Below are 72,089 nucleotides of genomic sequence, written 5' to 3' on the forward strand. Positions count from 1 at the left end.
CCCCAAACTGAAAAGGTTGTACACCGCAGTTGTATACAACTGAGACTATGCCACACCAGCTTTCTTTTAAAATGTTTTCACCGTTGTTACCACCCGTGATATTCCACCTGTGGTACCAGTGGTGTGTGTACCAACACAGACAGGCTGCCTGTCTAGACCACACAGTGACAAAAACGCCAATGGCTGGCCTACACCGGCCGTTTCACTGCCATTGGTGAAGCTGCATCACTAGTAGCAATGGCAGGGAACTTTAAGGGGAGAAGTCTAGCATAGCCATAGCCTGCATCTTCCCTATCACCTGCTATTTTGTACCAGGTCTTTGCATATGCTAGTGTATGAGAGTAAGCTGAAGAATCAGAGATCGTGTTGTAAGAAAATACAGCACCAGTACAGTAGGATATAGAAAGACAATAACCCTCTAGAATTCCTTGTTATATGATGGAGACAATCCAGAAGAAAAGTGACAAGTCTAATCCATTTCAATATAAAGTTAGTCTATTTATTATTTGCATTAGAGTAGTGCCCCCTGCACCCAATCAGGACCAACCCCCCTGTGATGGGGTACTCTTCCCCTTAAGGGCAATACAACCTACTGGTCAGTCCTCCCCATCACACGGCATGGCCCTTTAAGAGTTTGGGGTGCTCTGATACACAAAGCCTGAGAAGATATGTGGAGAGAGGAAAAAAGTCCCAAGAAGAAGTAGCATTTAGAAGGAAGTAGCATTTAGAAGGAATCCCGGTATTGGTATCTTTAAGGATCTGCAACCTGAAGCCTTGCAGACAGGGTGAGGCAGGGCTCCTGTCTCAACCAGCCAATAAGGAATGAGATGGGAGAAGGGGCCACCATAAATGATGGCCTCCGTGTTCACAGTAGAGCAACTATCTGCAGATACTAAAGGGAATAAGAAGACTCTTCCAGGGCTCTGAGTTAACAGGCACCCTCAGAAGAGGGCTGCCAAGCCCTCTGAATCTGAGGACTAAATGGGACCAGCTGAAGGAGATAAATTGCAACCCAGGTCCAGGAAGAGAGCTGAGGACTCCTGGTCAGGAAAGGGATAATAATTGTTTGAACTCTCCAAGCTCCAGGAGGAGAGCTGGGACTCTGCCATAAGGAGAGACACAAAGACTGAGCGAGAACCCTGAGGGGACTGGGAATGGCTTAGAGGGCAGGCTTCAGAGGAACCCTGAAAGCTAGAAGCACCTTTTGCTTATTTGGGAATTCTTTGTTATGGCCCCTTTTGTATGTGGGTTTGTAACAAACATACCCAAAGGAGGGTATTATTGAGTCAAGTGTCAAGATTGCCTGAAGTGAAATTTTTGGCTTCCTGGGCAGGGAGCTTGTACAACACTCCACTAACTCAGCAAGAGGTAATACAGGGTAGGTTAGGCATGCCCTATGGCATCCCATCATGCTGAGTGCTGTACAAATGTACATTAAAAACCATCCTTATCTAATCTACCTATTAATATCAGCACTATGCATAAAAGTTTACTCCATTCAAAATACAAATTTTCTACAAGTGTAACAAAGATTTTTGTGGCCCAAAATTGCCAAATAGGTTAATTCTTTAAGAGCTTCATTATGCATAAGGAAATGTTAAAAACATAGCCGTGTGCTCTTTCTATTTTTCTTTTCTCATAGCTGCTGACTGCTGATGTATGTGTGTATTCACACTGATAATCAGCCACCTCCTCTTCTTTCTCTCCCCCTCTTGCTTCATTCTTTTCACGCTGCCACAATCCTTTGTTGGTGGCAATAATCACACAATTAGATCTGAAAGAGAAATTTCAGAGAATAAAAATAATAAAATCTTTTTGACACTTTCACAAAAGCATGAAACCTCAGGTTTTGAGAGAGGGATTTTTTGAGGGGGAGTGGTTGTTTGTGTGCTATGATTGGGGGTAGGAGGAATTGAGAAATTTTAGGCAAAGGAAAACTGAAATGTTTAGCCTGACAGAAACATGGAAATGATGATGATATTACAAGGACTGGGTTGTGAAACCACTACAGGCTAGTTATCAAATAGTTCCTTTTTCCCCCACAAAAGTACTTTAGTAAGGACAATGGGTATCTTTTTAAAATTACGTTCTTTGATATCTGCTTAAAGTTGTACAGGCTTTTTCTTCAGTGAGGATGGACAGCATGAGAACAGTCCAACCCATCCTACAGGAGCTCTGACCAGATGGATCACCATTAGAGTCAATACTAGCCTAGCTGCATGGAACTCAGGCCCCAGTCCTACCATATCAATGTCGTTTGGGTTGAGATATTTGAATGGGATGCTTCACCTCTCCCTCCAAAACTCTAAAGTGTTCAGAGGGCCTAGTTTTGGGATACATCTGGTAGTACTACACAACCTAGATCAGATAACCCATTACTGCTCTCCATTCAGGAAAGGGGGAGAATCCGTTGATTACATGAGCTCAGTTCCTCAGCTCCAGCTGGAAAAAGGCTTTAATTAAAACCTAAATCCTTTATCTTTAAAAAGACAGAAATCTCACAGGAGGCCTTCAGGATGATGTAAAAGATGACAGAAAGCAAGGCAAAACTCCAGCCCTCTTTGACTATGATGTGGCTTTTCAAGTAAGCACAACTAATCTAGGCAACTGGGGAACAGATACAATGGCAGATCAAATTCAGTGTAAACAATTGCAAGGTAAACGTACAAAATCCATGATGGGTTCTATGTTAACTGTAATGACATGGGGAGGGGGCGAGATTTGAGTGCAGTTTAACATGGTTGAATGTTCTCTTATGGTTTTTTGATGGAATATGTATGTTATAACAGTTATCATAGTTATGCTAGACATTTGTTACTTGTATTTGCCAAAATGCTTCTTCATTCTTCATTTAAGAACATTGCTGTTTTTGGTGGTGGTCGTTGCATGACTAATTATGACATTTATATATGGTACTTTAACTTAAAGTGCAACTGGCTATACTTGGGCTGTCAGCGGGAAAATAAGAAACAATGCCGGCAGGAAATCTAGATGATGAGGAGAAAAACCAAAGACTGCAAGAGTTACTAAACATAGTTTGTGTTAGACCTTCTGCACCATTCTGCTATTCTTATAGTCTATCAGCTAAACATAAGGCTCCATGGGGCTTCCAGAGTTATTAATAGGGGAGTTGAAGCAATATCTCAACTCTGTCATGTGCTTTGTTTTATTATACTGGCTATTACTGTGATTAAAGTTATATTGAATTACATCATTATGACCATAATAAAATATAAACAGGGTAATATTTCTCTAAAACTTTCTGACTCTTATCTTATTTCCTGACTTTCAGATATGTGGAAGAACACAGGTGTGCCACAAAAGCAGCGTTTAGTAATCTTTGCTGTGTCTGGTATGTACTGGTAGTTCTGATTAGCTGCTTAGACCCAGGCATGTTCTTCCTGTGCAGTTTAGCTCAGCATTTTATTCAAAACTCATTCTACATTAGAAAATGAATCTATTGACTAAAATAAAAAACCAAAACCTCTTTCTATCTCTCTTCTAAGACAATACACAAATTGCTGGTCTGACCAAACGTTTAAAATAGGTAGAAAAACGAATGACATTCACAGACCTAGATGTACAGAAGAAATCCCCTCTTTAACCATCTAAGGTAGCAACCAGCAGTTGAAAGATGAAGCTTTCTTAAAAACAACCAGCTCGAGAAAGCTGACAGGAAAGATTACATTATGAATAGTGTGACTTTTTAGGAGGATTTCAAACACAGATGGAGAATACTAATTCCTTTGCATTAGCCACCAGAACCTTTTATGTTTTTTGTTAAGTGTCTTGCATGCTCAATGTGGAAAAACAAAGTTTATGCCACACGGAATGGAAATATTTTGACCAGCTAGAAGGTCTGAAGGCCTCATCCCCAGTGCAGGAAACTACAAGTTGAGGTCACACTATGGGGCTACTCTCTTGCCTGATAGAAAAATTCAGGCCCACACATGGAAGGATGGTGATAACAGCTAATCTAATCTAATATAGTTTTGTTGGCATAATCTCTTGAAGGGGTACTCACCTTCCCTACTATTGTCTGAGAAGGAAAAAGTAAGGCAGGGGCATGGGAGGAGTGAATAGGGAAGAGCCTATCTGGACCACAGTCATCTGGGAAGGAACTTTCCATTACAAAACCAAAGTTAAAAATTGTCCAACAGCTCCTGATTGTAGTAATGATGCCCACAGTGCAACTGTGGGGGGGGGGGGGGTAGTTCCAGTTGTGGAGGCTGGAACTGCCCATGCCTAGCTAGTTGAGAGTGAAAGTCTTTCGTGATATTTCAAATTATTTGGATTAATATTTATGAATCTCTGCTTTTTTGCAATAGTGTATCTGAAAGCAGAATTTGGCCCTTCACACTGGGTGCAAGTGCTTCCTTTTATGCCAATTCTTACCCTTTTTTCTCTTTTGCTGCTTTTTCCCCTCCCCTCCCCTGCATTGCATGCTGACCACCTATGGGCAGTGACACACAGATAACTACTGACATAGTGACATTACTAAATAAATTGTTACGGCAGTTTACCCCACGCATGGAAAAAATAAAGATAAATAAATGCTTAATTTGTGATGGCCAGTAATTAAATTATAAGGCCTTCAAAAAAGGGACTCTCAACTACATCCTCTCTCCATTCCTCAGTAGGGCTGCCAACTTTCTATTCACTGAAAACCAAACACCCCTGCCCCACCCTGCAGCCCTGTCCCACCCCTTCTCTGGGGCCCCGCCCCCGCTCACTCCATCTCCCCTCCCTCCATCACTCGCTTTACCCCACCCTCACTCATTTTCACCAGGCTGGGATGGGGGTTGGGGTGTGGGAGGAGGGTAAGTGCTCTGGCTGGGAGTGTGAGCTCTGGGGCAGGGCTGGGGATGAGGGATTTGGGGTGCAGGAAGGGGCTCGGGATGGGGCAGGAGGTTGGGGGATGGGGTCCCGGCTGTACTTACCACAGCTCCCAGAAAGTGGCCGCCACGTCCCAGCAGCCCCTAGACACATGGGCAGCCAGAGAGGCTCGGCATGCTGCCCTTGCACCTGCAGGCACCGCCCCAGCAGCTCCCATTGGTTGCAGTTCCTGACCAATGGGAGCTGCGGAGCTGGCTCTTGGGAAGGGAGCATCTTGCGGAGCCTCCTTGGCCACCTATGCGCCTAGGGGCCACAAGAACCTGGTAGCCGCTTCCGGGAGCTGCATGGAGCCAGGACAGGCAAGGAGCCTGCCTTAACCCTGGGCTCCCACTTCCGCTGAGCAGACTTTTAATGGCCCAGTTGGTGGTGCCGATCGGAGCCGCCAGGTCACTTTACGACTGGGCTTCCGGTTGAAAACTGGACGCCTGGCAGCCCTATTCCTCAGGTCTTTTTATGCCAGATAAAAAATCTTGAGAAGTATTAAAGGGCTCTAAAAGCCCTTGTTGTGGCTGGGGGAGGATTCCAATGATGCAGGCATTTTGGAGGACAGTTGTAAGGCTGCCTTCTGAGAATCCCCTAGCAATTAGGGGCATAGGGAAGGTCCAGGAACAGGGCTGGGGGTAGGTGGGTTGTGTCAGGGGCAAAGCCTCAACCTTACAGAGGGAGGCTGATGTAACTTAGGCCCCCACAGCTGTCTAAATTATGTGAGAGGTTTCTCCAGTCCCTGGCGCAGTGCAGGGTGGGTTGGGTACAAGAGTGGCTTAAAAATATCTTTGGAGCCCCCTATCAATTTCAGGTTTTGAATTCTGGTACAGACCAGAATCTTAGAGCTGGGGTTCTATTTCCAATTCTGCCAGTGGCCCTTTGGATGATCTTAGGCAAGTCACACCCTGTGCCTCAGTTTCCCTATTTGTAAAATGGAGATAATGATACTGACTGAGGAAATATGCCATATAAGAGCTAGATTTTATTATATAACATAAGGAGCCTCTGCACTACCACAATACAAATACTAATAATTAAAAATAGTGTCTGCTTTAAAAGATGAATGTATTGTTTTTCAGGGAGGGGAAAGGGAAATAGGGTGGAAGGGAGTTAGGCACTTAAATCCCTTTGAGAATCTGGGCCCTTGAGATCTACTGATGTGAAAAGCTATATCCATGTGAAGTATTAAGTTATTACACTATTACCACAAAGTACACAACTATCACACTACTGTAGGATTAATCATTCACCACACATGGTCTGATTCTGCCAGCCCTCCACTCACAAAGCTAGTCAATGAGAAGAGTAAGCTCTGAATGCTCACAGGATCAAGCTCAAAATATAACCAAGGTATGCCTCCAGCTCTATAAATTCCACTGTGAGGAGACATACCCACACCATCTCTGATCAAGCTATTGCACTAAAATAGAACATGGAAGCAGGAGGGGCTAGCTGCCCTGATTGCTGTCCCATCTGAGACTATAGGCATGTATTTAGGATGGCTAGCCTCTCCCATCACTCATGCTGCTGTGGCCACACTTCTATTTTTAGCACGCTAACTTGATTAGAGCCAGCATGGATATGCCTCCTGGACCTGGAATTTACATCTTTCAGCTCCGTTGAAGACATACTCTAAGATTAAAGACCTTATTTTTCTCTTTATGACCAACTTTTTTCATTTAGATACAACTGAAAGTGACTTTCTAGATTTGTTCGCTCTGCCATCTTCCAAGATATAACTTATTTGCCAATTTCCATTTTTGTAAAATCAACCTCTTTTCTAGGGCTTAATTAAAATTTCTCTCCAGATCAATGTGGTTCTGCTGTTGGCTGCTTACCAATTTCCTTCTCAGTTACTTTACTTTGTGTGCATGTCAAAACCATCACATTGGTTACTGTTATGATGAAGGCTGTGTGTCTGTCACGGAGGTCACGGAAGTCATGCTTCTCAGTCACTGCTTAGGCAGCCCAGGGACAGCCACACTGGCCGCTGCTGGAGCGGACTCGGGGCCAGCAGCACCAGCTACTACCCACGCGGCCCTGGACAGCTGGCCCTGGGGACCACCCGAGCAGCGGCCAGTGAGCGGCCCAGGGGGTGGCCAGAGCACCCGCTGCTCAGTGGCTCTTGGCAGTCGGCCCCAGGGACCACCTGGGCAGCAGCCCTGGAGATGGTCGGAGCAGGGGGCACCCAAGCAGTGACTAGTGCCACTGGCCGCGCAGATGGTCCGAGCAGTGGACGGTGAGGCTGGTGTCAGGCCCCCCAGAGCAGCAGCACCCCAAGGCACCCCAGAGCAGCAGCCCCCTCGAGACTCCCCAGCTAAGATTTAGTCAGGGGTATTTATAGTAATGATCATGGACAGGTCACGGGCCATGAATTTTTGTTTATTGCTTGTGACATGTCCATGACTTTTACTAAAAATACCCATGACTAAATCATAGTTTTAGTTATGATTATTATTTAGAGTCCTATGTGTGCATGGTGCTATATAGATATAAAGTCAAACAAGAGCCCCCCATCCTGAAGTGCTTGCACTCCAATTGATGTGAAGACAAATGACAACATCAGCCACACAAAGGGAAGCAAGGTGTTGTCAGTGCAGGATGGGAGAGGTGAAAACGTTATTTTGTTCTTTGGACTAGACTGTGGCTACATCAAGCAAAGAACCAAGAGAGATTGAGCCTTACTGAGGTACAGTTCCTCCCTGAAGTCTCGCTGGGGACTGGGCAGACTGACCCTTCATTCTGTCAGTCCCTGGGAAGCATGGTCCCAACCCCTTCCAAGACATATCTGCTCCCAGAGTTGACTCAGTGTGGTTCTTAATTTGATTTGCAATCAGCTGCATTATCTTGTAATGTTGAACATCTTGAGGGGAGGGGAGTTCAGGAGTTCCCCCTGAAATGCTATTCTATTTTGTGGCCTAAGGAGAAAAGTGGCAAAGAGCAGCAACCAAGTAGAGATTAGTGAGGGCAGGCAGGCAGAAGAAGTAGATTCTGAGGAGGGATTTGCAGGAGAATAAGGTATCTCAGAGCACTGGAGGAGGGAGGCATACAAAGAGACATGAAAGGCATTGCCAAGTCATGAGTGAGAGAGACAGACAAAGAGGGCATGAAGGTGAAATAGATTACATTTAAACAGGATTATTTAGAAAGAACCTGTGCTTCAAATCTTCCTTTCAGTTCTATAGGGTTTAATATGAAAGTATGTGCCTGGGATTTTCTCAGCACCAAAACAGTGGGTTACAACAGCCCTGTACATTCCCCCTGTTATTTCATTCAGGATGCTTTGACATCAATGAGGACCGTGCAGATTAGACCCAGACAGCTTGTAACCCTCGTCAGGATTTTTTGTCCTCCTTAAAAAAAAAAAAGCTGATGTAATTCCCTAGAGCCCCTGCTATGGTATTCCTATTGCATAGCTGCATAATCTTGCTGGTCTGTTTTGAACATCTCAGCCCCCTGGGTTGAGGGCCATTTAGTTAAATTATTTTTCATGTGTATGTAAGGGGACTGTTGCCCCCTTACTAACATTCAGTGGGGGTGTTTTAGTTGCTAGCTCCCAGTACTAAAAAGGGGGAAGGGTCGATGGGGAATCAGGACCCTGACACTGACAGCCCCCAGGAACAATGGGGAGAGGCCAATGCTCCTGGTCAGCCTGAATAACAGGGCGGGCAGGCTAATCAGGAGGCCAGGGAGGTCCCGTCCTCCGTGTGAGCTGGATTTGCCTGGGTCAGACAGAGTGGGGCCGAGCTAAGGAGAAAGCAGGGGCCCAAACTAAGCTGGGGAGCAGAGCTGTGCCAGATCCAGAGGGACCAGAAAAGCAGCCCAAAGAGAGCAGACCCTGTCCTGCGAGCAGAGCTGCAGCCGCAAAGCCAGAGGCACAGCCCAGAGAGAGCAGACTTGCCCTGGGAGCAGAGCTGCAGCAACCAGAGCCAGAGGGGCCAGGAAAGCAGCCCAGGAAGCAGGTCAGTGCTGGGAACAGAGTCACAGAAGCCTGCAGAGCAGACCTGTCCTGGGAGCAGAGCTGCAGCAACCAGAGGCAGAGGGGCCAAGGAAGCAGCCCAGGGAGCTGGAGACAGAGCAGCAGCAGCAGTGCTGAGACAGAGTGGTGGAGCTGGGGCTGGAGCAGTCCAGAGCTGGGTGCGGTGAGCAGCTGGGGAGAGCGAGGGGGACCCTGGGCAGCGGGCCCAGCACAGGGAGACGCCTCAGCCAAGAGGCTCTGCAGGCCAGGCTTGAACTGTAACCCCGACAGGGCGGGGGCGACCCTGGGTAGAGGGGTCCTACCAGAGCAAGTGTAGGTTGATGTGTTTCCTTTAACCTTTCCCATTTTTCCTTATTCTTTTTAAAATTAATTGTTGATTAAATAACAGGACCAGTACAGTAGGATATATACCTTGCATTTGCTTTAAATTGTATGTAATGGTCAGTGGGTCAGAGAAGTGCCTAGTGCAGAGAGAGTACCCCAGAGTGGGGACACCCTAGCCCCTGTCCTAGGTAACCACAGCAGGGTTGGGGGTCAAGCCCCCCAGGAATCCTGGGCCCAGCCTTGTTGGGGTTACGAGGACTCTGCCAGACAGGAGAGTGGAATGGGAGTCCTCAAGGACAGGGAGGCCACTGGGTAAAGGAAGTGGGAGCGAGGACTCAAATCCTTTCACTAGCCCACTTCACCAGGGTACTACAGAAGCCAGGAAAGTTCCCCACAATAGCGGGACTATTCCCCTGCTTATATACTTGGCAGCACGAACAGGATCCTATCTACAGGTCACCCCACTGGTTTACTGGTTGAGTTCTGGTAGCACTGTCCAGGCCTACTCAAGAACCCTGCCATAGCTGGAATTGAGGAACTACGGGGCCAGTTTTCTGAACTTCAGCGCAGATTGTCAGACCAAGCTGAGGCATTACAACAAGCTAGAACAGAACAGAGAGAAGCCTTATCACTGGCTAAGGAGGTAATAGACCAACAGGCAGCAGAAGCTAAGAAACCCCCTACTATTGATGTCCCATGGGAGCGGAAGGTCACGGAGTTTGGTGGCTTCCCGACTAGACCAGGAGACATTATGGTAGAGGAGTGGGTCAAATCTGTGAAGGCGGCTCTGCGTGTGCTAAGAGTACCTGAAGAAGATTGTGTAGACTTCGTAGAGGAGCACCTCAAGGGCCAAGCCAAGGCCACAGTAAAATTCATGGCAGTGGCAGACAAAAAAGATGTGGAAAAGGTATTTGAACTCCTCCTGGAAGTGTATGGAGATAAGGTACCTATTGGAACCCGACTAAAGGAGTTCTTTGAGCGAAAGCAGGAGCCCGGTGAAACTATCCAGGCATATGCATATGACCTCCAGGAGAGGATGAGCAAAGTGGAGCGGCGAGACCCTCAACGAGTTCCAGACCCAGATACGGTTCTGAAGGAGCCATTAGTGCTGGGGCTTCAGGATGATTCTCTCCGCTGAGAAATAAAAAGGAGGTTTAAGGAAGAGCCCAGTAAGAAGTTTCATGAACTCATGCAGGCTGCCATTATGTGTTCAGAAGAAGAGGAAGTTCCTGTGACAGAGACAGCCAAGCCTAACCCCCGTACACAAAGTGGGGGCCTAGTGAATACAGCTGCTGGAGAAAAGGCCCTGCCCCAAACACAGTTAACACTAAAAAGAAAAAAGAAAAGGAGTACTTGTGGCACCTTAGAGACTAACCAGTTTATTTGAGCATGAGCTTTCGTGAGCTACAGCTCACTTCATCGGATGCATAGCATATCGTGGAAACTGCAGAAGACATTATATACACACAGAGACCATGAAACAAAACTTCCTCCCACCCCACTCTCCTGCTGGTAACAGCTTATCTAAAGTGATCATCAAGGAGGGCCATTTCCAGCACAAATCCAGGTTTTCTCACCCTTCCCCCCTCCCCCCCCCCCCACAGACACACATACAAACTCACTCTCCTGCTGGTAATAGCCCATCCCTCTTTGAAACCTCTCTTTATAATGCGCATGATAATCAAGGTGGGTCATTTCCAGCACTAATCCAGGTTTTCTCACCCCCCCCCCTTCCCCACACACACACCCCTCCAAAAACCACACACACAAAACTCACAGGAGAGTGAGTTTGTGTGTGTGGTTTTTGGAGGGGGGTGTGTGTGGGGAAGGGGGGGGGTGAGAAAACCTGGATTAGTGCTGGAAATGACCCACCTTGATTATCATGCGCATTATAAAGAGAGGTTTCAAAGAGGGATGGGCTATTACCAGCAGGAGAGTGAGTTTGTATGTGTGTCTGTGGGGGGGGAGGGAGGGGGGAAGGGTGAGAAAACCTGGATTTGTGCTGGAAATGGCCCTCCTTGATGATCACTTTAGATAAGCTGTTACCAGCAGGAGAGTGGGGTGGGAGGAAGTTTTGTTTCATGGTCTCTGTGTGTATATAATGTCTTCTGCAGTTTCCACGATATGCTATGCATCCGATGAAGTGAGCTGTAGCTCACGAAAGCTCATGCTCAAATAAACTGGTTAGTCTCTAAGGTGCCACAAGTACTCCTTTTCTTTTTTCTTTTTACGAATACAGACTAACACGGCTGTTACTCTGAAACAGTTAACACTGGAAAGTTTAAGTGAGGCTGTCCAAAAACTGGCTGTCCAACAGGAGGAGATGATAAAAGTGATGACTGAGTTAATGAAAGAAAAAAATCCCATTAGTATGTCAAAGTATCCAAGGGCACTGGAATCCCGAAGAGCCCCACTAAAGGATGAGCTGGGAAGGTACATCTGTTACACTTGTGAAAAGCCAGGGCATACTAGCCAGGAATGTCCACTGAGAAGGAGAACAGAGTCCCACGCACTGAAAACCAATGAGGCACCAGGAGCGAGTGGTCCATCTACAGTAGAAGGCCAAGCAGTGGCAGAAGGATTCCTAGGCCTCTCCTTGGTGGAAAGGTTTCAGAGTAGCAGCCTTGTTAGCCTGTATTCGCAAAAAGAAAAGGAGTACTAGTGGCACCTTAGAGACTAACCAATTTATTTGAGTATAAGCTTTCGTGAGCTACATCCGATGAAGTGAGCTGTAGCTCATGAAAGCTTATGCTCAAATAAATTGGTTAGTCTCTAAGGTGCCACTAGTACTCCTTTTCTCCTTGGTGGAAAATCACTCTGTATACAGTGTTGAAAGGAATGTGGGCAGTGTCAGCATATCTAGTGACTTCTGTAAGCGAGCATTTGGAAACTGTCTAACTGCTGAACTATATATAGCAGGGGTGAAGACCAGATGTTTGTTAGATACTGGCTCAGAAGTCACCACCATTACTGAGTCGCATTTTCAAAAATATTTGAAAGACGAGGAGCTGACCATGCACAGCACACAGTTTGTACGTCTAACAGCAGTTAATGGACTGGCAATCCCAGTGGTGGGATGCCTTGAAGCAGACATAGACTACATGGGCCAGACACTGCCAGGGAAATGCATCTTCATCCTGAGAGACAAAGACTCTGAAGGGAGCCATATGGGAGAAGGAGTCCTCAAGGGCAGGGAGGCCACTGGGTAAAGGAAGTGGGAGCGAGGACTCAGATCCTTTCGTTAGCCCACTTCACCAGGGTAGTGCAGGAGCCAGGAAAGTTCCTCACAATAGTGGGACTATTCCCCCGCTTACATGTATATTTTCTTTGTGTTTTTCTTAGGTAACTAAGGGGGGATGGGGGAGTGAGATAAGGAAAGGTGATGAAATTGTCAGTTAAGAAGCTGAAGCTCTGCACAGTATTAAATAACCCAGAGAGAAATTGGAGAGAGTAGCTTTTGTGCTCCAGCCTCAGTTTTCCATTGATTAGGTAAAACTGAAGTGGAAGGCATTAAATGACAAACTGCTGTCTCTCTTTGGCAGGGACCCCTCCCTGGCTATATCAGTAGCTGAGGGACTCAGGCTCAGCTCTGATCCTCTGCCTCCCTCTCCTGCACACCAAGTCATCATTTAATTGAGTCTGAAAACCTGCTTATTTGAGCACACCCATAGGTCTCATAAATGCTTTACAGTTACATTCATCTTGGCTCGAGGGCTGAAGGATCACATAACCAAGTCCTTGCCTGATCCCCTCAAAATATGAGTCTGCAATAACAACAACAAATCAGCCTTCAAAGATGCAGAAAAACACACATGCTAAGCTTTTCTTTAAAGGAATTAGAACAAATGTACTCCCTCAATCTGTGGCCATTCACTTCCAAAAGCAACATCTTAGAAATCAAAGGAGACACTCAAGTAGGGGAGGCCAAAACCATTTGAATACAAATAACTGTTTATGACCTTGTGAAGAAAAATCATTTTTATCATGTATTACAAAACAGCTTGCTGTCTCTGTGTCTCTTTTTCTTGCCACCTAAAAAGTAGGTCAACAATTTTCCTAGCTTTCAAAAGAAAATGAGCAGAATTTAATTTTAGTTGTAAACAGAGAGTCATAGTTTTGCCCTTAAAGTGTTTTCATAGTACAGTAGTTATAAATAAAGCTAGAAGTCAGGTTATACTGTATTATATGTATTGCTCACATTGATGGCTGGATCCCACATACACCCTGGATTTTCATTGGTTTATGTCAACTGTGGAATGTATGCCAGAGGAAGCTGGAAGTGACATGAAGTCCCAGCTTTCTTTGCACTGGAGGGATGAAGCCAGGACAGCCCCCAAACTCGGTAGTACTAGTTGGGAAGGATGTGTGAGCAGGGTAGCCAGAGAATTTGCTGATTCCGCACATCCCCCTACAAATGGCAACTGGCGAGGATGCTACAGCGTCTGGTCTTAAGCTGAGTATGCATCCCCACCCCATTCTAGCAAAACCTCAAAAGAAGAGTCACAGTCATATGCCTCCTCGGGCACAATGCATCTCACTGCACCAACGCTAGTGAATCCAAAGGACTATATATATTTCCTTGCTACTAAATAAAATTAATAACAAAAACAAAACAGAAAGATATGCTTCAAAAGACTGTGATGACTAGTTAGGAGAAGGTTTCGGTTTGACTGTCAGGGTCAGGGATTTTCAGTAAGAGAGCTAATCCCTTTATCAATTGTAGCGTGGTGTGAAAGTTCTCTAGAACATGAGTGAAGAAGGCAGACATGCACACACAAAGAAAAATCTGATCAATTTAATGGCAGCTGCAATTATGCACTTTTTTAAACCCTTCTTGATAATTTTCTGAAAGAAACTTTATTTCACCAAAGAGAGAGAGAGAACCTTTTTCACTGCAATCTTTCTTCAAGTTAATTTCCTTTTAGATCTCAGTTGTTGTGATGCATTAGCATCATTCTATTATACAGTAACTGTATTGGAACTGAGGGTTATTTTTTTAGCTTAGTTACAAAAATTGTACATGCATTAGTGAGTTCAACTGAATACTAAAACTCAGTTATGTGGCATAGAATAATTGCACTCAGTCTGTATACACAAGGAATTTTCAATGGCTTTTTATTATTATTATTTTATTTTACTTTATTTCTTGCATTACAAATGTGAGCATTAGTGGTGTTTGTAATGTGCCCAGTGTTTCTGATGGATACTCAGCAAACTGTAAGCAGGCTTTACATTTGCATCTGCTCCATTATTAGGTCTTATTTTCCTGCCAATGTGCCCATTTTACAATGAGGGTTTTTTTCAGATGTCAGACTGAGTAAAGTGGCTGAAGCAGCAAGAGGTCAAACAGACTGTACAAATAAAAATCTTCAAAATATATATTAATAGCTCTTACTTTCCACAAAATATGGTTTATAAGAATTTTTAACCACGGTTGCCAACCGGGTAATATTTAGAAAACAGACCCTCCAGCAGGAATGTCGGATGGTCTCCTGCCCGGCCTCTTCCCCCCGAGGCCTCACCCCTGCCCTGCCTCTTCCCCCGAGGCCCTGCCCCCCATCCACTCCTTTTCCCCCCTACCTCCTGTCACTCGCTGCTTTTCCCCTCCCACCACCAGCCCCATCCCTGGGTCAGGAGGGATTCACCTGCAGAGCCGGGGCTTGGAGCTGCAGCCGCCCGACGAAGGTAGGAAATGGCCCCGGCTGAGTAGGGGCTGGAGTGGGTGATGACCTGGCGCCTCCTCGCCTCTAGTAACTGAACTTTGGACGTCCAGTCAGTTGATCTGACCAGACACCGTCACGTCGCCTTTTGGGCCAGACTTTCCAGTCGAAAACCAGGCATCTGGCCACCCTAAGGGTTAGATTCTGTTACGATCTTTCAAGTTTTCCAATTGTTCTTGCATCAATCATAGAATCATAGAATATCAGGGTTGGAAGGGACCTCAGGAGGTCATCTAGTCCAACCCCCTGTTCAAAGCAGGACCAATCCCCAACTAAAGCATCCCAGCCAGGGCTTTGTCAAGCCTCACCTTAAAAACTTCTAAGGAAGGAGATTCCACCACCTCCCTAGGTAACGCATTCCAGTGTTTCACCACTCTCCTAGTGAAAAAGTTTTTCCAAATATCCAACCTAAACCTCCCCCACTGCAACTTGAGACCATTACTCCTTGTTCTGTCATCTGCTACCACTGAAAACAGTCTAGATCCATCCTCTTTGGAACCCCCTTTCAGGTAGTTGAAAGCAGCTATCAAATCCCCCCTCATTCTTCTCTTCTGCAGACTAAACAATCCCAGTTCCCTCAGCCTCTCCTCATAAGTCATGTGTTCCAGTCCCCTAATCATTTTTGTTGCCCTCCGCTGGACGCTTTCCAATTTTTCCACACCCTTCTTGTAGTGTGGTGCCCAAAACTGGACACAGTACTCCAGATGAGGTCTCACCAATGCCCAATAGAGGGGAACGATCACGTCCCTTAATCTGCTGGCAATGCCCCTACATATACATCCCAAAATGCCATTGGACTTCTTGGCAACAAGGGCAACTGTTGACTCATATCCAGCTTCTCGTCCACTGTAACCCTTAGTTTCTTTTCTGCAGAACTGCTGCCTAGCCATTCGGTCCCTAGTCTGTAGCGGTGCATGGGGTTCTTCCGTCGTAAGTGCAGGACTCTCCACTTGTCCTTGTTGAACCTCATCAGATTTCTTTTGGCCCAATCCTCTAATTTGTCTAGGTCCCTCTGGATCCTATCCCTACCCTCCAGTGTATCTACCTCTCCTCCCAGTTTAGTGTCATCTGCAAACTTGCTGAGGGTGCAATCCACACCATCCTCCAGATCATTTATGAAGATATTCAACAAAACCGGACCAAGGTCCAATCCCTGGGGCACTCCACTTGATACCGGCTGCCAACTAGACATGGAGCCATTGATCACTACCCGTTGAGCCCAACAACCTAGCCAACTTTCTATCCACCTTATAGTACATTCATCCAGCCCATACTTCTTTAACTTGCTCTCAAGAATACTGTGGAGACTGTGTCAAAAGCTTTGCTAAAGTCAAGGAACAACTTGTCGACTGCTTTCCCCTCATCCACAGAGCCAATTATCTCATCATAGAAGGCAATTAGATTAGTCAGGCATGACTTGCCCTTGGTGAATCCATGCTGACTGTTCCTGATCACTTTCCTCTCCTCTAAGTGCTTCAGAATTGATTCCTTGAGGATCTGCTCCATGATTTTTCCAGGGACTGAGGTGAAACTGACTGGCCTGTAGTTCACAGGATCCTCCTCCTTCCCTTTTTTAAAGATGGGCACTACATTAGCCTTTTTCCAGTCGTCCGGAACCTCCCCCGATCGCCATGAGTTTTCAAAGATAATGGCCAATGGCTATGCAATCACATCCGCCAACTCCTTTAGCACTCTCGGATGCAGCGCATCTGGTCCCATGGACTTGTGCTCGTCCAGCTTTTCTAAATAGTCCCGAACCACTTCTTTCTCCACAGAGGGCTGGTCACCTCCTCCCCATGCTGTGCTGCCCAGTACAGTAGTCTGGGAGCTGACCTTGTTCGTGAAGACAGAGGCAAAAAAAAGCATTGAATACATTAGCTTTTTCCACATCCTCTGTCACTAGATTAATCAAGTGGGGTGTCCTCCAGCATACCTTACTTAGAGAAATCTTCCATCCTAGAAAGAGTTAGAGGTGAGTCGCTTCATACGCGCATTTAACTTACACAAATTCAACTATATGCAGTCTGCAAAAAAAAAAAAAAGAAAAATAACAAGATACCTGTAAATAGTGTGGGCGATTCCAACCACCATTCCACTCAATGAGCTTATGCCCCGGAGTGAGCGTGAGATGGGAGACGTGAATCTGCTGTTCCTTCAGTCAGTCTCAGTTCCTGTGTGCCTCTCATAGTATAAGCATGTCGCTGCACTGAGTGTGATTCTAGTGTTTAAAGTTACGTATTTTTCATACAACATGGCCCCTAAACACAAGCCAACTACTTCATCTGGTGCTCAGCCGAAGAAACTGTGATCTGTTCCAACGCTGGAGGAAAAACTGGCTGTGTTGGACTTATTGAGAGATGGTATGTCGGTCTCCAACGTGGCGTGTAAGTATGGCCACAACGAATCTAGCATCCATGCCATCAAGATTCAAGAGAGAGAAATTCATCAAACCGTGGCATCAAGTGCTCCAATAACTGCTAAGGAGACGAGCCAGGTGCGTGATAAGACTTTAGTGAAGACTGAAAAGGCATTAAACTTATGGCTGGAAGACATGAACCATAAACGTGTGCCTATCGATGGCAACACGTTGCGAGAAAAGGCTCTTAGCCTCTACGCGCTGTTCAAACCTCCCACCGAAGAGGGACAGCCTTCTGATGAGAAGGAATTCAAAGCCAGCCAAGGTTGGCTTAACAGTTTTAGGAACTGCTTCAACCTCAAAAACATGCAGACTACTGGTGAAGCTGCATCTGCCAATTAAGAGGCAGCAAAAGCCTACCCCGAACAATTAAAGGAAATCAAAGAAGAAAAGGGCTATCTTCCGGAACAAGTATTTAATGCTGATGAGACTGGGCTCTTCTGGAAAAAAATGTCCAACCGCACTTACATTTCGAAATCAGAAAGACAAGTCCCTGGCTTCACAGCTAAAGATCATGTGACCGTGTTGTTTTGTGGCAATGCAACTGGGCATTTAATAAAGCTGGGCTTGCTCTACAGGGCTGCAAATCCCCGTTCCCTAAAAGGCAAGAACAAAAATCTCCTGCCAGTGTTCTGGAAATCAAATAAAAAGGCTTGGGTGATGGCAGCATTATTTCTGGATTGGTTCCACAAGTGTTTCATTCTGGACGTCAAGCGGTACCTCGAAGAGAAAGGACTTGACTTTAAAGTGTTGCTGATCATAGACAATGCTCCTGGCCACCCTGAGGCACTCAGGTTTGCACATAACAACATTGAAGTCGTCTTTCTCCCCACCAATACCACCTCCATCCTCCAACCTCTCGACCAAGGCATGATTCGCTGTTTCAAGGCCACGTACAAGAGACTTACGTTCTCACAGATACGTAGCGCTATGGATGCTGATCCCAATCTTAATGTGATGGAGTGTTGGAAGTCCTTCAACATTGCTGATTGCATCACTTATATTAAACAGGCAACGGATGCAATCAAGCCTGAAACAGTCAATGCATGTTGGCGAAACCTATGGAAAGAATGTGTGAATGATTTTATGGGTTTCCCGACCACCGAGAAAGAAGAGAAATGCATTGTTCAGGTGGCCAGGCAAGTGGGCGGTGATGGCTTCGTTGACATCCTTGAGGAAGAAATTGAAGAATTAATTGAGAGCCATAGAGAAACATTGACTAACGAAGAGTTAGAGGAATTGATAAAATCATCTACAGAAGACGAAGATGTTGACGACGAACAGGAAGAGCCAGCAAGTTGGAATCTTCATAAATTTGCTGAAGTGTTCCAAGCAGCGAAACACTTGAATGATTTAATTTCTGAATACAATCCCCCTATGGAACAAAGTCTCAAAATCACATGTAGTATTACGGACCATTTGAGACCATATCAAGAAATGTTTGAGCTGCTCAAGAGACAACAGCGACAGTTGCCGATCACCATGTTTTTCAAGGAAAAACAACCAGCAGAAAATGAGCCTACGCAATCAACTTCTCGAGCTGAACCAGAGCCAACCACTTCATCTACGACTCGCTCTCTGTTACCCAAGCTCTCAGTCACCTCCGTCTCCTGGAGCGACATCAAGCCCTGACGACCCCCTGTAATTACCCCCCTGTAATTAAAAATACAGTACTTTAAAATTATATTTTGCATATGTACTCTTTATTATATACTGTACATTACTGTATACATTATACATTTATACATATTACTGTACAGGGTTGTATACACAAAACCATGTACAGTATACTGTACTTTATGGGCGATTTAAGGGATTTTCAAGGGTAATTTTGACTATATGCTATTTTCGCCTTAGTTGCTGACTTTAGAACCTAACCCCCACGTAAGATGCTACTCCTCTGCATATTTAGCGCTACTAAGTTTGTGAACTAGGTCAAATTCAGCAGTGACATAAATTGGCATTTAAGTTACACATTAAGTTTAAATTGAGCAGAAAAGCAGCATAAACTGGTGTAAATGGTAAAGTATTTTATTTTGTGCCAGTATGGCATTCAATGGATGTACAAAATGAGCATACCATACACTGGTTTGATATTCTGTACCCGCCAAACTTAGCGCCTGGTATACATAGATGCAACTACAATTGAAGGGAATACAAGTTGTATCTCATAGACTCATACACTTTAAGGCCAGAAGGGACCATCACGATCTACTGACCCCAGGTCTAGAATTTGGCCAAGTACTGTTGGGGATGGCACAGCATCTGCATAAGTACTTAGATGGCTTCTTTATCTTTTCCTACTGTTCCTCTCTGATCACCTCAGGGCCAAATTCTCTCTGGTGTCAATCAATGCAGTTCCTTTGAAGTTCATGGAGCTGCATCAATGTACATCAGCAGAGAAACTGGTGCTCCGGGTCTAAGAGATTTATTTTCCACATCCACCAAATGCCAAATAGTATACTTCTGTGGTGTGACGTTATACACTGTTTAATTCAACACACAATTTGGCCAGGACCTTCCATGGGATTTGCACCCATTTACTACAAGCTGTATTTGGAAGAACTTAATCCAGTATTTTTATTTTAATTTATTGTACATTTAAGTGAATTTGGGGGTACACAAAAGGTGACAGGATGACTTTATTGGGAAATAAAGTCCTCTTTTTATTCACCCATATGCAGAGGATAGCACAGGCCCACTAAGTTCTCCATGACATGAGAGCCCTGTGATATATAAGCACAGAATATGAGTTAAAGAATTGTCAGCCTGAATTTATGTGATATTGTTGGATTGTGTCCCATTACTTAAACCAAGTTTTCCATGGTAATTTCCCTTCTTTTTTTTTTTTTTTTTTCTTCCCACCTCTTAACTGGAGTTTAGAATCTTCTGGGAACCAGGGAGAGTCTACCACATAAAAATACATATTTATGGACACAAATACAGGCAAAGTATTGACCCAATGGCTGTGCCTATCATATAAAGACATACTTTATTCAGAGCATTTTTACAGTACCTCTTATTTATATGATAGATGGTAGGTGCACCAGGAGAGCTGTTACAGCCAATTGTACAAATATGTTTTAAAAACACATGCAAGCATAGAGAATTAAAATGAGGCTACAGCATATGGTTATTTCACTGTGAAACATGACTATCTTAACCATTAACAAGAAATAATTAAGGGCCAGGGTGAGTAAAAATCCTGCTCAGCTTCTGCAGCATCGAAGCCCACACAAGAACGAGAAAACAAACTCAATTTGAGAGGGTGCTTGCTTAACCTGGCACAGCAGTGTGAGCTTTTACTGAACTTGGCTTTAAATGATTGAAGCAGAATATGGACTCACCCTTTGCCTTTTTGTTTTTAAATGTCAGAGATATTTTGAAATCATATGAGCACAAAATAGTGTTTTAAAGTCTTAAACAACTAAATAATTGGCTAGAAGAATCAATGTTGTTTCCTATTTGGGATTGTGAGTGAAAGGGGCTGCCTGGATACCTCCAAGCTGCTACTTTAGATGTAAATTTGTACTTCAGAGTGAATTTTCATGATCACGTCATGGCACCCTGAAACCGGGGCTCATAAACATTTATAGTAGTGATGACACCTTAACAGTAGTGCAGGGTGAATACACTTCTGGGGGGGTGAGGGAGGAAATAGTGGCCCCATGGATAAATATTAGGTGGTGAATAAATCCAGGTTTATTTTAAAAACCCTTAAACATTGATTATTTCTCCACATCTTTTTTTATTTTTCAAATAATCTGTATTCCAGGAAGGATTCTTTAGGAGTGGAGATCTCTCTCTCTCTCTCTCTCTCTCTCTCATTTTTTCTCCTTTTAAATCTTTTTTCCCTCCCAACATTTGTCTATAATCCCTTAATTAGGCCTCAGCAGAGATAGCCCCTGTTTGATTTGCAGTCAGAAAACCTAATGTGTTTTAACATTGTCTGCCTGAGCTGAAAAGGAAACTGTAAATTTATACAGTCTGGTAAACATATTTGGCATTTGCATCTTAATGAATCTGTGGAATGAAGCTGGGTCTGGTCCCTTCCCCCACTAAGCTTTCAGTACAGCAGGGCAGTGTGTGAGCTGCCTACTCCCCTCCCCCACCATCACATATTACCATCCAAATTCTGTGCTGTCTAGAAAGGTCATGTGACCCTCATCAGTCTCCTGGGGTGGAGGAGGGGAAGCAGATTGAACCTGTTCTTTGTTAAGAGGTCAACGTCAGCTCCCAGAGCAGGGGAGGAATTACCAGCAACTCTCGAAAAGCCGGGCACTCTCTGCTGCTTGCAAGCAACTATCTTTCTTGACTGGAGGAGGATTTAATCCTCTGCTCTCTTTAATGTGATCCTCCTGGTGATACATGTCTAACCTAAGAAGACCTGCAATTAAAACTGCAAGCAAGGAACCAGCAAACTCAGAGTCTTAGCAATGCACTTTTGCGGCAGGGCACCTCATATGTCTGAGATTTACAGTAGCTGGCCTTTGGGGAATGCTGCTTCAGAGGCAGAGAGAATCTTGCTTTAAAAAAAACAACACATTCAGGGCTGAGTAGTTCTGACTGATGTTCTTACAAATATTGTATGCTGTGTAGCTCTAGCCTTGTGGGTCCCCATCAAAGCTGTTACCTCACCCACCTTGTCCTTATAAATGTGCATTTAAGTGCCCTTGTTGTTGTGACCTTAGCACATGACAAGTCCGCAGAGCCAAATGCAGGGCCAGCTCCTGAAGTCCTTACCCAGTCAACGCTCGCACTGAAGTGAATGGGAAGTTAAGGCAGAGCCTCTAGATTGGGAATCAGTAGATGCACTTCCCCAATGGGACCTGTCAGAAGCACTCTGTACCCCTCTGTAATGTTTACAATGCCTTGAAGAACTCTGGGAAAGCATGGGAAGGAGTGACCACCGCTTTGGTACCATAGCCCTGTCTCTCTCCCGGCTCCTTTGGGAAAGCTTGCGCTGTAATCAGCACAGGCCTGGAGCAATCCTTGCACGCTCTGGTCCTGTCTACAGCTGGGAAATTTTCATAAATGTCCCACTAGCTCAGCTTAATGTTGGCAACATGGGCCCTCGGCTGCTGCACCTTCCACTTCCGTTTTATCCACCATATCGATTAAGCTCTGAGCAGGGTTACATGCATGGGGTTACATCCCAGTCAGATGCAAAGACTTCGGCCTTGTCTGTACATGCAATTAGCCCTGATTTCAGCCATCAGCCTACTCTAGAGAGGGAAAGCTGTGATTTGTATTAGTGGGGCTTACCCCAGTTTCAAGTAGATTGTCCTTGTCTTCACTACAGGTTTGCAGCTAGGTTGATGGCTGAAACTGGGCCAAATTCAAAATGTAAACAAGGCCTGGGATTGTGTCTGGGCCCTATATAGCAATGCAAGATTGGAGAAATCTCCCTTGCACTCTTTCCCACCCCCGCCTCTTATATAGCAGCACAGAGACAGACACAATCACCCTGTGTATTGCAGGATTTGACCTTTTGAAAATAGCAGAGAAAAATACTTTTATATCAATATCACTACATAAAGTACTCTAATCCCTGTTACTTTCTTTGCCAACAAGAACATTTTCTTCGATTTTTCTTTTCTATTCCAGGCTTAATGATCAATTAAGTAAATACTAGGTTTAAGAAAAGGAGGACTTGTGGCACCTTAGAGACTAACAAATTTATTTGAGCATAAGCTTTCGTGAGCTACAACTTATTTGTGAGCTGTAGCTCATGAAAGCTTATGCTCAAATAAATTTGTTAGTCTCTAAGGTGCCACAAGTACTCCTTTTCTTTTTGCGGATACAGACTAACACGGCTGCTACTCTGAAACCTGTCATTATACTAGCTTTAAGACACCTTTCTCCCACTTCCTCTTTCTCCCCTCCCCCAGCCCTCTCATTGTAAGCTGTACAGACATCTGTTTCTCACTGCATCAGTTAAACTCTTTCCTTTTTCTGTTTGGTATGTTCTGGGCTTGAAGTAGAAAATGTTGTGGAAGGGAGGGGGAGGGGATGTTAAAATAGAAGCTAATTCTTGTCCTTTGACCTCAGTTTAGATAGAAGAGTGGGTTAAAAGGTCAAGGAAAACAATTGAAATGCTTCTTTTGCTTGAATAGCATGCCAAATAAACTTATCCTGGGGATTTAGAATGATCCTTTTATGGGAATTTCCACCTCCCTCAGGATTGCACATGCTGACTTTATGGGAGCTGAGGACAGTTCTAAATTTATTTGGAGTGGCACAGGGAATACTTGAGCTCTTCTTAACAGTCTAGCTGGAAGAAGCAATAACATTAAAAATAAATAAATTAATAAAGGGATCCTCAACACAGCATACCTTCTTTGGGCTTTTTTTTTTTTTTTGGCATTTACAGTAACGATTTTAGCTTCATTATAGAATTCATTTCCTGTTGCTATTGGGAATGCCTAGTCCTCTTGAGATTTAAAATCAGACTGAAGAATTATGGATCTGATTCTCTTCTCACACCAATGTGCCTACATCAACGTCAATGGAGTTATGGCTGGTTTACACAGATGTAGGTGGCAGCAGATTTAGGCCTATCTATGCTGTTTTAAATAATAATAGTGTAGTAGTTAATTGCACTCTTTCCTGCAACTTTCTTATGGAGGATTCTATATAAATTTATTTCGTTGATGCTGAACTGTTCCAATTGCCACTGTAGTGCAAGCTGACAAATGAAGATCACCGTAAAGAGAAAAGTCTCTTCAAGCTATCAGGCCATGTATACACTAGAGCTGACTGAAAAATTTCTATCAAAACTTTTTGTTTGTTTTTTTGTTTACAGAAACTAGACTTCTTTTTTTAATGAAAATTTTCACAGCACATTTTTGTTTCACTCAGATTTTTCCTGTTTCTCAATGAAAGGCAGGAAAAAAATTGATTTTTCAGAAAGCATTTTAGGTTTTTAAAACTGAATATTTTCTAGATTTTGATTTTGGTTTTTCATTGAAAATCCAGAATACTGTAATTTTGTGGGAGGCTTTGGAAAAACATTTTTGAAATTTCCTGTGAAAAACATTTGGCAGTTTCTAACCATGTCTAGTCTACACTAGTCTTTTTACACTGAAATTCCCCCCCCCCCCCCCCGCAGTGCTAACACTGGTGCAGCTGTGCCAGTGATAACAATTGTGGGCATGCCAGTGAAAAACAAGTTGTTGGCACTCTCAGTGTTTTTATTGCTGTGCCATCTCAATTTGCTCAGAGCACTAAAAAGTTTTGCTGACATAGCTCTGGCAGTTAGGAGCGTGGAAAAAAAAAATCACACCGGTAACCGACATAGTTATGCTGGCAAAAGCCCTAGTGTAGATACTTATAGCAGCAATATAGTCCTTTTGCTGGTATTGCTTACTCCTTTTAGGGAACTGGGTTTAGGCTATACTGGCAAAAGAACTCATTTGCCAGTATACGTTGGTTCTCTGCTAGGTGGGTTTGCTGGTATACCTCCATATGTATAGCTATACCACTTAACCTTTTTAAGCGTAGACAAGACTCAGGTCTAGATTACATGATGGTAAAAACATCAGTGGCCACCAGGGTATTGTCTACACTAGCACTGGTGAAGCTACACCAGTGTATGTTAACAATAGTTAGAAATTTTAGGGGAAAGAACTGTAGGGTAGACAAGGCCTCAGAGTCTCAGGGCAAGTCTATACTATGAGTTCATGCGTGGCAAGCTGGGGTGTAAATCTAGAGCGCTTCAGTGTGCTGCCCCACTAGCTGTCCATATAGACCCTACTGCTGCACAGTGAAAGCTTCACGTGGACTATGCGGCAGCAGGGACCACATAGACAGTTAGTTAGTGGGCAGCACACTGGAGTGCTCTAGGCGTATACCCAGTTTGCTGCATGCTACCTTGTCATATAGACAAGCCCTTAGGCCCACAACAACACTGTTCCTCTCAAATCCAGAACTTTATTTTTTATTTTATTGGTTTCACAAACAGCCCCACATTTTTAAGAATCCTCACTCTGCGGACCTTGGGCCAAATTCAGCTCCCACTTAAGCCTTTTTAAAACCTTCTTAAAGCTAGATTAACTCTACTGACTCCAGTACAAGTATCTGGATTAATACTAAATGTAACTGAAGGCAGAATTAAGCTCCTTGTCTCCATCAGAAATGTCAAAATGTCCCTAAACTGGGGGTACAAAGAAGAGATGCCAAAGCGTTCCTAAACTGGGGGTACACAGAAGAGAAGAGAAGACTTTCTGAGCTCTGACTGACATGCCTGCTATATATTTTAATTTATTTCCTCAGATCACACATCTTGATAAGACAGCAGTGCAGGGAGTTATATCATCAGCATTACTGAGTATTAGACATTTCTAAAACTAAGGCTATGTCTACACTACAAAATTAGGTCGAATTTATAGAAGTCGATTTTTTAGAAATCAATTTTATACAGTCGATTGTGTCCCCCCCCAACTGAAGACCATTAAGACCGTTAAGTCAGCGAAGTGCGTCCACAGTACCGATGCTAGCATTGATTTCCAGTGCATTGCACTGTGGGTAGCTATCCCACAGTTCCTGAAGTCTCCGCCGCCCATTGGAATTCTGGGTTGAGATCCCAATGCCTGATGGGGCAAAAACATTGTCGCAGGTGGGTCTGAGTACATGTCGTCAGCCCCCCCCCCCCCCCGTGAAAGCAACGGCAGACAATCGTTTTGCGCCTTTTTTCCTGGGTTACCCATGCAGATGCCATACCATGGCAAGCATGGAGCCCACTCAATTCATCATCACCGTATGTTTCCTGGGTGCTGCCAGACACGGGACTGCATTGCTACACAGCAGCAGCTCATTGCCTTGTGGCAGCAGATGGTGCATTACGACTGGTAGCCGTCCTCGTCGTCTCCTGGGTGCTCTTGGCTAGCCTCGGTGAGGTCGGTCGGGGCGCCTGGGCAGACATGGGTGCTCCTGGCAGATCTCAGTGAGGTCTGTCAGGGGAGCCTGGACATAAACGGGAGTGACTCAGGTCTTTCTCTTTTTTAAGTTTTGTCTAATGGAGATTCAGTCCTCCCTGAAATATTGGCAGAGGGATAGCTCAGTAGTTTGAGCATTGGCGTGCTAAACCCAGGGTTGTGAGTTCAGTCCCTGAGGGGGCCATTCTGCCTCAGGCTGCTCTCGCAGCCAGCAGCACCGCGAGCACCCAGGAAACAATGATAGTTAGCAGTCATACTGCACTGTCTGCTGCCAGCTGACCCCTTCCTCCGTGAAAGCAACGGCCAACGATCGTTTCGTGCAGGCGCCATATTGCTATCAGCATCATCATTCACCCGCCGCTTCTGCTCTCCTGCAAACGCCAAAGCATGGAGCCCGCTCAGATCACCGTGGCAGTTATGACCATTCTAAACACCACACACATTATCCAGCAGTATCTGCAGAACCAAAACCTGCAAAAGCGGGCAAGCAGGTGACGGCAGCGCGGTGAGGAGAGTGACACAGACTTCTCTCAAAGTACGGGCCCCAGCAATGTGGACATCATGGTGGTAATGGGGCAGGTTCATGCCATGGAACGCTGATTCTGGGCCCAGGAAACAAGCACAGACTGGTGGGACCGCATAGTGTTGCGAGTCTGGGACGATTCCCAATGGCTGCGAAACTTTCGCATACGTAAGGGCACTTTCATGGAAAGTTGTGACTTGCTTTCCCCTGCTCTGAAGCGCCAGAATACCAAGATGAGAGCAGCCCTCACAGTTCACAAGCGAGTGGTGATAGCCCTGTGGAAGCTTGCAAGGCCAGACAGCTACCAGTCAGTCGGGAATCAATTTGGAGTGGGCAAATCTATTGTGGGGGCTGCTGTGATCCAAGTAGCCAACGCAATCACTGAGCTCCTGCTACCAAGGGTAGTGACTCTGGGAAATGTGCATGTCATGGTGGATGGCTTTGCTGCAATGGGATTCCCTAACTGTGGTGGGGCGATAGACAGAACCCATATCCCTGTCTTGGCACCGGAGCACCAAGGCAGCGAGTACATAAACCGCAAGGGGTACTTTTCAATGGTGCTGCAAGCACTGGTGGATCACAAGGGATGTTTCACCAACATCAGTGTGGGATGGCTGAGAAAGGTACATGATGCTCGCATCTTCAGGAACTCTGGTCTCTTTCAACAGCTGAGCCAGGGACTTTCCTCCCAGACCAGAAAATAACCATTGGGGATGTTGAAATGCCTATATTTATCCTTGGGGACCCAGCCTACCCCTTAATGCCATGGCTCATGGAGCCATACATAGGAACCCTGGACTGTAGTCAGGAGCTGTTCAACTATAGGCTGAGCAAGTGCAGAATGGTGGTAGAATGTGCCTTTGGACGTTTAAAAGCGCACTGGCGCAGTTTACTGACTCGGTTAGACCTCAGCGAAACCAATATTCCCATTGTTATTACTGCTTGCTGTGTGCTCCACAATATCTGTGAGAGTAAGGGGGAGACGTTTATGGCAGGGTGGGAGGTTGAGGCAAATCGCCTGGCCACTGATTACGCGCAGCCACACACCAGGGCGGTTAGAAGAGTACAGGAGGGCGCGGTACGCATCAGAGAAGCTTTGAAAACCAGTTTCATGACTGGCCAGGCTACGGTGTGAAAGTTCTGTTTGTTTCTCCTTTATGAAAACCCGCCCCCTTGGTTCACTCTACTTCCCTGTGATCTAACCACCCTACCCTCCCCCCTTCGATCACCGCTTGCAGAGGCAATACAGTCACTGTTGCTTCAAATTCATGCATTCTTTATTAATTCATCACACAAATAGGGGGATAACTGCCAAGGTAGCCTGGGAGGGGTGGGGGAGGAGGGAAGGACAAGGCCACACTTGCACTTTAAAACTTATTGAATGCCAGCTTTCTGTTGCTTGGGCAGTCCTCTGGGGTGGAGTGATTGGGTGCCCGGAGGCCCCCCACTGCGTTCTTGGGCATCTGTGTGAGGAGGCTATGGAACTTGGGGAGGAGGGCGGTTGGTTACACAGGGACTGTAGCGGCAGTGTGTGCTCATGCTGCCTTTCCTGCACCTCAACCATATGCCGGAGCATATCAGGTTGATCCTCCAGTAGCCTCAGCATTGCATCCTGCCTTCTGTCAGCAAGCTGATGCCACTTATCATCTTCAACCTGCTTCTTATTATCTTCAACCCACCACCTGTCCTTGCATTCATATTGTGCTTTCCTGGACTCTACCATTGTCTGCCTCCATCCATTCTGCTGGGTTCTTTCAGTGTGGGAGGACTGCATGAGCTCAGAAAACATTTCATCGCTAGTGCGTTTTTTTCACCTTCTAATCTTCGCTAGCCTCTGGGAAGGAGATGATAGTGTGAGCGTTGAAACATTTGCAGCTGTGGGAGGAAAAAAAAAGGGAGAGTAGTAGTTAAAAAGACACATTTTAGAGAACAATGGGTAGACTCTTTCAGGGTGAACCTTGCTGTTAACATTACATAGCACATGTGCATTTGGTACAAGGTCACATTTTGCCTCTTATATTGAAGGTCTGCCGGTTTAGTGTGAGAGATCACACACGCAGGGCCTGCGGGCAACAGAATTTGGCTTGCAGGCAGCCATGGTAAGCCGCAGTCTTTTGGCTTCTTTAACCTTCATAACATGTGGGAATGGTTTCAAACAGCCGCGCCCTCATTTCCCATACCAAGCACCCGTTGGGTTGGCCATTTAAAATGGGTTGGCAATTAAAAGGAGGGGCTGCGGTTTTCAGGTTAACCTGCAGCACAAACCCAACTAAACCCCCCCACACACACACAATTCTCTGGGATGATCACCTTCACCCCTCCCCCCACCATGTGGCAAACAGCGGGGAAGATTTCTGTTCAGCCACAGGCAAACAGCCCAGTAGGAACGGGCACCTCTGAATGTCCCCTTAATAAAATTACCCTATTTCAACCAGGTGACTATGAATGATATCACTCTCCTGAGAATAACACAGAGAGATAAAGAACGAATGTTGCTTGAATGCCAGCAAACACCAGGACCATATGCTGTCATGCTTTGTTATGCAATGACTCCAGACTACGTGCTACTGGCCTGGCGTGGTAAAGTCTCCTACCATGGAGGATGGAATAAGGCTGCCCTCCCCAGAAACCTTTTGCAAAGACTTTGGGAGTACATCCAGGAGAGCTTTATGGAGATGTCCCTGGAGGATTTCTGCTCCATCCCCGGACACATTAACAGACTTTTCCAGTAGCTGTACTGGCCGCAAATTAATCATTAAACACACTTGCTTTTAAACCATGTATTATATTTACAAAGGTACACTCACCAGAGGTCCCTTCTCCACCTGGCAGGTCCGGGAGCCCTCCTTGAGTGGGTTCGGGGGGTACTGGCTCCAGGTCCAGGGTGAGAAACAGTTCCTGGCTCTCGGGGAAAACAGTTTCTCTACTTGCTTGCTGTGCGCTATCTTCAACCTCCTCCTCATCATCATCTTCCTCGTCCCCAAAATGCGCATCCCTGTTGCATGATAATCCATTGATGGAGTCAAAGCATGAGGTGGGGTAGTGGTGGCTGCACCCCCTAGAATGGCATGCAGCTCATCATAGAAGCAGCATGTCTGGGGCTTTGACCCCGAGCGGCCGTTTGCCTCTCTGGTTTTTTGGTAGGCTTGCCTGAGCTCCTTAAGTTTCACGCGGCACTGCTGCGGGTCCCTGTTATAGCCTCTGTCCTTCATGCCCTTGGAGATTTTTTCAAATGTTTGGGCATTTTGTCTTTTTGTCTCCCCATACAGCGATCAGATCCCGTACCTCTCATTCGGTCCATGCTGGAGCTCTTTTGCAATTCTGGGACTCCATCGTGGTCACCTCTGCTGATGAGATCTGCACTCACCAGCAGCTTGCCACGCTGGCCAAACAGGAAATGAGATTCAAAAGTTTGCGGGCCTTTTCCTGTCTACCTGGCCAGTGCATCTGAGTTGAGAGCGCTGTCCAGAGCAGTCACAATGGAGCACTCTGGGATAGCTCCCAGAGGCCAATATCGTCAAATTGCAACCACACTACCCCAAATTTGACCCGGCAAGGTCGATTTCAGCGCTAATCCTCTCGTTGGGGGAGGAGTACAGAAATAGATTTTAAGAGCCCTTTAAGTTAAAGTAAATGGCTTCGTCGTGTGGATGGGTGCAGGGTTAAATTGATCCACCGCTGCTAAATTTGACCTAAACTCGTAGCGTAGACCAGGGCTCATTCTCGTGCATCTACGTGAGCTTTTTTTTTTTTTTAGATCAGAGTATCAAGATCCCCAAAATAATGACAACATCTCCTGCTAGCAGTTAAGAGAATATTGGACAGGACTGCAAAATCTGAAGGCTGCAATAACTAAAAGACTGAGGAAGGCCCGTATTAGAATATCCCATAGTTCAGTGGCTAATGTACTTTCCTGAGAATGCAGATCGCTTTTCAAACTCCTCCTCCCCCTCAAACTGAGGGAGGACTTGAATGGGAAGCAGGGGTTCTCCCACATCCCAGCTGAGTGTCCTAAGCACTTGGGTAAGAGTTACGAGGGAGGTGCTTGTAAACTTGATCTCAGAGCATACCTAACAGACTGGGCTCCATAGGTGAGTTAAAGGAATGCCTGTCTTCCCCAGGTTCATGTATCGCACTGGGGCTTAGGCATCCAGATGCCTAGAAAAAGACAGCAACACACATGCCCAGAGGCAGAAACATAGGCACCTAAGCAAATCTTACTGCACAAACTTAGGCACCAAGTGTGTACAGGATTTGGTGGCAGTTGAGCAGGGATTTGTGTATCCCAATGGAGCCAGATTCTGGGATTTAGGTGCAAAAAGTGGCAGTTAGCTTTATGACTCTCCACTGTTTCTATGGGAGCTTTTTCAAAGTTCTGCCAGTTCTCATGTCAAGGCTGTTGGAACAATAATGAATATTAGGCAAAGAAAGTTAATCACTAGCCAAGGCATTTTAATCAATATCAAGTTTTATTTAAAAGTGCAGAACCATTACCTCCTGCCAGCTCTTGCCTAATTACTGTTGCACTGAATATGGTAGCTTTCCAGTAATTTTGCTGAAGTTCCCCATAGTTCTGCTGCTCATGCATTTGGGTCACCTACCAAGTTACATTCTGTCTTGAAGTAAAGCAAATTCCATGTATATTTTATCATGATTATGGAATTAATTTATTTACTAAAGCAGTATGCTGTAACATTAGAATAGAAAGGCAGATGGTGTGAATTAGATAAACAAGTAACAGTCAGTTTGTTACTTTAAGCAGTGATTAATCATTAAACTTGATACTATTCAACTTATTTGGTTTCACCCCTAATTCTCAGAGCTTTAATATGTAAGCCAAAAAGGCACTAAGGTTTTAGATATTTGCACACATGTAGAATAGCATGAGTGGATTTTTCGAAGCTATGCAAAAAACCTGAGGTTACCTGAATTACCTCTGTCCAACAAAACAAAGTGGGTGAGGTAACATCTTCTACCGGGCCAACTTCTGTTGTGAAAGAGACAAGCTTTTGAGATTACACCAAGCTCTTCATCATGAATCAGATACTTTCAAGAAGGGGGTTTTCTCCCTTCTTGGACCTGCACATACTAGAATACAAAACTCATGATATCAATATGGACAGGAGCTGCAGCTTTGCCTTGTATGAGTCAGTCACAGATTCAAATCAGACAGAATTTCTGAAGTTTACTCAAGGAGAAATTGAAATCTATCTTTACCATTTTTTCATATCCTCCACTCCTTATGGCAAAACTATCAGAATTATACCACTCATTTTTCTTAAGGTTGAAATTAGTACTTAACTGTGCTCATAGTTTGACTCTACAGTACTAGCAGGTCTATGTACTTTCACCTACATACTGACCTATTCTACTAAAACATATAATTGAAGTTTTACTGTTTCTTTCAATGGTGGGGAGGAGAAAAGGAGGTGTTTGTGTTTTTACTTTTGGGCTCTTCCTTTAAGAAAAATACATTTCTTCATTTATTCTCCTGGCAAAAGCTCTCTGACTGCCTTGTGTTATAGAAGATAAGAAAGAAGCAGCTAGGGAGAGAGATTGAATGTGAAACTTGTGGACACAGGTGTGCAAAAAATTTCACACTGTCAGAATCAAAATGTATGTGCATTTTTTTAATGAGTGAAAATGGAAGCTTTATATTAATGCAAATTTTGGTAAGATTCTACTTAAATGTACAGTGCATGCTTTTACGCCAGTGGCTACTTGAAAAACCATTGTGGCCTACTGCTGGGCTAGGTTTTTTATGTCTGAGCCTGTATAAAGGAATGCTGTGAAGATTAGAAAATTAGACCCACCAGGGGTGGTTTGCATAGGTGCTCATGTCATATTATTCCTCTGCTTTTTGCCATTCTTAAATGCAGGCAGATAATGAAATATACTTCCCTCCTGTTGTTTCAGAGAAAAGACTTCTTATCCCTTCTGTATCAGTCTGCTGACAAGTCACAAGCATGGAACAAAGGGCTCGATTGGATCTGGTAGGCACAGTCCTGGGCTGGATGAAGTGAGGAGCTGTTCTTCTCTAGGTGAGGTGGAGCTGCATCCGGCAGCATTCTGCTTCAGGAAGGCAAAATGCCTTTTGGAATTCCCAGGTACTAAGATGCAGTGTGCCCACTGCTACAACACTTAATGGGGTCCAGATTACTACCCCTCCACTCCATGTAGTTGGACAGTTTTGCAGGCCAGTGCATAGAGTGGATGGAGGTATACCTTCTCCTATTGTCTGCCACCCCTCTCTTCTGTTGGAGAGCCAGATGCCCCAGGAAACTTGGGAGGGAGCAGTCCACTCAATCCACAGGCTGCATATTTGCCTGGCCCTTACATGGTCTGTGGAAGGTTCCTTGGGCCTTGTCCCTCCACTACACACATTCTCGCGTGAGTGTCACTGTCAGGCTGAAACTGGCCCAAAGAGGTAGAGAGAAGAGATGATATGTCTCATGAGCACCATAGTTTAAACTCAGTTCCAGATAAAACTTCTTCTGTCAGAATTCAAAAACCATGTTCTAAGCTAGAATTTCAACCTGGTTGGCCCCACACACAGGGTTTTATTTGTAACTAAGTTAAAACCATCTATAGATGAAACAATGTCTGAAAAGCTTGTGTAGACCAGCCCTAAAAACACCTTCATTGTGTTCTGATTATTATTGTAGGGTATCCCAACAAAGTAACTTGAATATTATCCATCTTGGAATCTTTAGTCTAGGCATGAGGGATAGTATAAACAATGGTGATTTTAGGGTGGGATTTTCAAAAGCATTCAGTTCCCGCTGAAGCCACTAGTAAAACTCCTTTCAACAGAGTTAGGCCAACGCTAAGCACTTTTGAAAATCCCACCCTAGGCAAAAGTTTAAGTCTGTCAGTTTTGACAGCAATTTCTTGAGTATTTAAAATGGTTCCTTGTTCCCATTAGGTGCCAATTTTACCCTGAATAAGAGAATCCCCACCACATCCATTCCTACCCTTGCCCTTGCTGTGGTTGGTACTAGACTCTGCCTATGCAAGCTTATCCTAGTTTCTTTAGAGTTCATTAGTGTTGTTGGGATTTTGTGGTAGTTTTCATTCGTTTACCCAGATACCAATTCTAGAAGTCATATAATGTAAAGTTTGTTCTATACTGTGTAGTTATTTTTTTAATGGCATTTTTAAAAACTGGTAAAAAAAAATCAAATTCTAGGAAAATGAAGAAAATATGTAGATTTCACACAAATATAACAGAAAATGAAACCAAGCAATTTTTCACAATTGAATTCAACAGTAAATATATTGCAATGATAAACTATTTCTTAATCTCCTTATATCGATCATGTGCATTACATTACTACAGTCACACAAGATCCCACACCAAAGGCTCTAAAGGAAAGTAGAAATGGAGTACTTGTGGCACCTTAAGTACGCAATCATGGGATAAGAGGGAAGGTCCTCTCATGGATCAGTAAAGATAGGAAACAAATGGTAGGAATAAATGGTTAGTTTTCACAATGGAGAGAGGTAAATTGCAGGGGTCCCCAAGGATCTATACGGGGACCAGTGCTGTTCAACACATTCATAAATTATGTAGAAAAGGGGGTAAAGAGTGAGGTGGCAAAGTGTACAGATGATATAAAATTAGTCATGAAAGTTAAGTCCAAGGCTGATTACAAAGAGTTACAAAGGTATTTCCCAAAACTGGGTGACTGGGCATCAAAATGGCAGATGAAATTCAATGCTGATAATTTCAAAGTAATGCACATTGGAAAACATAATCCCAACTACACATGCAAAACAATGGGTTCTAAATTAGCTATCACCACCACCAACAAATAGAGGTCTTAGAGTCATTATTGATATTTCTCTGCTCAGTGTGCAGTGGCAGTCAAAAAGGCTAACAGAATGTTAGGAACCATTAGGAAAGGGATAGATAATAAGTCAGAAAATATCATAATGCCACTATATAAATCCATGGTAGGCCCACACCTTGAATACTGCATGCAGTTCTGATTGCCCAATCTCAAAAAAGATTTTTTAGAATTGAAAGAAGTACAGAGGTGGGCAACAAAAATGATTAGGGGTATGAAACAGCTTCCATATGAGGAGAAATTAAAAAGATGGGACTATGTGTCTTAGAAAAGAGACGACTAAGGATGGATATGGTAGAAGTCTATAAAACCACAAATGGTGGGAGAAAGTGAATAAGGAAGTGTTATTTATCCCTTCACATAACACACGAACCAGAGGTCAGCCACTGAAATGAATAGGCAGCAGGCTTAAAACAAATACAAGGAAATACTTCTTCACACAATGCACAGTCAACCTGTGGAACTCATTTCCAGGGGTTGTTGTGAAGGCCAAAAGTATAACTGGGTTCAAAAAATAATTAGATAAGATCATTGAGGACAGATCAATAGCTATGAGCCAAGATGTTCAGGGAGTCAACCCCATGCTTCGCGTGTCCTTAAATCTCTGACTGCCAGAAGCTAGGACTGGATGATAGGGGATGACTGACTCGATAATAGCCCTGTTCTTTTCATTCCCCCTGAAGCATCTGGCTCCGGCCATTGTCAGAAGACAGGATTCTGGGCTAGACAGACCAATGGTCTGTCCCGTATGGCCATTCTTATGTACTTAAGTCACCTCTCACTCTTTCCACCTTCACCCTGCCCCCAAAAGGAGCTGGCAACAGCAGGGAGGTCAAAATTCACACTTGAACAAGGAGGGAGGAAGCTCTTGCTTACCGCTGACAGGCCTTCACTCTTGCCTCAGAACAGCTCAGATTACTTGCATTGCTTTTGCAACTCCCTGCTATTACTTTGACTCAGCAAAACGGGAAATGTCCAGGGGCTCTTGAGGAATGCTCCAGATGTAATAAATGGGTAAAAACAAATTAGCATCTATTCTATACATTAAGAAATCTCTGCTGGATTCAGGATGCACTGTTAGAAATGAAGGGTGTGTCAGAGATTCTCCAGATAAGAGAGTGATTGCTGTTCAAAGAACAAACTAATTCAAGGGCAGACAGATGTTTTTAAAAGTAAAATACACATGGGAAATTCTTCCTTTGGCTACTAGACTAAGCATTAACTAGATTGTCTGTTTGCATATAGTAACTTTTTATAATGGGCTGAACATATAAGGGGAAAAATCAGCCAAGGTAGGGTTGCCAGGCATGGCTGGATTCTGTGATTACAGGAACTGCCAATCTACTGGAAAGAGACCATTGTCAAAGAGTTTAAACCATAAGCCAGGTTCTGATATCAGTTACAACAAAGTAGGTCTGTAGTATTTCCCCTGAAGTCATTTACTCCAGATTTACACTGGGCTGAGATCAGAATTTGGCTTATAGTCGCATGCTTAGCCTAGCAGTGGTTTTTTAAAATTATTTTGAATAAGAAGAGATGGAAAGTTCGCTTTAATAACAATTATTATTTATAATATTTTGTTCAGGGCAGAATTTTAGTGTGTTCAAATACGTTTTCAAAAATTCACAGCCACGCAGATTAACTGATGAAGTCACAAGTCTGAACCTGAATGTAATTTCACTAAAATAAACAGTATCTGTTCTCTTCCATCAATCACTTGTCCTTACTGTTTTTTCAGCGTCTCCTTAGTCTGCATCTGACACAATTTTTGGCCAGCTCTGTATTTATGGGAGTAGTAATATCTGGATTGATCTGAGCACAAATTTTTGACGAATGAGCTCATGAGGATTTTTTTAAAACATGTAAAAAATAAATTCTTATTTTAATGTCTGTATTCACAGTGGTTCCTGAATGTTTTTTATTGATAATTTAAAAAGTACTGTGACTATAGCACCATCATAGCCCAATCTGGAGTTCACTCTGCAGCCCGCTCTGGCCAAGAAAAGGTGCATGCAGAAATGCAGCAGGGAAACTCCCTTCCACCCAGGGCACCTGTTCCAGACCCCCCAGAGTAAACACATAAACACACACACACACAGACCCACACACTGGATTAGTACAATGAACGTAATAAAGGGAAATATTTATTTACAGAGGGATACCTACCTACTCCTTATTCCCAATCCAAGGTTACAAGCCCCAGCACTCATGGCCCCATACAGCTCTGGGCGACAGTGATACTGGGTCCAGCTCTGGTTTGTCCTTTTTGGATAATTTCTCCCTGGCACAGTGCTCCTCCTGACTCATGTCCCAGGGTGTCCCTGGACAGCCACTCTGTCCCTCCCAGATTTTGGGCTGGTTCTTGGCTGCTTCAGTACGTGCGAGTCTGTTCACTGTAGGCCCTCTTGTCTGGAGCTCCAGACACACACATCCTGTCACTCTCCCTTGGAACAGCCAGCACTTCCTCAGGACAAGGTTTGAAAGGGGTCTTTGTCTCTAAACCCCAAGGGGCGTTATGGTACCATGAGATCTTCCTTTGTTGAAAGGCCATAATTTATATCATATGAGTTTGTTTTTATTATCATTTAGGAGTCTGTTCTTCTGTGCTTTTCACCCTAAGAATAGAGTCACTGCAAGATGCTCTCTCTCTTTCTCAGGTGTTCCCAGTGCTGTAGCCATAACACTGATCCCTGAAAGCCTTGAGGTAGTTATGACAAAGTGCCCTTTTACTTTTTTCATTTAAAAATGTTCAGCCACATCCACTGCAAACAGGGTGTGGTAATAGCAGGGGAGAGGGGGCAGGCAAAGTGGGGACTACTCAGTCCTGCATCGTCGGAACTATGAGGAACCCACTTAGGGACACTGGGCTTTAGCAGTTCCCCATCCCATACAGCCCCCAATACCAGGTTCCAGGAGTGGAGATTAAATGTTCCCAGCTTGCTTAGGGTGCTAGGTTGGAACTCAGGAGACCCCGGTATAATTCTCTGCTGTTGACTCCTTGGGCAAGTCATAGAGTTTAAGGCCAGAAGGGATCACCACATCATCTAGTCTGACCTCCTTTATTTCACAGGGCACCAACACCCATACACTAAACCCAAAACTGTGTGGCACTCTGTGCTTCAAAGCAACACCCTGGAACCCCCCATATTCACCACTGTCATACAATTATGATATGTGTTGTGCAAAGTATGGCTTGTCAGATATCATTTTAAAAGTCTTGATCTGTAGAACATTAATATCCTGTTGGATTGTAAGTGCTATCATTGTATGTAAAATTATGAAGTTTTGCTATGTGTGTGTTACTGAAATAAGTTGTGAGGTTGGGAACACTCGCAACCAGCCTTTCAGGTCCAACAATGGAGCAGCCAGATGTGCTGATGGCCCATTAAAGAGAATCCACTATCCCAGAAACTGTATACAATAGAAACTTCTCAGACGAGAATGCTTGACCAATGGGGGCGGACCCCCCATGTCACAAGCAAAGATCTTTCTAGCAAGCTGGAAGAAATAAAAGAGGGGAAGTGACATCATCACTTGGCCTCACTCCCCCCACAACTCAACACCTGGAAACATGTTTGGAGGGCAAAGATTTTGAACTGGGGAGGTGGTCCTGGGCTGGAGGAGAGTCCCAGCCTATGTGTTGAAGATCTGTGACCTGTTTATACCATCTATCAGGGTGAGACACCGCTTGATTCAAATCCTGTTTAGTTTATAGAACTAAAACTGCAAATTTGTTTTATTTCTTAGGTAACAAACTTTGATCTCTGTGCTCACTACTTATAATCACTTAAAATCTATCTTGCTGTAGTTAATACATCTGTTTTATATTTTACCTAAAACTGTGTGTTTTGGTTGAAGTGCTTGGGAAATCTGCTTAGGTTACAAAGGCTGCTGCACGTCCACTTTGTAGAAATGGTGACCTTAATGAACTTACACTGGTCAGGCTTCTGACTAGTGCAAGAAGGTACAGTTCTTGGGTTTAAGGCTGGTGAGCTGGGGGGAACTGGCTGGAGCCTCTCTTTTGTTGGTTCATGAGTGGTTGGGGAAGCATTCATGTAACTCAGTTGGCTGTGTCCCTGTCTATAGATGTCTGTGTAAGTACAGTACCTGACAGAGGTTTGTGGCTAAGCAATAGCATCACAGTGTGAGAGGGATCCCAGGTTGGTGGGACAGAGGGCTCAGCAGTCCCACCATTTAGGTTGCACCCCAAGAAACCTATCACAAACTGAAATTAGACCAAAGTATTACAACCCACAGGAGACTAAGCTGTTGTGTGCCACAATATTCTTTAGTAACTCTGTGTCTCAGTTCCCCATCTGAAAAGTGGGGATAATAGCACTGCCCTGCCTTACCAAGGTGTTGTGAGGATAAAGTCAGTAAAGATTTTGAGGTGCTCAGATGTTATGATGATAGGGGCTATATGAGTACAATTGAAATGACTAGAACGTCTTAAACAGCAAGGAGCCCTAAATGGACACCCCTTCAAAAGTCTCTCACTGACAGAGTCAATGAGATAAAAGTGTCATTTCTACCAGAGTTCACCTACTTCTTTGAAAAACATGTCTATTTTGCAACAAAAGCTTTCCTTAGACAGCTCCAGTTGGTTACATTGTCATTCCCATGTGTCGATAAAATGCTAGGAGTTGATTACGCCATTCCTCTAAGAAAGAAAGGGGTACTTTTTCTCCTAAACTTCTAATTACATAGCTTCTGAGCTGCAGTACTTTTGTTTGTGGTTCAGTGGCTGCTTAACTCCCCAGTGGTGAATTTGAACAATATTTAATTAGCCCAATTCTATGGTGGTACTCCAGACAACCCATTTAATCAATTAAGACAAAAGTTACATGATCCTACACACAAACCTTCAGTGTAACAGAGACCTCAAGTTGGAAAATATAAATAAAAAAAATGTCTCCTTGCAACCCTTAATCTGGCTCCAGCCAGGAACACCAACCAATTTGGTCCAAATAATACAAAGAAAATGGACACAGCATAAAAAGATTGATGGTTAGATTCATTTCAAAACAGATTGAAACATTCAAGCAACACAAAGACAACTCATCTAAATAATGTGAATGATAACCTGCACATTCAATTTCATGATATGTTCTACTGTAGCAACACAGAGAAAATATAATAAAACATTGTCAAAATTTCAAATGGGAATTGAGTTCTCTTAATATATGCCCAAAGGTCTCTCCAAAATAAATTCCCTCTTCATGAAAAGGGACACAAACATTATTAAGGGTGAAGCAGGCCTGAGCTTTTTCCAGGAAAGGAGCTACTCCAGTTTGTACCAAGTACATCCAGGAAAGGAGCTAGTCTGCATTTTCAGATGGTGTCATGGTGTTTCATTGGAGTAGTAGCCCCTGGACTGAGCTCCCTGCCTGGACTACATCTATGAAGAGATATCTGCAGTCATGTGATTCCCACAATGCACCATGAAGTTTGGTCAGAGGGAAGTCCACACTGCATCATAAGAGATGTTGTTCAGCCAGGAAGTCAGCCAGTAGGGGAGAATGGGGACCAGAACTACAACTTCCATGAGACAATGGGCCTGATAGGGAAATTAACTTCAATGTTAAACTGATCTGAAAGGAAATGTTTCATGTCAGTTCAACAAACCAAAATATTCCAATTGGGTTGAAGCAACCCAAACCAAAGTATTTTGAAAAATCAAAATCTTTTGACGACATTTAAATGTTATCCATACTGCATTTCCTGTCAAAATGGAAAATTCCCAGCCATCTCTGACAGTAACACATATAGCAGCCATATAGGACCATGTGCCTTACCTCAGATTTCACAGTCTAAACAGGTCATTCTGTATCTCCCATATGAATGAGAGCTACCAAAGGAAAATCCAGGTGAGCAGTGGTGCTGGTAATTCAGTAAATGGTCCTTTACCCCAGAATGGAACAAATTTTAAAAGAGAGAGTAGTTAAGGACATAGAGGTGAATGGTAATTGAGATAAAATACACCATGGTTTTATAAAAGGTAGACCATGCCAGAGTAGCCTGATCTCCTTCTTTGAGAAGATACCTTATTTTTTTTAGACAAAGGAAATGCAGTAGAGCTAATCTGCTTGGATTTCAGTAAGGTATTTGATACAGTTCCATATGGGAAATTATTAGTTAAATTGCAGAAGATGTGGATTAATATTAGAATTGAAAGGTGGATAAGGAACTGGTTAAAGGGGTGACTACAATGGGTCATACTGAAAGGTGAACTGTCAGGCTGGAGGGAGGTTACTAGTGGAGTTCCTCAGGGAGCGATCTTGGGACCAATCGTATTTAACATTTTTATTGCTGACCTTGGCATAAAAAGTGAGAGCGTGCTAATAAAATTTATGGATTACATAAAGTTGGGAGGTATAGCCAATACAGAGGAAGACCGAAATAACATACAAGAAGATCTGGATGACCTTGTAAACTGGAGTAATAGAAATGGGATGAAATTTAATCATGCAAAGTGCAAGGGCATGCATTTAGGGACTAACAACAAGGATTTTTGCTATAAACTGTAGATTTATCTGTTGAAAATGACAGAGGAGGAGAAACACCTGGGTGTACTGGTTGATCACAAGAGGACTATGAGCTGTCAATGTGATGCAGCCATGAAAAAGTATAATGCACTCCTCGAAGGCATCAGGCAAAGTATTTCCAGTGGAAACAGGGAAGTGTTAGTACCATTATACAAGGCACTGGTGAGACCTCACCTGGAATGCTGTGTGCAGTTCTGGTATCCCATGTTTTAGAAAGATGAATTCAAACTGGAACAGGTGCAGAGAAGGGCTACCAGGATGATCCAAGGAATGGAAAACCTACTTTATGAGAGGAGACTCAAAGAACCTGGCTTGTTTAACCTAACCAAAAGAAGGCTGAGAGGAGATATGATTGCTCTCTATAAAATACATCAGAGGGATAAATATCAGAGAAGGTGAAGAGTTATATAAGTTAAGCACCAATGTGGACACAAGAACAAATGACTATAAACTAGCCATCAACAAGGTTAGGCTTGAAATTAGACAACGTTTTCTAACCATCAGAGGAGTGAAGTTCTGGAACAGCTGTCCAAGGAAAGCAGTGGGGGTAAAAAACCTAACTGGCTTCAAGACTGACTTGATAAGTTTATGGAGGTGATGGTATGATGGGACTCTCTACGATGGCATGTGGCCCTTTGGCAACTGCCAGTAGCAAAAATCCCCAAAGGCTGGAGACAGAACACTAGATACGGAGAGCTCTGAGTCACTACAGAGAATTCTTTCCCAGGTGTCTGGCTGCGGGTCTTGCCCACATGTTCAGGGTCTAACTGATCGCCATATTTGGAGAGGGAACGAATTTTCCCCCAGGTCCGATTGGCTGAGACACAGGTTTTTTCACCTTCCTTTGCAGCATGGGGCACAGATCTCTTGCAGGTTTAAACTAGTGTAAATGGTGAATTTTCTGGAACTTGAAGTCTTTAAACCATGGTTTGAGGACTTCAGTAACTCAGCTAGAGGTTAGAGGTCTATTTCAGGAGTGAATGAGGTTCTGTAGCCTGCAATGTGCAGAAGGTCAGACTATATGATCACAATGGTCCCTTCTGACCTTAAAGTCTATGAGAATGGTGCCTGTAATTCAGTAAATGGAACTTCACCCCAGTGCTGCCCCAGAATGGTACTAAAGATCTTTCAATAAGATTCAAGGAACTCAAGTACTGACCACTTGTGCTAATTAGAAATACTACAGCACTTTTCATAATAGCAGAGATTATCATCTTCAATATTTTGACCAAATACCACATCAGCTATTATTTTCGGTCTACTTGTTTACCCTAAAGGTTTTTAGTTAGATATGCTATTGTTCTTTACTCTCCTAAACATTAGTGTAGATGTGCATTGTTAAACAATTGCAGTGTTTCAGTTTAGAAGTGGCTGTATTTCAATGGTGGGGAATTTACACACACACGTACAGTATTTTGGGATGAATGGTTCTATATAATATAAGTCATCAATATCTGTCCTTTAGAATGGACATTATACTAAGATACAAACACAATCTTGCAGCAAGGAAGAGGTTAAGAAGAATATAGTTAAATATGGAATGACGGAGTGTTGATTACCACCAGGGACCTCATAGCATAAAAATTATGCCTCTGAAATTTTCATAATGATGGAAAGCACTTAAGCTGACTGGGCTTGTCCTGACTCAGTGGCTGTAATCTGGGAGATGTGCTTCAGGATAAATGACAGAACCTAAACGGACACAGAATGCTGAGTATTCAGAGCATCCAGGAGTCCCTGAAATGAAAGTGAGCTATTAAGATAATCGCTATAGGGTTTTGTACATTCTGAGGAGATTCAGAAACGTGAGTAAATATTAAAGACTTTCTCCAGACACTGCTCTCTGTCATAAATATACTTTCTTGCCAAACATTTAATTATCTAATGGATAAAGGACAAAAAAGTATTTTAACAGCTGATTGAAAGGTGATATTAAAATAAAAGAAAATATGACTTCATCCGAACATTCTGAACCACATTATTAGCCTACTGTGGCACATCTCCACACAACTGTTTTAAATCTGAATTAAAGTAACTTCATTAAATTTAAATCCTCTGGATGGCCAATGCAAAGCAGACATTGGCTTTTCTTGGTCAGTTCCCTCATTGCAACACAGGTAGATTAAGACTAAGGTGGTTAAAAGTAGAGAGATGAGCAAGTCTCAGATAGCAGGAGGAAAAACAAAACCATACATGTTATATTTTAAACATATATTTTTACCGTGGAGACTGAGCATGGACAGGGTCTGAATTTTTAAGGTTTATGTCTCTATGTGAGTCCTTTGCTCTCACAAGGGCTCAAACATGATGGTAATTAGAGTAGAAACCTAGAAAAAAAATTTCTGTAGCTGAGAAAAGTTTCTGAGGCTTGCTCTGCACAACCAACTCCTGTCAGTATAACTGTGTCACGCAGAGGTGTGGAAGATCCACACGCCTGAGCGATGTAGTTATACCAACCTAACTCCCAGCATAGACAGTGCTATGGGGTTTCTCATGTTGACATAGTTACCACCTCTTGGGGAGGTGGATTAACTAGGCAGACATGAGAAGCTCACCTGTCGATGTACGTAGCATCTTCACTAAGCCCTGCAGTGGCACCACTGCAGCACTGTAGGTGTAGACAAGCCCTGTCTATCCATTATAATTTTATTTTCTCCCAGGTTTTCCTCAAATTATGTGACTGCCTTTTGAGGACCCCCACCCCCTCATTAACCTGAAGCCTCGCATACTCCATTTTTCCAAGAAAGGAGTTATGAATTGGACTCCCATGATTTTGGAGCAAGTAATTGTTGCTTCTTAGTAAGCTCCAGAGGTTTCTGGTGAATGATGTGGGACAATCTGCCCTGCCTGCCCTGTGTCCATTTCACTCCTTGCCTTCCAGGATATCCTACTTAAAGAGTCTCTTAGGATATTTGTAACCACTTATGCCCTTGGGGTTGTTTGATAGCTTGACATCACACTCTATTTATTGACTGTTGCTCAGATATAAGAATAGAAAGTCTTTTTAAAATGGCCACTTTTCCGCAACTTGCACAGGTATGTACTTGAATTTCTATGGATAAACTTACTGTGCATTTTAATATATCCATTAGCAATGCCATGCTGCCATCTGAATTAGACACTTAGGTTCATGAGCAAGTTGGTTTCCTGGGATCTCCTCCTGATTTAGAGAATGAGTGAAGAGTGTCTTTTATAACCTCAAACAAATTGTTGTGCAGGGGCCTTGCAGTAGACCCTGAAGAAAGGTTCTTGACTTCTCAGTCACTTGGTGAATATATTGTTCATGCAGAGGGTTAAGAGAAGGCACTAAGGTTAAATGGGCTGCAGGAGAATGAGTATAAAAGCATTCCAGAATGAAACATTAATTTAAATGCTATTCCACAGTTTTGGGGGTCTAGTAATTTCCTTTTTCTGGTGTAAGCCTCAATAATAGGGAAGGAGGATTAAAAGGCTTTCAGGACCAAAGCATAGGTCTCAAGGCCTTCCTGATTAGTGAGAAATATTTTGATTTTCAAGGTGCCTGATAGAAAGGCTACTGAAGATGGGGGAGTGGAGCATCATTTTTTCTCCCTCTATGAATGTTGAAGAGAGGAGCTAGCCTTTCCTCCCCTTAGGAGAAACACTCACTTGTATGAGGAGATGTCACATTGTCATTTTTTCTTTCTATGTCTCTGTAACAGGGTCAGCTGCGTTCTTAGCATCCCCGATGGCCGGAGGTCACTTAACAATCCCCAGCCTCTGTTTCCCCCTTTCAGGGCCGCTTACAGACTCCACACACTTTTTCCCGTGGCAACATACCCCTCCTTGGAGTCTGGGTTTATTCACAGAAAATAAACTCAAAATAAAACTCAAAGTGCCAAGGTAAAGTCAGCCAAATATTTTCCCTTCCTATTCCCAGGCATCCCTGCCAGGAGACCTTTTGCTGTCTTTCTTCCACTTGCTCAGGGTCTCTCCTGCCTTAGCAGGCTACCCCCAGCCATTCCTAGCTAGAGTCTTAGTCCCAAATGACTAAACTCTGCTGAAATATAACCCATTCTAAAAATCCCCACTAACTGCAGCTGCCTGCTGCTCTTTATAGGGCAATCACCGGATTCCTAGCAGATGTGGCTCTTTCAGTGACCAGAATTGGTTAGCCCCAGGCCCTTCAGCCCTTACCGGGCAAGCCATCCTGTTACAATCTTATCTAGCTAAAAGCATTGGCTAAGGTACTCTCATCTAGTTTTCTCTCATGAGAATGAGGGGAGTCTGTGTTGAGTGCAATCATCTTTGGGAAAAAAGAGTCATAAGGGAAAAGCAGTGAAATGTTTGTGCCTGCTCCTAGGACAAGAGGACACTCTTCATAACAAGGGTAGATAAACCAGCAGGTTTCCAAGAGTTACCACAGCAAAGGCAAAGGAATCATGGCTTTAGAGGAGGAAGCATGGGAGTTGGAAGTCAGACCTAGATAAATGAGTTTAGCAAGATCTTACCCAACGTCCTGAGCAAAAATTGGTGTGTCAGCTTCAGGAAGCTAATTCTTGCATTGAAATACATCCTACGACATGTGGATGGGGTACAGGAAAGATTTCATTCAAATGGCTGGGGTATGCTTGCAAGATACACAGATTAACATTTTAAAAACTGGATCCCAATAGGATTAGGTTCCTCAGACCATATTTAGGTACATAAATAAGTGGCCTGATTCTCAAAAAATGTTTCAGAGTAGCAGCCGTGTTAGTCTGTGTTGAGCATTCACAGATCCAACTGATGTCAATGGAGCCACTTCTTAAAATTGTGGCCTGGAAATATTCCCAAGCATTGTTTAGTAGACAGAAGCCTAAAGGTTTTGTTTACAGACTTTTTCCCAGAAGAATAAGCAAACTCTGAAGAGAGACCTTACTGGGCTTACTTGTTAGCCTGAGTCTGAAAGCCTTTGCCAGCTGGGCCCACTTTGGCTAGGGAAACAGGAGGGTTGGGGTGGGAGACCAAAAGGTGAACTCGTATTTATTGTCATAGGAACAAGCAAGTTTTAAGCTTTCATCTGCCACTAGCAAATAATCAAAGATGTCAGTGGCAGCAGCTCTCTTAGTTAACCCAGTGCATGTTCATTAAACAGCAGGGGATGCCCAGAGTGTTTATTTCTATACAAACAATTGAGCATATATATTTTATTTGTTCAGTGTTAATGATTCCCTGTTAACAAAGCTGAAGAGGGGATACTTCTTAAGTTTCAAAGTGTGATTATTAAATAGAAATGTCTATCAGTCTAAAAAAAAGGAGTACTTGTGGCACCTTAGAGACTAACAAATTTATTTGAGCATAAGCTTTCGTGAGCTCGGATGAAGTGAGCTGTAGCTCATGAAAGCTTATGCTCAAATAAATTTGTTAGTCTCTAAGGTGCCACAAGTACTCCTTTTCTTTTTGCGGATACAGACTAACACGGCTGCTACTCTGAAACCTATCAGTTTAGTAATTTGGGAGAGTGCCAAGCAGACCATAGGTGTTTTTTTTTTAAAAAAAGAGCTGATTATCAACAGAATTTTTTTACGCTGTCACTAATAAGCTTCACAGCTTATCCTGTCACCAACCCAGCCACCATAATGCAATCCTTTCTGTAACACTGAAGCAGCACTCCAGCCAAGACTGAGATGGCATCTGCATCTAAAATCCCTCCCTGGAGACATTAATCATGTACTCTATAAAACACCTCTCCTTTGGGGGTGAAATTCCTCAGGTGTGGTGTCAGCTGATGGATGACCTTTTGCAGAAAGTTTGAACAAAATCCATTCAGCAACTTTTGACTTAGTGGGTATTTCATAAATTATTGTTTATAAGGACAATTATTTTTTCCCTCTGTGCTCAAATAACTCAGCTGTTCTGGGGGAGAGTGTCACAGTTTAGGCACCTGCACCAATATTTCCCCTCTGTGGTCACCATGGGCACCCCCTCTCAGGCTTCCGACTCCATCACCTCTCTTGGGCAGAGATCCTCATCTCTCTCCCTCCCAGCCAGGGTATTTTCAGGCTGCACAGTTCCCTGCCTACATTGTGAATTCCCAACTGCCTAAGCACGCATGCTTTGCTTTTCTCCTCAGAGGCTATAAACAACATACTTGCCAACAGTGTAGGGTACCACACAGCTCTTTCTAAGCAAGCCCATTTATTCTTAAGGGGAAAACATTACCGAGAAAGCATATTAAAACAATTTTTAAAAACCCTATATACATGCTAATAACTTTACCAGAGATCACCCCAACTCCAACAAGGGCTCTGGCCAGTGACCACTCCTTCAAACCCTGCCAAGGGTTTTTTCTATGATCACAAGTTCGTAAGAGCTGTTAGCTCAAAACAAGCCCACCCATGAATCTGTGAGTCCCTCCTTTATACAGTCTTCATCTCTGATCTAATCTTCATGTAACAGGTGATCTGCAGACAAAGATGTCATCTTCAGGGTGAAGCGTCAAAAGGCTGAATTGTTGCATGAAGTTCATAACACTTCCCAGTGTTTACGTTGGTCACGTCTCCTCACTAGAGACATTCATGCAATTCCACAATAATACATAACCATTTGCATTTTTAATACAGTGAGAACCTGAGTTACTTAAACTTAATTCAGTAAGGTTTGTCCAGGATGTTGCTGGAAACTGCCATATTTTCACAGAGGATTTGTAACTTCAAATGTGATGTGACTGGGCCTCTGTGAAAAAAAGATATAATACAGAGATAAGGAAAACAAAATTGCATATTGAGAATGTATGTGCAAATATGTGCTGGACATTTGCCAGTGAAGGAGTCACGTTCTTACCTCTGCCTCAGCATCCTTGGATGATTTGCACTGCTTTGGTGGTGCAAACTAGTCAGAAAGATGGCTTAACCAGCTGTCTGGGAATCCCCTGATGATACAGAGCTGGTATAATTGCTGTGCTCCAGCATTCCCTAGCTTCTGGAATGGCTCCCGGGGCCAAAAGTAGTTGGACACAACTTAAAGCAGCCTTAAGACCTTAAAGGCCAAACCACCCTCAGCTGGGCCCATGATTTGAGAGTGCTAAAGGTGACCTGAGGACATGCCCTTAGTGCAGGTTCAATCTAAAACAGAAGTGTGTGGGACAAAGAGAAACAAAATGATTTATGGCCTACAATGGATAGCTAAAAAGAAAAGGATGCTCTCTCAGAATATGGATGGATCTGCCATCTGCTCCTATTGTCTCTTTTTCTTATGATCAGCACAGGCACATAACAAAATTCTACCACTACGGGGAACATAACTAAGGAGGGATATATGGTCTTGCTGAGGTCACAGGGTCTGGAGCTCCTAGGGATTGCACTTTTCCCTGAATGGAAAGAGTAACAGTATCTGGACTAAGCAGTTTCAGGGTGTGCCCACATTAACACAGAAGGGATTAATAAAATATGAACTATTACAGACGGCTTTACCTGTTGGGTTCATCTCTGTTCCTGGGGATTCCCAGACATATACCTTGGCTGTAATCCCTCTAGATTATAGGGGGCAGGTCAGACAATTTCAGGTGGGGAAATGTTGCTCATTATCCTGGTAAATTATCTTAGGGTATGTCTATGCTGCAATTGGGATGTGTGATTGCCATATGTGTAGACATGTCCAAGCTAGCTTTAATTGACCCTGTGTGCTAAAAATAGCAGTGTAGCCATGGTGGCATGGGCTAACTGCGAGTTCAGTCCTACCCGGAATTTGGGATATGTGTGGGCCAAAGCAGGCATGAGTGACTCTATAGCCCAGTAGTTACAGACCCTACATGGGGTGTGGATGATCAGTGTTCAAGTCCCTACTCAAACACTTATTTATAAAAAGTGGAATAATTTCAACAGGAGAGATCAAGAGTGATCCATCCCAGAATATCCCATACACACTGAGTAGGGCACTCTTGTGAGGGATTTGGGTTCCAGTCCCTGCTTTGCTCTTCCACACTAGGCAGGAGGTTGGAACTGAACCTAGGTATTTCATATTGTGGGTGAGTGCTCTAACCACTGGGCTAGAGGGTATAAAGTTACCCACACCACCTCCTTAGTTTTTTGTACTAAAGAGCATAGGCAACTAACTCCAGGAGATGGTTCATGACTATGAATCCCAAGCAGAGATAGGCACCTCCCTCCAACCTAGATACAAACACTTAGGCCACACCCCTCTCCTTGGCATTTCCTGTTGGCTAGTTTAGGCAATTCCCCACTCAGTTTGCTGACTTAGGTGCCTAATTCTCCCTTCTAGGCAGCTGGGGTACCTATCTTGAAGCCATGGATTCCATTAGGCACCAAGGCACCTAAAGTTAGGATTAGGGTAGCAACACTCAAGTCCCATTTATGGATCTAGCACCCAAATGAGCCCATCCAGATCAACACATAGGCAACTTGGAAAGTCATCATCATGTGTTCAAATCCCTAGCTGGGTTTACAGTTCAGCCATAAAAAAGTCAGGGTCACTCTATGAATTGACTGAATAAAGGATATAACTAGTGCTCTGGACCACCCTAATAAGGTTTTAGTGTTCCAATAGAATTATTATTCATTTGAATATTTCCAGTCTGGAAGTGAAAAATCTGAATTTTACAATCTATTGACCCTTCAGCGATTATATTACGAAAAAAGGCTCCCAACAGCTATACGGACACTGGACCAAATTCTGATCTGTCACACTGATGTAAATCCAAAGTAAATTCGGTAGTTACTCCAGTGTATCTAAGATTAACATTTGGCACTCTGGCTTTCATATATTTTATATCCTGTATGCTGATATTGTATAATAATAATTTAAAACTGTAAGGTGTCAAAGTCAGAAGTATGTGGCAAGAACAAAAATGTATAATGGGCTAAATAAAACACAAACCAGTCTTGCTAATATTTTAAAATATACTGGATACAAGCCAAGCTAAAATGGTCCCATTTTACATAAACTTTTGACAAATCAAAAAACTCCATGGACATTTATTTCAAAGTGTTTCAGTTTTCTGGTAAAATAATAGTTTTGGTATATGTTTTTGAACATTCCTCCCCTATATATTTTATCTGTTGCAGTGTCTTTATAATACCTAAATGTGTTGCCTAAATTTAATTGGGACAATGCAGTAGCAAAAATAATCATTAGTAAGATGATTGCCTTTAGCTAAAGCCAACATTATTTCTGCCAGTGAACCAAGACTTATCAAGTGCTTCAAAGGACTGACTGACTTTTTTTTACTGTGGGATTTTTAAAATTATTATTATTATTATTATTATTATTATTATTTAGGGGATGGAAACAAGTCCCAGGCCCACTAAAGTTGATAGGATTATTGCCATTAACTTTGATAAGTCTAAAATTAGAACCCTGATCTCTGATATGTGACATCAGAAATATAAACTAGCCTGCTTCCTACAGAGAACCACACACCATCAATGAGAGTCTATGCTGGGCACCTTGATGACACAACATAGAACTTTGCACCTTCCCCATTCTGGACTATCCTGGCCCCCGCTGCCTCCCCCGACCCCCCACCCATTACTTCTGACCTTCACTGCCTCCCCCTGGGCCCCTGACAGATCCCCCTGGGGCCCCCATCACCCTTTTGGGCCCCCCATCACTCCCCTGGGTGCTGCTGCTTCCTCCCCCTCCTCCCCATTGCCTTGAGCTCCCTTCTGCAGCCTCGCACCCCAGGCTCACCCCGCTCCTTGCCTCTTGACCATAGCACTGGGTAAGGCCAGCACTGCTGAGGCCCCGCCAACCTGGGCTGAAGCCCAGAGCCAGAGGTTTTAGCTGAGCCAGGGGAGGGGGAGCTGAAGCCCACCCCCAGAGTCCCGCAGCTGAAGCTGGGGGGCAAAGGGGCCCTGAAGCACAGAGCCCACTGCCAGAGCCCCAAGGCTGAAGGGGGAGAAGGGAGTTAAGCCTGCCCCTGGAGCCCCATGGCTGAAGCTAGGTGGGGGAGGCTGAAGCCCGCCCCCAGAGCCACGTGGCTGAAGCCAGGGGTGGGGCTCAAGCCCACTGTTGGAGCCTCCGGCTGAAGCTGAATGGGGGGAGGGTGAAGCTTGCCAGCTGAGCCTCTGGCTGAACCAAGAGAAGGGGGCTGATCCACCCCTGGAGTACCACAGCTGAAGATGGGTTGTGGGGGAGGGCTGAAGCCTGCCCCTGGAGCCCCTGGGCGCTGCAGGGAGGGGCTGCTGCTTTGCCTTCTCCCCCATCTCTGCCCAGGAGGCTGTCATGGCCACAGGAAAACCCCCTGGTGGCCCCATGCAACCACGGTGGGTGCATTTGAGAAATGCTGAGCTAGTCCTCTCTATACAGCGTGGGAGCTACCTAGCATGGGTTCACTATGGATATGTCTATACCGAGATTAAAAACCTTCAGCTGGCCTCGGTCAGCTGACACAGGGTCATGCTTTGTAGCTGAAAACCTGCTGGGTAGATTTTTGAGCTCGGACTGGAGCCTGAGTTCAGGGATCCCAAGTCGGGGAGAGTCCCAGAACTCAGACTCCAACCCACATGTCTACATGCCAATTTTTAGCTCTGCAGCCCGTGCCCAAAGAGTCTGAGTCATCTAACCCAGGCCAGCCATGGGGCTTTTATCCCTGTTTAGATGTACCCAAAGTGTCCGAATAGGTTGTCAGTCCACTAGGGGAAACAAAGGAAGCTGTTCTCCACTATCAAGAACTGAGACAAGGGTTTCTGAATCCCTGTGATCCTACTTTGCTGTTATACATCCTTTCCCAGAGGGTCAGGTTTAGAAGGAAAGACAGTTGAGTTGTGCCACCAAGTCACCAGGTGTAAGTAGCTATAGTTACACTAATGAGCTGGTTATTCTGGTGCCACATTTTCTGTTTAAGGCTATGCTACTTTTTCCTTTTAATGAGATTTTTTAACATTCGGGTTCTGTTCTGACAAATATTTTTGATAAAAAATAATGAAAAATATAAATCTGAGCATGTGTGAATTTTCACATGCAGTTTTGGATGTCTAATATATGTAGCTGTAAAGGTATACAGTTTTTTTCAAAAATCATGTTTTTCAGATATTTTAGAGAGCATATCATTTTTCTGTTTTGCTTTTTATTGCTTTTTAAACACTTTTGGGGAAAATGCTTAATTTGGGCAAAACATTATTTAGTGCTCATAAGCTTTTCCCTACTTTCCACTAGCCCTGCATCTGTTTGATTTTCGGAAAATCCTTCCTTAACTCACACCCTTAACCCCAACACCTGCATTCAGTTGTGAGAAGGAAAACCATCTCTGGTTCCCTGCTTACGGAGCTAAACAGTGCAATCTTTGCACCAGCCTTTGTGCTGGCCTACTTTTTAGTTTGATTTACTGTGTCTCACATTTTCCCAAGGACTTTTTTTCCTCCTTTGCCTTGTTTGGGCCTTTACTTTTTTATATTGTGTCAATCACAGCAGTGCCAAGAACCAAAGATTAAACAAATGGAGAAACTTCAGAACATTCTGAGTCTGACTGTAGCTCCTCTCCTATGCAGGACCATGTAGCAATAAGGAAATTCTTCAAAGTGTGTTCTGTTTTCACTCTCCTCTAGTGTTGAGTGTTAAACATTTCTTTTTTTCCTATGCTGTATCATTAATGCTGGCTCTGTTTGATTCATGGGGAGAGCAAATTTCCTGCATCTGCCTACTTCCCATATGAGAACCTTGTTACTAGAGCCACTGAGCATGCATTAGCATGAATGCTGACAAAACAGAATAAGAATACATTTTGTTTTTAAGAAGTGCTCTTCATATTTAAAATGCAGTATGCCAAAGCATTGTATAAAGCAAGTGGGGTAATGACAGGGCAGTAACACTAATCTATAGGTTCTTACACCATGTCCATGTGGTCTGAGTGCCTAAAAGTTGTCACTAACCATGGCCTGGCATGTGCTAAGCAAATGTGTGTCATTATGGTTTAAGAACGTGAGTGTGGCTGCAGGGATCAAAGATCATCTTTCATTTTGGAAGGAAGGGTTCTGGACTGCAGCAAACAGACAAGTGTAGCCAGCTGCAGCTTACAACAGGCTCTCACTGCTGTGTTATGTAATGTTTAAATAAAAATAATTTAGTTCTGCCTTACTTATAGGCAGAGCATATAGTGTCACCTGTAGTTAACATTGCCCTACGCTTCCCTTTGTAAGACTCTCTTTTCAGTTGCTAATAACTTTGCCAAGTATTAATTATTTGGGCTGAAATTTTCCACACTGGGTATCTGCCTCTGAATCATTTAGAAAGTTTCAGCTAAAGCACTCAGCCATTTCTGACAATGAAGTTAGGCAAAATGTATTGTTTTGTCCATGGTAAAAAACATTCTTACAACTGTTTCATTGAGAAGCTCTAGCACCTCCATGCTTTGGGGCAATGACTTGTGTAAACCCTGCGCCCTGAAGCCTCAGACAGACTAAAGAGCTCTTTATTGTCACCTGTTGGTGAAATGGGAAAAAAGCAGCCTAGAGTAGCGTAAGAACTGCAGGTGGGCAGGAGCTTCACTGGGGAGGGAGCTCTCTGCTGGCATCTGTTGGAGAGCAAAGGGAATCGACTGAATGGGCCAGGCCTCATTTGCATTTCAGTTTGATGTAACAGTTTGGGACATTTTGGTTAAATTTTGCATTTGGGGGAAATGACGTGCCAGACGCCTTCTTGGGAAGTACCAGGACAAGACACTGACATCAAGTGTGCCTGGTGTCATCCTGACCAAGAATGATGTCAGGCATAGTTGGGCTAGGGAGCTGCTTTTGGCTGGGAGTGCTTTTGTGCTGATGAGAACTCTGTAAAGGGTCTTACATATTTCTGATTCCTCTCTAAAGAGAGGAGCTGAGAGTGCTGTAGAACTGTGGATAGTACAGATCGGAGAATGGCTTTGAGGCAATGGACAGTGTAGAGTGGTAGCTTTGGGGTTATGGCTGGCACAGAGCAGCCACTTTAAGGCAATGGACAGTGTAGAGCAGTGGTGACTGGAACAGAGCTGATGTAGCTTAGGTTGAAGCCCCAGCAGTGTACTTAAGGGACTGTGGTGTGGTTAACCTCCCTACCCATCAATTAAAGCTGAAATCTCCCCAGCTGGGTCAGCTGGTAGAGGGCCCCAAAGCTTCCCAAGCAGCACTGGCCTGCCTGCATCCTTGGACTTCTCCAACCCAGGACAGCTAACTGTGAGTAACGGGCCCACTGAGGGGAGGGGTGGGCATCTTACATCATAGAATTGGTGGATTTATTAATTGCTGGTTTTCCCAAGTTTGTTTTATTGTCCCTTCCTTTCCCCCCACTTAATCAAGTTCTCATTGTTATAAGCCTCTGGGCTTAGCATTTGTGAGTCAGGAAGTATTGCCCATCAGGGGTACCCTGGGTTGAAGATATAGTTTTCCAGGTTTCTGAGTGGAGACTCAAGCCAGTGTTAGTTAAATCTTTAAGGAAACCCTAAGAAAATTGAATCTGGTCCCTTTTGCTGCTGTCAACACCAGGTTATAAACCTCTGGAAAAATTGCACCCCACGCATGTTTAGAAGAGATTCTTTTTACAGTTTGGCAGCTAAATTTTCCAGAGATTTTGTCTGTACTGGGAATGATTCCATCCCATTACAGTTCCTATGTATGACCAGACTGTGCATGCACCATCCCCACAGAGCGTTGGGTATGCTTTAGCCCAGGCCTGCAGGGGTGGAGAAGGACTTGCCCAACAATACTCATCCAGCTGCCAGTGGCTGCTGTGATGACCGACACTGTAAATGAGTGCTGGAAGACAGCGTCTCCTGTGCTTTCAAGTGCCACCCAACAGTGTGAAGGAAAAGAAGGAGGTTGCCTGACTCAAAGGTAGAGAGGAGAGGAACAAAGTCAGGGGAGGGGAGGAGATGAAGGGTGAGGGGTGGGGCAAGCAATGACAGGGGACAACAGATGAAAAAGCAGGGATGGGAGTGGGGTTAAAGGGTAATAACGAGGGATCCAGAGTGGGACGCTGACCAGAGAACCCCTGGCAGAGCCCACTCTACAAAAGTGTGTAATGAATGAGGCAAGGGACTACAGAGGAGAAAGCATGGTCTTGTGGTAAAGAAAGTTAATTGCTACCCAGGAGAATTAGATTTTATCCCTGTCTCTGCCACAGAGTTCCTATGTGACACTGGGCAAGTCACATATACCAAAAATTTCACAGGTGGCCATTGTGTATTTCCCTTTTTCTGGATACCCAACTTGAGACATCTGGGGTCTGATTTTCAGAAGCGCCGAGTACTCACAGCTGTGCAACTGACATCATTGGGGGCTGTGCCTGAATATATAAAGTGTTATAAAATGCTAAAAATCTTAAAAATCAGATCGTAGACTTCTCAAATTGGGCACCCAAAATTAGTTGACACTTCTGAGTTTAATCTCCGTGCCCCAGTTCCCCATGGATAAAACAGGGATAATAAAACCATCTCAGCTTACATGGGTGTTGTGAAGATAAATTCATTAATGTTTGTAAAGCAGTAAGACACTATGATACGAGCCGTGGAGAAAAGCCCATGATTAAATTAATAATTCTGTATTCCATGCAGGATGGTGCAGAATACACAATGAATGGGGTGACACAGTATGGTGAGGATAAAAACACATTAAATAGCTCCCCATTCAGTGATCAATGTCTGTCCTGTGCTCTGAATGAGGCAGGGGTCCCTTAGAAAAAATAGAATTTGATCATAATTAAAGACTGTCTCACAATGTGTATGCACAAAGGGACCAAATTAAAGCTGCACAAGCCATCTTAATTCAGGCATTTTCTAATTTTTGCATGCTTGACTTTGTAACTGTAATGTTCTTTTAACGTAGGCTTTCTGGGATGTAATAAGAACCCCACCACAAATAGCACCTGTATAGACTTGGACATTAGAGGCCAAATTTTCAAAATTAAGTTATTTGTGAGTATATAATTTGTGCAGAAATCACTTACCTGCAAACTATTTATAGCTTTTCATTTGTATATTATAGAATGTGCACAATCAAAAACCCATCTAAGCACACAGCTCAAGTACGAAAGGGGTTTCTGAATACACACACAAATAATACACTGTGTAAGTGAGAGTGTGCAAAAACTAGGTACAAAAGAGATTTTCAAGCATACAAAAGAAGGCTATATTGAATCCCCTTTGGAACTTTAAGCCTACAGCTTGTTTTATGGAAAGGGAGGGCATATTGGCAAGAACATCAGGTTTATCCTCCACTCTTTTCAAAAAGTTCCACAAGGATCTTTAATTCCTGCCGAGATCTCACTTTAACATTTCATTTGGAAGAAGGCAGCTCCAACACTGCAGCACTGTGTTTTGTTCTTGTGTAAGACTGCCTCATCCTGCGGAAATAGCACTTACCAACTGAGCCAAACTCCTAAGGATAACACATCACTCATAATAGCACTTATGTTTTTGTCCCCAAATGGAGAGTCTGAATGAGGGGTGGGGGCACACACAAGGGAATCACAGAAGGTGAGAGTCAAAATGAACACTTGGATTTTCAGATGTAACCTAATATTTACCATGGAATTAAAAAATGGGGGGGGGGGGGGAATAGAGAAATTTCCTGACATCTGAAATAAGAGCTGTGAAAACTTGGAAAAAATCACTTTTTTTAAAACTAAAATCTAGATTTACAAACCAAGGAGAAAAGGAGTATTTGTGGCACCTTAGAGACTAACCAATTTATTTGAGCATAAGCTTTCGTGAGCTACAGCTCACTTCATCGGATGCTCCTTTTCTTTTTGCGAATACAGACTAACACGGCTGTTACTCTGAAACCAAGGGGAGCATTAATATAATCTAGTTGCAAATCTGGTTACCAGAACCAAAATTAAATCCATAACAACAATTATTCCCTCTACCCAGTACAAGTGTGTTTTGCAAGTGTTCCTAACCATATAGACTATAAGCAATTTGGGACAGGGACTGTGTTTTTGTTCTGTGTTTGTAGAGAGCCTAGAACAATGGGGTCCTGACCCATGACTAGAGCTTCAAGGCACTACCACAGTGCAAATAATTAATAACAATAAAGGACAGAGGAGATTTTTTTTTTTCATTTTTTGACTTGCAGGGGAATGGGAGTTAAGACTGCTGGGTTCTCTTCCCAACTCTGTTATTGATCTAGGCTCATATCCTCAAAGGTATTTAGACTCCTAATTTCCACTTAAATCAATGGACGTTAGGAGCCTACATATCTTTGAGGATCTGGGCATTACTGTGTACACTTGAGCAAATCATTTCACCTGTTGGTGTCTCTGTTTACAATTCTCTAAAACCAGTGTAAGGATATTTAATTACCTGGCAGCGGTTGGGCTGCCTCTGACCTACTGCAAGGGCAGCTACCCAAGTAAACAAAGACGCAAACACAATAAAGTTGTCTTTTCCCCTTTCCCCTATTTCATCTTGGGATAATTGCTTGTTTTTAAAGACGGCCCTCCCTTCTGTTCTTTGGGGTACAAGCAGAAAAAAAAAACAACAACCACATTTCCTCCTTTGGGGTTCAAGCAAAAAAAAAAAAAAAAAGCAAAATAGAGCTCTCCAAAGTAAAAAACTGGACCTTCCAGTTTAAAACCAGTACTCCCCTATGACATACAGGCCTTCTGGCAAAGGGTCCCCTGTTTTTTGCGAGCTCTTGTTTCAGGCCTGACAAACTCACTACACCAAACACGTCTTGCAGGATATTTATCCATAAGAGGTAATGTAAGGTATATACATAAAGCTTGTAACTTATCAAGACTCATAATCATTATGAAATGTATGCATGGGTAGTATTTAAGGAATAATGGAACTATATTGAAAGTATGCTGTGTAGTCTTAATGTAAAAGTTAGTCACCAGGGGATAATACGTCTCTGTGATGGTTCACTCAACCTGGAGGGAGTTGTCATCCCTTCCTGGTTAGTCAGCGATGCAATGCAAGGCTCAATGGTCTAACCTTGCTCAATCTCAAGACTATCGATGGAAAACCATTAAAGACAATTGCAAACAACATCACAGGGGAACAATTCAAAGGGACTCGGGGATTGGGCTGCACCTATGGTTAATTTACAAGGTGAAGGCAGGACTGGCAGGGCCAGAGGAGAGTGCTTGAGTAACTGAAAGGCTAGTGGTGTTAGGGAGCCAACACACAGCCACCATGGGCAAGAATCCCTCTCGCTGGAGGCAGGGGATAACAAGGTAAGTCAGAGTCCTGGGTGCCCTGAGAACCACCACATACCCCATCACCAGCCACACCTTTCAGTCTTCTTCATTTTTATATCTGAGAGCTGAGACCTGCAACTTAAATGAGCCCCAACTGCATCAATTCATCAGTCATTTAACCCTTACCAATCTAGTTTTATAGCCTATAGACCTCTTAGGACTGTACCAATAGTCTAGAAGGTCTCCTAGGAATTCAACATCTAGTCTGTCCCACTGCACTACCTCCCAGCATCTCTGTGAAGCTGATCTTGGTGTCCATAGAGTGCTCTGAGGCACACAGCTGAAGAGATCTGTATCACTGCACAGCGTTATTATTTAGTATACTATTCTCGCATTTAAATTAATCCTGATCTTTTAGTCAGTCTCCTCTTTGTGAGGCAGTTCAGAGATGTAAAGTATGACTAGATTATAGAGCTAAGAATATCTTACATTTATATAGTACTTTTCAACTTAAAGGATCTAAAGTTCTTTTGCAAACAATTTAAGTCAATGTCAAAGCTCCCTTTAATTTCAGTAGGAGTGGGACTGGGTGTGGGACAGTAGTGGAATTGCATGTATCTAAGGTTGATCTCTGGGGAAAACAAAAACCCTAAATTCTGTTGAGAGAATCAGAACACACTTAGGCCCAGTCTACACTTGAAATTTATACTGGCATAGCTATATTCTACATGTTCTAACTAGCTATGCCAGTATATGTTCTGTATTCTACTGGATTTAACAAACGCTCTACTTAGTGCTGACATTGGTTTCTATGGGGTTAGCCCTAAAAGCATTACATAGCCATATATTTAAAGATAATGATTTATGCTGGTTTTGAAAACAAAGATCAGAAATTTTAATACATTTTCTGGGTATTAACATTCCTGGGCTTTATTTTCAAGAGCAGCATAAATCATTAACTTTAACAATTACAACAGATGATCATTATAAAAGAAATAAAGTGGGATTTAATATGTCTGACAGTCAGGGAAATGTACTTCTCTGCTCAAATTCTCAGAGTATTTTTATTTTATTTTATTTTATTTTTTGTGGAATTGGAATACTCTGGGTAAAGTGTATTTGTGTTCTTCTAATCTGTTAGACCACTGACTTCCATTGCACTATAGATGACTCTGACTGTGTGGAAAGTATGGGGTGAAGCATTATGGTCTAATTTGCTGTCTTTATATCAAGATTCCTTACCTCTTCTTCTTTGATGTTTTTGTTTGTACAACTTAAAGGTCGAAGATATTGTCGACTAAAACAGAGTGGGAATCTGTGATTTCCAGACAGTGTCAGGTGGGGCTTCTGGCTTCCCTCTCTATATGTCCATAATACATGTGCGCAGGCAGGGGTGGGGTTGTTGGCTAGTGTAGAATTGGGAAAGCAAGGCTGTAAAATGGCAAAGGAGAATGAAACGTTCATCACTGAGGCAATCTATGTCTTTTACCACTTGGAGACTAACCACGCACAAAGCAGGAGAGTCTCTGCTTTGTATACTATAGAAGGCACATGGCCTACTGATAACAGAGGAAAAATAAGATGGTGTAGTCATCCAGGAAGGGTGGAAAACAGCAAGATGAAACAGTTAATCCTGTCCTCAGTGACTATTATTTGTTAATTATAGAGAATCCAAAAATGTACGAGGCACTTCATAGATAATTCTCCACAGAGTGTACAGACTAATTATAGACATAACTAGTGTAACAAATTGGAAGGATGAGGCAGGGAAGGAGAAGGAGAAGGATGAGATTGAGTGGTTACTCAGATTTGTTATGACCATGCCTTGAAGGTTCAACTACATTTCTAAATGTAGAACTTTTTCAGGGAGATTGATGGGACAGGGAGATGGATGCGAGAGGGGAAATGGAAGAGACAAAGAGTTGGAGGAGGAAGGCAGGTAGCATGGTGAGACAATGCAGTAGTGTAAAATCAACCTGGTGACAATAAAAATCAAGTGATTTGAAACAAGTGAAAAGAGATTCAAAAAGCTGTAGTGAAGTCTGGAGTCCTGGGCGTTAAGTGAAGTGAGCTGCAACAAAGCTTCTTTAGTCCACCCAGTAGCTCTCAAGGAGTGACATTCTTTTGCCTCTGTTGATAGCTTTTCCCAGAATCCCCTGACTCTCCAATGGTGCTGTAGCTCTTTGAAGAACCATATCGAGGGTGGGGATAGATTACGCATGAACAGAAGGGGTGTCAGTACTCTAGCTGAAAGAACAGACCAAGCTATGCCAGAGAGCTTTACCTACTACAGACAAAGATAAAAATAGTGATTATAGAATATGAGGCACTTTATATTGAAGCAGAAAGAAGGAAGGAAGAAGCTGCTAAAATTAGCAAAGAGGAAATAATATTGAGCACTGAAACAGATAAAATAAGATCAAAAGAGAAGTAAATAGAGAAGAATGTTTTTAAAAATCATGCAAAAGAAAGTAATAAGGTCACTGGGGGGAGGTTAAATATACTATAAATGCATGAAGTGGACCAGAAAAATAGAGGAAATAAAAGTATATGAACCCAGAGGGGATCTAAACATCACAAGCTTTACCAAATGCTGAGAAAACAAAACTTAATCGCTAAATGTGAAGACTGGAGGGGGAGGAAGGAAGAAGAAGAGAATAAATTGTCTGTAAAGAAAGTTTTGCAAATCACTTTAATAGCAACTACAAGTGGAGTAGACTGATAAAAATTGAAGATAATAAAGACAGTAATCCTGGTTCTGGGCTCGATTTCAGATCCTTTACTCTGCTTCTGTGCTGTAAAGAGGTTAGAAGACAGACAGATCTCCCCAGCAGGAAATTCCCCAGAATAATAGAGATTCCCCACTGACACTGGGCTGGTGGAATGCCCCCAGACCACCTTATCCACCAATAGAGCGCCTGCTGGAGATGGCCCTATGGGCATGAATAGGTGACTCCACTGCACTCCAGCTATGCTGGGCTACCAGTAGGGTGACCAAATGTCCCAATTTTATAGGGACAGTCCCGATTTTTGGGTCTTTTTCTTATATAGGCTCCTATTACCCTCCACTCCCACCCCCGTCCCGATTTTTCACATTTGCTGTCTGGTCACCCAAGCTACCAGACCATCCCTTGGAGACTGTTTCAGCCCAGAGAAGTTGGAAAAAAAAGAGACTTGGGAAAACAGATGGGCCTTGCAGCATGACCTGAAGGTTAAAAGGTTTGGCAAGCTAGCAGATTCAGTACTACACATTTGCCTCCTCTGTGATGTAGAAGACAACAAGGAAACTTTAAAGCCATCTTTAAAAGGTAATCAGAATGTGGCCTTGATAGAAACTGAGGTCTCTAAAGAGAAAATTGGGAAGCAAGTAGAGATATTCAAGGGCATTAAATAACCAGGACCGGATAGTACTTATCCGAGGAATCTGAAGGAAATGAAGTAAGAGGTACTGATGAGATAGATGCGATATGGGGATAATCCTGGTCCCACTGATGTCACAGAGAGTTTTGTCATGGTCTTAAAAGGGACCAGGATTTGGCCCTATATCTTGGCTCTTTGTTTCCACCAATTCTCAAAGATGCCTGTTAAAACAGTATAGAAAATAGTTTTATCTGGTCTATCTTAACACATAGTTGTTTTTGATAGCAGATAAGAGGGAATCCTAGCTAAAAAGTACATTTTCAATTTCCTAGTGCAAAGCTATAGGTTCAAACCAACAGAACTTCAGTAAGGGTAGAATCATGTAAGTAAAATTAAGCTTATGTGCAAATATTTGCAAGCTCAGGGCCTTAACTTTGAAATAACTTTTAGGGTTTTTGGAATCTAGATAGATTTCTATATGTAATGGATTGTGAGCACCTTCTAAGGGTGGCAAGTTTCTGGCACCCTTAGTACACTGGTACACTGGCAAGTTTCTGCACCACAAGTTATAGCACTTTTATTGAAACACTGGAATTAAACCGCTGTTGCGTATCCACACTGTGCTCCTTGTGATGCTGGAGCGCATCCACATTAGCAGCTCTTGCAATGGCAAAGACAGTGGTCCATTGTGGTAGCTATCCCACTGTGCAACTGGCTGCAGGGTGCTTTGGGAAGGGTTTGCAATGCCTCTTGGGGCAGGCACAGCATCACATGATGCAGGTTTCCCAATCCCATTGTTCCATGGGCATCCTACTACATTGCCAGCTGCTTTCCAACTGAAGTTTGGGGGGAGTGTGTGTGTGTGTGTGGAGGTGGGAGAGAGACAGTGTGTTTTGGGGGACAGAGAGTGTGTCAGCATGCTGTCTTGTAAGTTCAGATAGTGGCAGGAAGCAACCAGTCCTGAGGCAGGGGGAGGGGGAAACCCCTACATCAGCCCCCGCCTCCCTCCCTGGGCTCACAGAGAGAGAGAGACAGAGAGAGAGAGAGAGAGCTGCCTCTGTGTTCAACAGCACAAGCATTCCACATTAGTTTGCTTTGTGTCCCGGAGCAGATCAGCACAGCACTCAATGGCTGTCAGAAACGGTGCTTTGAAGGGGGTGGAGCGCATGTCTCCAGGGCAGCCATGTTCAAAACAATGAGAAGAGCGGTCATTTGAGGCATTAGGGGATAGCTCCCGAGGCCCGTTACAGTGCAGAAATCTATCAAGTGTCTACACTAGCAATTGAGCGCTGGAGCCTCTGCGCAAATAGCCTTACGACTCTCGTCAAGGTCGGTTTTTTGCAGCGCTGCAACTGAGGAGTTTCTGTGCACAAAGTGGCTTGGCAGTGAGCAGTCGAACTTACACGTCTGCAGTTTGAACGCAAAAAGCTGCTTTACTGCGCTGAAACTTGCCAGTCTAGACAAGCCCTAAGTGACAGCTGAGCAATATAAAATTCTCGCAAAGTTGAATTGTTAAATCTTTTTTTTAGTAGGGAACTAGTAACTGTAATGCATTTACAATATAAAAGGTAAATGGACTTTTATTCTCTTCCTTTTCTACCGTACTGATTTAAGATGAAAGATGCCTTTTTGTTTTTCTGTATTCCTGTTACAACTCTGTTTGGCAGCATTTTGGACCAAAATTCTCCTAATATGTGTAGGACACCAGTGGAAAATTCTGCAGCAAGCTGAAGCTGCTGTTGTTGCATTGTTGATAAATGTCCAAATCATTCAAAATATTAGTTAAATCTAAAAATGAAACATGCAATCAACATAAAACAAGATCATCCCTTTCAAACACTTGCCATAATAATGTATCAAACATATGACATTTACACAAATTTTTCTAACTTGCACTGTAGCAGAGGAATGCCACCTGGCATGTGGAGGCTGCAAAAAGCTACCATTCTCACCTCGCATTCCAAGTGCATGGGTTACAGAGAGCTCCTTTTGTCTGTTGATTTCTCAAACTGTGAATTAACAGTGGCAGTTTTGATAGTTTTTATACAACAAGGGAGAACATGAAAAGCCGGTCCACCCCCTGAAGCAAAAAACATGGATTACAGGGTCCAAATATAGGGAAAACTGAACATTCTTTTAAAAAACAAACCAAGGAAATCTCCTAGGTAAAGTTAAAAATTAAAGTACAAAATATATAAATTGCAAACATATATGTATCCAGAGGTCGGTGGGGGGGGGGGGGGTGTTTATCATGGGGAAATGAGAAATCAAGAAAAAAGGCAATGGTGAGTGTGAGACAGATACTTTCTGTACCCCTGATTCTTTTAACACTACTTAGCACTTCTGTTCAGTTCATGATTCACTACTATCCCATACTCTAAGCACATTATATATATTAAAAACACGTGGCCAGAACCTCCGTTTATGTAAATTGCCAGTTGACTTCAATGGAGTTATACCAATTGACCCCATCTGAAGATCTAGCCCACAGTCACCCAGTTAGCCTTACCTTATTCTCCAATATTTATTAGATTTTAGTACATTGTTCTACTGCCATGGCTAGGTCTAAAGAGTTAATTATAAATCCATGTGTCATTGCATGCTAAAGACCCTCTTACCCGTGCCTCCTTGTGAACACTTCACCTGGCCCATATTCACTTGAGCAAGAGGATCAATAAAATAGACCACTGGGGAAACCCAGCATGAGTAAATCTGTGGATCTCTTAGAAAGAAATGAGCGTAGATAGGGTCAGCAGGCATGTCAACAAGACCTTATCACCAGTGGTGTAGAAGGCATTGGATAGATGTAAGAGAAGCTGCCTGGACACCTGGTTCTTAATCTCCTCCATGACCAGGAGGAGAATATCCCTCACAATAGCCAAAGCAGTTTTTGTGTTCTACTTGAGCCTAAAACCCAGGGTCAGAGACATGAAAATCCTGATGGAGCTGTTTCATCACAACTTTCTTGATAATTATACCCAAAACTGGGAGATGCATGACTGGGAGCTAATTAGGAGGATTGTCTATGATAATGGGCTGTTTCTTCTGCTAGAGTCTAGCCATCTCTCCTTTAACACAAACTGGCACCCTACCACAGGTGCTGGGACAATTTGTATAGTGGGGGTGCTGACAGCCATTGAACCAAACTATAAACCCTGTATATGATGGAAACCACTTCAAGCCAGGTTGTGCAGGAGCACCACTAGTTCCAGCACCTATGCACACCCCCTACCTCCAGGAGATATTGACAATCATCTCAGACAATAGGCACTGCATCTCCCATGGATAGAGCTCTCATGTCTATTTAATCCACCCCCAATGAGCAGCAGTAGTTCTGTCAGCGGGAAAAGCTCTTCCACCAACCTAACGCTGTCCACACTGCCGTTTCAGTCGGTGTAATTTATGTCGCTCGGGGAGGGTGGCTTATTCACACCCCTGAGCGACATAAGTTGTACCGACATAAACCATAGTGTAGCCATAGCACCAGTTGGGAGCTAAAGAAGAAGTTCTTTGCCTTTTTCAATCTATGGTACCCAAATTAATAAAAAGGAACTTATGCCCCTTGGGCTCATGTTTCACATGCATTTTTCCTCTCTGAATCTCAAGACTCGATTTACATACTTTTTTTTTTTAACATGTGTTTAGAGCCACATTATGACTCCATAATTTTTGTCCTGAATATCACCTTGTGGTAACAGCAGCTTCCCTGGCTTTTGTGTTAGGAACAGATTGAATTTCCTCACTGACTTTCTGGTGGAATTTTTGAGAGTTTTTTTTATAAACTTTGCTTTTCATCTGTAGTCTGAGAATCAGCTTTTTATTATCAGTAGATTTCATAAATTTGTTCTTTTATCACAAGCCTAATGTGGGACTGTGGCAGGGTGGACTACATCTGGAGGCCCCCTGTTGAGGCCTCACAGCCCTGCATCACCCTGTCTGAGAATAGAGCAGTGAGAAGTCCTCTAGGCAGCCTAGAGAGGCTGCAGAAGAATGGCCAATCAGAGGGGTTGATGGAGCAACCAATAAGGGGCCACAAAGGCCAGCTAAAAGGCAAGCAGTAGAGCAGAGTCTTCAGTTGCTGTGTGGAGCTTGATGAGGGAGGGTTAGGTGCCTGGATGGCTAGATATACAGCAGGCTTGTGGATAGCTCACTGCAGAGAACTCACCAGAGAGAACTGAGCCCAGCAAAGGCTGCCAAAGACTGGTTGGCTGGATAGCATAGCATAGCATAGCATAGCATAGCATAGCAGCAGAGCCATTGAAAGGTTAATGTGGGCAGACAAGGGTACCAAGATGGACTCTGCTGGTCTGATAGCAGACAGAGCCACGGGGGAGGGGACTGCTGAAAAGGAGACCAGTTGAGGGTACCAAGATGGCCCCAGCTAGGTGTCTGAAGAAGGCAGTGCCTCTGGGAAGAAGCCTAAGAGCTCTGGCCCCATACCAGGGCTGTGATAAGAACTCTGGACTGCATACCCTGGAAGGGGGGACAGCACGTGTGGCTCAGCCAGGGGGCTGAGCTGCCGAAGACTGCTAAGAGAACCATCAGCCAGGGGGTTGCTAGTGAGAGGTGAGTGCCACCCCAATATAAGAACTAAAACCAAAAGCAGGCTCACACCCAACCAAAGAGTGCTATCCATGACAGGTGGGTGTGGCCCCCCGCCCATGAAAAACTGTGTTTGCAGGCACTATTGGCCAGAGAAAAGGGGGCACACACAAGAGGTGGGTGCTGACCCTGTTACAGGGACTCATACACCAGAATATATGAGAGGATATGAGTGTGAATGTATGTTTGAGGAGGGAACAAACTTGCTCCCCAGAGATTGAATCTCTGGCAAATAGCTTGCTGCAATTCAAATCTCAGCCCAGCCTGATTCAAATAGAAAATGAGAAAACAAACTATCTCCACAAGAGCATGTTCTTGTCTGCCTTGCAATCATGTCTTTATCTTTTGTTTTCCTATATGTTCTGCATGCATATTGAAGATGAAGTTATATCCTCTGCCTACCCATTATTGGATTAGGCGAAAAAGGATTCTTACAATCTGTATGTTTTGATGACTCATTTGGCATTGAAAAGTTGCCAGATATGCATCAATGCCTTTTGCGGGGAAATGCTGTTTTAGTCGACTGGATTTGTTTTTGATCTAGTGTGGGGTGTTGAATGTACAGACAAATGGAGACCACATGGTAATTATCCCTGTGTTGAAGCAAAAGCCAAAAAAGGGGGGGGGGACACTCACTCCAGTTATAAAGAAGCAGAACCAAAAAAAAAAAAGGGTGGGGTGACCAGCGTTAGAATCTGTTTACATCTGGAGCATAATGAAAGCAATGTCCAACAACCACACAGTAAATGGGAGGAAGCAAGAAAAATGAACACTTACCTACTGTAAATATAGTCAACAGTACTGAACCACCTCAATAGCAACAACATCCCAAGCGCCATAATACTGCAAAATTCTGAAAAGGAAATTCAGGTAGCTGACAAAAATAAATATTTTCTCACTTGGAAGAAGTGCAAGGATTGTACATATTTTCCCAGTTATCTTATAGATGCAGACGGGATAGTAATTCACAGATTTCAAAGAATTTTTGACGTATCTTTATATCACTACTCTTTAAGTGCTGGAACTGCTAGCAATTTATAATGGAAACGATCTCTCAGATGTTTCAAATAGCAAAAGGCTGAAACATAGGCCAAGAGCTGTCTGCTGAAAATAATTTTATTTCTTAAAAATAAAGCAAACCTGGATCATATCACCTGAGATGGAGAAGAACAGCTGGGCAGGGAAACCAAGGCAGGGGTTGTATTACCTAAGGACAAGGAAATAGGTCTGACATTCACATGAGGGATGAATCTAATAAGTTTTGAAACCAAACCAATGGAAATCTCCCACATTCCCTGATCCCACAATAGGCCATGCTCGATTTTAGTTAGACCATTTCAGTGGCCTTTTTTATCTTCATGAAGGGATAGCAGACTCCACCCCTATGCCTTAAGGGGTAGGCAGGCAGCACTTAGTATCTCCATTCAGTTAGGCACATGGCAGCCAGCTTTACAGCTAAAACTCAGTCGGGGTGTTTTAGTTGCTAGCGCCCAGTACCAAAAGTAAGGGGAAGGGTCGATGGGAAATCAGGACCCTGAGACTGACAGTCCCCAGGAACAATGGGGAGAGGCCAATGCTCCAGGTCAGCCTGAATGACAGGGCGGGAGTCAGGAGGCCAGGGGGTCTCATCCTCTGGGTGAGCTGGAATTGCCTGGGTCAGACAGAGTGGGGCCGAGCTAAGGAAAAAGCAGGGGCCCAAGGTGAGCTGGGGAGCAAAGCTGTGCCAGATCCAGAGGGACCAGAAAAGCAGCCCAGGGAGCAGGTTGGTGCTGGGAGTGGAGTCTCAGAAGCAGCCCACAGAGCAGACCTGTCCTGTGGGGAGAGCCATAGGCTCCAACTCCATGGGTGCTCCAGGGCAGGAGCACCCACGGGGGAAAATTAGTGGGTGCTTTGCACCCACCTGCACACAAGCTCCCCTCTCCCCACCCTCACCCCCTTGAGCGCGCCGCGTCCCCGCTCCTCCGCCTACCTCCCAGTGTTTCCTGCCTGGCTGCTGCCGAACAGCTGTTTGGCAGCGTAGTAAGCTCCAGGAGGAGGCGGGGCTGGGAGGGGATTTGGGGAAGGAGTTGGAATGGGGTAGGGAGGTGGTGGAGTTGGGGCGGGGACTTTGGGGAAGGGGTTGGAATGGGGGCAGGGTCTCATGGAAGGGGTGGAGTGGGGGCAAGGGCGGGGGGGGGTCAAGCACCCATGGAAAAGAGGGGAAGTCGGTGCCTGTGGGGAGAGCTGCAGCAACCAGAGCCACAGGGACCAGAGAAGCAGCCCAGGGAGCTGGAGGCAGAGGAGCAGCAGCGGCGCTGAGGCAGAGGAGTGGAGCTGGAGCTGGAGCTGGGGCTGGAGCAGTCCGGAGCTTGGTGCGGTGAGCAGCTGGGGAAAGCGAGGGGGGACCCTGGGCAGCAGGCCCAGTGCAGGGAGACGCCCCCAGCCAAGAAGCCTTGCAGGCCAGACTTGGGGGGCCACGCTGGGAAGAAGGGTCCTGCTACCTAGAGCCTGAGAGTGTGTGGCCCCTGCCAGAGCAAGTGTCCAACACACAGCATCCCTGCAGCACAGCCAGGGCCTGGGCAGGTGGCCTGGGACTTGTGAGGAACAGACTGAACTGCCCTTACATTCCAGATGTTATACTTATAAGAAGCACATGGGATCTTTATAGGGGAGAAGGCAGCATGCCGCATTTATTGAGAATACAAAAATTAGCATATGCTTTTCAATCTTTCTCACACACACACACACACACCATGCACACAGTCCCTCCAGTTGATGTTTATAGCTACCAGTCCAGAGTCTGGATCAATCTAGTGGCCAGCCAGATTGGTCGCAGAGGGGAGCCGGGTTCTGTCAGTTGCGATTCGATGCTCTTGGAGTGTGGCAAGATGAACCCAAAGTCCCATGGCCAAGCACCCCGTTCTTATAGTCTTTTTTTCTTCTGTTGAAGTCTATGGATTTTGCTGTGTCAGTTTGTGACCAGTTACTCCTTAGTTGGTGTTATCTTTTGATGTTAACATTCCAAAACACCTCTGAGAGGGTCATCCTGTCCTGGTTTTGATTTAATCAATTATCTTGTCTTTAGGGCTGCCAGCCTCCACATCAGGGTCCTCAATATGCCCTTCCTTCATTATGGATGCGCATTGATGGTTCTCTGGTGTTAAGTCTCTTCACTACCCCTTCTACCCCTTCCTTGACCGTCTGACTTTAACAATAGGTTTCAGAGTAACAGCCGTGTTAGTCTGTATTCGCAAAAAGAAAAGGAGGACTTGTGGCACCTTAGAGACTAACCAATTTATTTGAGCATAAGCTTTCGTGAGCTACAGCTCACTTCATCGGATGCATACTGTGGAAACTGCAGAAGACATTACATACACAGAGACCATGAAACAATACCTCCTCCCACCCCACTCTCCTGCTGCTAATAGCTTATCTAAAGTGATCACTCTCCTTACAATGTGTATGATAATCAAGTTGGGCCATTTCCAGCACAAATCCAGGTTTTCTCACCCTCCGCCCCCCCCACACACAAACTCACTCTCCTGCTGGTAATAGCCCATCCAAAAAAAAAAAAAAAAGTCCCATCCATGACTTAAACAATGGCCTTCAGACCTTATCTTTTCCTGATGCATACATTCCTCTTTCACACAAACAGTCTTTCACAGAGACCTTTAAGAATACAGCAGTATTTTATATCAAGGGAAAAGACATTGTAAATTAAATCTTCGTTGTAAATTAAAGCTTACTACATCTTATAACCAAAACAATTCACATTGGGGCCCAGGTCTTCAACATGCCTCTAATCTACTTAACATACACATGATATAAGATCCTATGTCTTACTAACTAAACCTTAAAACAAAAACTAAAAGGGCCTAATTTGTGATGCATGGGAAACAGAATCTCTCATAGTTCCAGAGGGTCATTCCTTTCTGCTATTCAAAATGGGGTGGCTAGTAGAATGAAATCAAGACATACACTGATACCTTCATTCTTCTAGTACAATTATACAATCCTGCTCCTACAAAGAGATGCTTGTTGTGATGTCCCCGTGACATAGAGCGGGATTATGTGTGTAAGAAAAGTCAGAATGAGCTCTACCCTGACATCTGGTGGTGAGTTGTGGAAAAGGACTTCAGGGGCTGATCTCGTTTGCATGGGCACACCCACCCCACTGTTGGGTTTGGCCAGTAAATTTTACTCTTTACTTTTGTAGCTTGGCAGTATACTATCACCAACTGTGTGTGTCAGATAGCCACTCTGTTTATAGGCTGGACAATACAACGTAAACCTTTGACATTTATTTTATAATAAAGCCACTCCTCCTAAACAGGAGAGGTGCTTCAGAGGTCTGAGAGACTAACATTTGTGAACAGAGTTTTTCCCTCAGATGGCTCCGTAATCATGTCAGCCATTTTTATAGGATGCAGCTCCTGCTCTGTAAAACTGTCTTCTCATTTGTACGCCTTTGTTACTTCTGCCACTGTAGTTAAAACATTTATCTCTGGCAATGCTGCCCAGTTGTGATGCAACTGGCTAACTCAACTCCTCACCTTCCTGACTAAACACAATAAGATTTCTTAATGAGAAGTTCTTGGTTGTTTCATGTCTGAAATTTAAATTGTAAACTCTTCTGAGGACTTTTTGTAATTGTAAGGGCTCAAATAAAATGTCATATATTAGACTAAAAGAAAAGGAGTACTTGTGGCACCTTAGAGACTAACCAATTTATTTGAGCATAAGCTTTCCTGAGCTACAGCTCACTTCATCGGATGCATATATTAGACTGTACATGTCATATCTATCTATCCACCTCTCTCTCTCTCATATATATCCCTCTTCTCATAGTTGCATGTTATTTCCCTCACTTAACACCAGAAGTATGATGGGTTCTTCTTTTTTTTCCTTCGTTTTAATATATAAAAGTGCTTCTTTTGCTCTAGGTAATAGCAATCGGAGCTGAAAGGTGGCACAAATTCACAGCTGCTACATAGGAAATCGCAACACACGGAAAACAGGAAAAAAAGATACAAAATAGGATGACAGAGAGATGATACAGTATCTAGTATGCTAGTCCTTTGCACAATGTATAACCTACATCAGGAAATATCAGAGGAAATTATAAATCATAGTTATATCTAGATATTCTCTTTTCTATGAGGGGAGGGTTATTACCATATGAACAGAGGACAAACCAATGACAGTGATAACCTACCTTTAAAAATAATGTCTTTTTGAATGTCTCTCTCTTACTCGGGAATGAGGGTGGGGAAATGAGTCCTAGGAAATGGACTGCAACACTGTTAAAATTTCAGCTGAATGAATTAATTGGCAATAAACACAAAGCACTAGATTTGCTATGACCCTGGATTTACATACATATGTTAAGTTTCCTCTTTTCTCTGCCTGTCAATTTTTTACGAAATTATAGAAATGTAGTGACGGAAAGCAACTTAATAAATCATCTAATCCATCCCAATATCAGTGCAGGATTGTTGATTGAACTATCTTCTTGAATATTTTGTCCAGTCTAGTTTTAAATAACTCAAAAGTAAAGGTATAGAAAAGTTTTCTATTTCTGTGATCAATTCTGAAAATTCTGGCACCCAAAGCAAGTATCATACCCCTACACCAATGCCACTGTACTTCCTGCTCAGTTAGCAGGGAGAGTGCTGAAAGTGACAAGGCAGAGTGCAGCAGTGCATCCAGGATCACAACAAGCTTCACCCTCTGGGTTCATCCTTGGTGGGCCTTATACTTGAAGGATGCATTTGTTTTGGAAAGATGACATTTCTTTAAATATCCCCCTTCTCTGAGGTCAGATTCCACAACCCTTATTCATGTTGAGTACTGTAGTATGTACCCAGCAGAGTAGTCCCATTGGTGCTAGACAAAGGGGGTAGG

At 43.7% G+C, this 72,089-nt stretch overlaps 1 long non-coding RNA gene across 1 annotated transcript; it reads right to left on the bottom strand.

The window, feature by feature from the left end:
* Window positions 1-28,605: 28,605 nt before the first annotated feature.
* LOC141983079 (uncharacterized) lies at window positions 28,606-36,829 on the bottom strand. Its single transcript, XR_012638293.1, has 3 exons — window positions 36,796-36,829; window positions 29,587-29,774; window positions 28,606-28,654 (listed from the first exon to the last, which is right to left on the bottom strand). It is a non-coding gene; the product is annotated as an uncharacterized LOC141983079 (long non-coding RNA).
* Window positions 36,830-72,089: the final 35,260 nt, after the last annotated feature.

Source organism: Natator depressus, chromosome 1 (assembly GCF_965152275.1).
Source record: "Natator depressus isolate rNatDep1 chromosome 1, rNatDep2.hap1, whole genome shotgun sequence".
Classification (NCBI taxonomy): domain Eukaryota; kingdom Metazoa; phylum Chordata; order Testudines; family Cheloniidae; genus Natator; species Natator depressus.